Below are 72,089 nucleotides of genomic sequence, written 5' to 3'. Positions count from 1 at the left end.
GTGTAAAACCTATAAAGAAAACACAATCAACGATCCAGATTATTTTAGATGACGTCATAAGGTTTCTCTTTTAATAATATTTAGAGATTTTTGAGATTTGTTTTCTACGTGGAAATTATGACATAATTTTTGTGTAAATCGATTATAAAAAATGTTTGAAATATATATACAAGTCAATATGATCAAAATTAACAGGTAATCAACTGAAATCTCATTTAAATTTAAAATAGAAGATATCATACTTGAAAGTGTATTGGTTCATAAAAATATCCGAAACTTTTGAAATTTGAAATTAATAGTTTCTGAGATTTCAACATATGATGTATTTGGAAAGCAATTTTGAATGGACATAGAGCCTAAATCTAAGGTTTACTTTAATAAGGAACTAATTTTGTAGTTGTAAATTTGGAAAGAATTCAAGTATCATTTTCATTTAATTTCCTAATATAACGGATTGACTTCTTATTTGATAAAGGTGACGTAAGCAAATTGATCTAAGGGTGTAAAACCTATAAAGAAAACACAATTAACAATCCAGATTGTTTTAGATGATGTCATAAGGTTTCTCTTTTAATAATATTTAGAGATTTGTTTTCTACGTGGAAATTATGACATAATGTTTGTGTAAATCGATTATTAAAAAGGTTTGAAATATAATTACAAGTCAATATGATGAAAATTAGCAGGTAATCAATTGAAATCTCATTTAAACTTAAAATAGAAGATATCATGCTTGAAAGTGTATTGGTTCATAAAAATATCCGAAACTTTTGAAATATGAAATTAATAGTTTCAGAGACTTCAACATATAATGTATTTGGAAAGCAATTTTGAATGGAATAGAGCTTAAATTTAAGGTTTACATTAATAAGGAACCAATTTTGTAGTTGTAAGTTTGGAAACAATTCAAATATCATTTTTATTCAATTCCTACATTTAATTTCTTAATATAACGGATTGACTTCTTGTTTGTTCATGGTGACGTAAGCAAATTGATCACACAGTGTAAAAACTATAAAGAAAACACAATCAACGATCCAGATAGTTTTAGATGATGTCATAAGGTTTCTCTTTTAATAATATTTAGAGATTTGTTTTCTACGTGGAAATTATGACATAATGTTTGTGTAAATCGATTATTAAAAAGGTTTGAAACATAATTACAAGTCAATATGATGAAAATTAGCAGGTAATCAATTGAAATCTCATTTAAACTTAAAATAGAAGATATCATGCTTGAAAGTGTATTGGTTCATAAAAATATCCGAAACTTTTGAAATATGAAATTAATAGTTTCAGAGACTTCAACATATAATGTATTTGGAAAGCAATTTTGAATGGAATAGAGCTTAAATTTAAGGTTTACATTAATAAGGAACCAATTTTGTAGTTGTAAGTTTGGAAAGAATTCAAATATCATTTTTATTCAATTCCTACATTTAATTTCCTAATATAACGGATTGACTTCTTGTTTGATCATGGTGACATAAGCAAATTGATCAAGGGTTTAAAAACTATAAAGAAAACACAATCAACGATCTAGATTGTTTTAGATGATGTCATAAGGTTTCTCTTTTAATAATATTTAGAGATTTGTTTTCTACGGGGAAATTATGACATAATGTTTGTGTAAATATATTATTAAAAAGGTTTGAAATATATATACAAGTCAATATGAAGAAAATTAGCAGGTAATCAATTGAAATCTCATTAAAAATTAAAATAGAAGATATCATGCTTGAAAGTGTATTGGTTCATAAAAATATCCGAAACTTTTGAAATTTGAAATTAATAGTTTCCGAGATTTCAACATATAATGTATTTGAAAAGCAATTTTGAAGGGAAATAGAGCCTAAATCTATGGTTTACATTAATAAGGAACCAATTTTGTAGTTGTAAGTTTGGAAAGAATTCAAATATCATTTTTATTCAATTCCTACATTTAATTTCCTAATATAACGGATTGACTTGTTGTTTGATCATGGTGACATAAGCAAATTGATCAAGGGTTTAAAAACTATAAAGAAAACACAATCAACGATCTAGATTGTTTTAGATGATGTCATAAGGTTTCTCTTTTAATAATATTTAGAGATTTGTTTTCTACGGGGAAATTATGACATAATGTTTGTGTAAATCGATTATTAAAAATGTTTTAAATATATATATATAAGTCAATATGATGAAAATTAACAGGTAATCAATTGAAATCTCATTTAAATTTAAAATAGAAGATATCATGCTTGAAAGTGTATTGGTTCATAAAAATATCCGAAACTTTTGAAATTTGAAATTAATAGTTTCCGAGATTTCAACATATAATGTATTTGGAAAGCAATTTTGAAGGGAAATAGAGCCTAAATCTATGGTTTACATTAATAAGGAACCAATTTTGTAGTTGTAAGTTTGGAAAGAATTCAAATATCATTTTTATTCAATTCCTACATTTAATTTCCTAATATAACGGATTGACTTCTTGTTTGATCATGGTGACATAAGCAAATTGATCAAGGGTTTAAAAACTATAAAGAAAACACAATCAACGATCTAGATTGTTTTAGATGATGTCATAAGGTTTCTCTTTTAATAATATTTAGAGATTTGTTTTCTACGGGGAAATTATGACATAATGTTTGTGTAAATATATTATTAAAAAGGTTTGAAATATATATACAAGTCAATATGAAGAAAATTAGCAGGTAATCAATTGAAATCTCATTAAAAATTAAAATAGAAGATATCATGCTTGAAAGTGTATTGGTTCATAAAAATATTCGAAACTTTTGAAATTTGAAATTAATAGTTTCCGAGATTTCAACATATAATATATTTGGAAAGCAATTTTGAATGTAAATAGAGCTTAAATTTAAGATTTACATTAATAAGGAACCAATTTTGTAGTTGTAAGTTTGGAAAGAATTCAAGTATCATTTTCTTTCAATTCCTACACTTAATTTCCTAATATAACGGATTGACTTCTTATTTGATCAAGGTGACGTAAACAAATTGATCTAAGGGTGTAAAACCTATAAAGAAAACACAATCAACGATCCAGATTGTTTTAGATGATGTCATAAGGTTTCTCTTTTAATAATGTTTAGAAATTTAGAGATTATTTTATTACGTGGAAATTATGACATAATGTTTGTGTAAATCGATTATTATTAAGGTTTGAAATATATATACAAGTCAATATGATGAAAATTAACAGGTAATCAATTGAAATCTCATTTAAATTTAAAATAGAAGATATCATAATTGAAAGTGTATTGTTTCATAAAAATATCCGAAACTTTTGAAATTTGAAATTAATAGTTTCCGAGATTTCAACATATAATGTATTTGGAAAGCAATTTTGAATGGAAAAAGAGTCTAAATCTAAGGTTTACATTAATATGGAACCAATTTTGTAGTTGTAAGTTTGGAAAGAATTCAAATATCATTTTTTTTGAATTCCTACATTTAATTTCCTAATATAACGGATTGATTTCTTGTTTGATCATGGTGACGTAAGCAAATTGATCACACGGTGTAAAAACTATAAAGAAAACACAATCAACGATCCAGATAGTTTTAGATGATGTCATAAGGTTTCTCTTTTAATATTATTTAGAGATTTGTTTTCTATGTGGAAATTATGACATAATGTTTGTGTAAATCGATTATTAAAAATGTTTTAAATATATATACAAGTCAATATGATGAAAATTAACAGGTAATCAATTGAAATCTCATTTAAATTTAAAATAGAAGATATCATACTTGAAAGTGTATTGGTTCATAAAAATATCCGAAACTTTTGAAATTTGAAATTAATTGTTTCCGAGATTTCAACATATAATGTGTTTGGAAAGCAATTTTGAATGGAAATAGAGCCTAAATCTAAGGTTTACATTAATAAGGAACCAATTTTGTAGTTGTAAGTTTGGAAAGAATTCAAATATCATTTTTATTCAATTCCTACATTTAATTTCCTAATATAACGGATTGACTTCTTGTTTGATCATTGTGACATAATCAAATTGACCAAGGGTGTAAAAACTATAAAGAAAACACAATCAACAATCCAGATTATTTTAGATGATGTCATAAGGTTTCTCTTTTAATAATATTTAGAGATTTGTTTTCTACGTGGAAATTATGACATAATGTTTGTGTAAATCGATTATTAAAAAGGTTTGAAATATATATACAAGTCAATATGATGAAAATTAGCAGGTAATTAATTGAAATCTCATTAAAACTTAAAATAGAAGATATCATGCTTGAAAGTGTATTGGTTTATAAAAATATACGAAAGTTTTGAAATTTGAAATTAATAGTTTCCGAGATTTCAACATATAATGTATTTGGAAGGAATTTTGACTGGAAATAGAGTCTAAATTTAAGGTTTACCTTAATAAGGAACAAATTTTGTGGTTGTATGTTTGGAAAGAATTCAAGTATCATTTTCATTCAATTCCTACATTTAATTTCCTAATATAACGGATTGACTTCTTGTTTGATCAAGGTGACATAATCAAATTGATCTAAGGGTGGAAAACCTATGAAGAAAACACAATCAACGATCCAAACTGTTTTAGATGATGTCATATGGTTTCTCTTTTAATAATATTTAGAGATTTAGAGATTTGTTTTCTACATGGAAATTATGACATAATGTTTGTGTAAATCAATTATTAAAAAGGTTTTAAATATATATACAAGTCGATATGATGAAAATTAACAGGTAATCAATTGAAATATCATTTAAATTTAAAATAGAAGATATCATACTTGAAAGTGTATTGGTTCATAAATGTGACAACCCCAAATCTATTTCCGTTACAAATCCCATCTTCACTAACGGAATGCGTCGCTATATGTTATTTTCTGTAATATTTGGAGTCGTCAATAAACGAATATCTAGTATTTACAAGTCTTGATATTATCATAAGTAAATATAACTTATATGTGTTAACCCCGTTTAACCAAATAGAATTATATTACTTTTCAACCACTTCACCCGGGTAAAAAGTTTTAACCCCGTTAAACTTTAGCATCGGATAGCCACGTATCGGGTGTAATACCCGAGACATATATAAACAAAGGGACACTACATTTAAGCTCTTTTACCACACCTTCACTCTCTCTCACTACTTTCTCTCTCTAGACCCGAACCCGACTCCAAAACCGCGAATTCCGACTTCCAAACGTAAGGTTTCATTCCCTATCTTATTCTAAACATACTTCATTGTATTTAGAGGCTAAAAATCATAGAAATTAGAGGATCAAGTGGAGTTTACGGCCTAAGAAGCCCCTTAGGCCGTAAACACCCAATACTTGGCCGAATACCCCATTTTTCCTTCCTTTAAGCTCATATACTAATTAAGGGATATACCTAGGGGAGTTTGGACATGAAAACTTAAGTTTTTGAAGCCTAAAAAGGAGTTTACGGCCCAAGCTTATGCTTAGGCCGTAAACACCCAAAAATCTTGGATTTAAGTCCCAAAGACTCATCTTGGGCATGTAGGAATTGAGCTATGACCCTAGGAAGTGCTTTAGTACAATAGACAACACCATTTAGAGGCAAAAAGAGGAGTTTACGGCCAAGTCTAAGCTTGGGCCGTAAACACCCAATAAAAATGCCATAATGCCCCTAAAACTTCACCTAAGGTCTTCTAGTAATTATCTAAGGTGAAGGGAAGTGTGTTGTACCATTAAGCATCTCATTTTGAAGCCAAAAGAAGAGTTTACGGCCAAGGCTATGCTTGGGCCGTAAACTCCCCAAATTTTATGTCAAAATGTCCCAAAACTCCATTTAAGGCCTTCTAGTATTTATCTAAGGTGAAAGGAAGTGTGTTGTACCATTTAAACATACATTTTGAAGAAAAAAATGGAGTTTACGGCCTAAGCACAAGCCTTGGCCGTAAACTCCCCAAAATGTCCCTAAATGAGGGCTTAAACCCTCCAAATTGGTTCAAAACACTTGCTAGTAATTTAGGGAAGTGAAATAAGGCCTTAAACTTGCACTTTGGAGGGATACATGAGTTTACGATCAAGCCTTGGGGGCTTACGGCTGTAAACTCCCAAGGAGTGGCCTTTGGGCCGTAAACTCCAAGGGAGTGAACTCATGGACCCTCCCGTAAATCATTCTTGGCCTTGTACCACTCCCGGGAACCCCTTCTAGGCCCTAAAACCCCGAAACGATGCTAGAATGCCCAAATACTTTAATGAAAAGCATAAGATGATTAATTGATTGTAAAATACATATTTCATATGACATTAGGGTCTTAAAAAGGTGCTCAATTCGTTATTCGGTACCAAACGCTCAACCGACACTTTTACCCGATTTACGCGATTTCAGGTGAGTTCATACCCCTTTAATGAACCTTTCAAATATTTTATATGTTTTAGGGTGGGATACAAGTTGATTATACATGTTTATGGAAAGTTATATAGAACGATTTTCCACGTTACGAGAATTAATCACATGTGATTTACTATCCGTAGTTCAAATCACATGTGATTTACCACTATGCCTTATAAAATGATTTTACATTTTCAAAACTATTTTGGATAAATGAACAGGTTTTTAAGTGTTTCCTTTGGAAAAGATTTTCATTAAATAAATTTTCTTATAAAATGTATCCACTCTAATATATTTATATAAGTAAGACTTGAAGGGCTTAGGACCGGTAGCACGCCTTATTTCCTGTTCTTGTTCGATTGTGGGCTTAGGGTAGTTGTTATCCGTCCGACTGTCGTTGACTTCTTAGTTATATATCATGTATATTAGAATAGGATACGAGTGTTTCACTTCATTAGATGCCTAAACCACTAGTGATAAGAACCATACACACTAAGCTAACTATGATAGGCATAGTTAATACTACTACTACTCGCTATAGCCACTACTCTATGCACTATAATACACACTATTATGAGGCTGTACACGGACAAAAGAACACACTATGAACTATACTAAAGACTACTACACTATAACATAAAGGAAAGCACTAAACAGGCGATAACACGCTAATCCACTACGAGATACTCTATTCGCTATCCACTACGCCCGGAGTTTTCCGACAGGAAGACAACACTACATGTATAGATCTATACGGGGCAGACGCTATTACATCCCGACTGTTAACTTCAGTCCGCGCCGTACAGGCCTAGGGATGCCGCTACTTCACTATACTGTTCATGACTGGGAAGGTCATGGGATCCTCTATTATCCTCACTATCAGTAATATACAAGGAATACACTATAACCACACTAAATGCTAAGCTACATCCCGAAGTAAGTAAGTATCTATCACTAAAGGAAGCTTGCACCTCTATCACTAATTACAGGCTTAACCTATTCTATCACATTACTATTTGGAGATTTGCTAATATACTTTTACAATAAACCGTTTCAAAAATGAAGATTGCATACTTTTTCATAGATTTTCACTTACAGTGTATTTTCTGAAAAATATAGGATTTTCTAGGTTTTCTACTGCTTATGAATGTAAATTGCACATTTTTCGTACTATTGGTTCTAATGCTTTTTATACAAAAACTCACACTAAACTCTTATGAACTCACCAGCTTTATGCAGATATTCGTTTTCAAAATAACTTGTATCCTCAGGTCAAAGATAGACAGGTACAGGTGCAGCATTTTGGAGAAGGTGGAGCATACAAGATCCATCTCTTATTTTTGCTTTAATTTTGGTGTTTGTTGAACAATACGAAACACACTTGTAATTAAATTCACTATGTAAATGCAATGGTTGTATGTTTCTTGTTTTTACTATTATGCAATTGTGATGATACTGTACATGACGTCCTCCACCCCGAAACGTATTTCGCCGTTATCGGTTTTGGGGTGAGACAGATTGGTATCAGAGCATTTTTTATAGTGAATCAAGTATATCAACCTATAAAAGATATACGAACTATAAACACTTCGGGACTCAAACACTCTGACCAAGAATATATACTGTTAAGTACCTAAAGGATCTAACTAAGTATATATATATATATATATATACACACATCACTATGAAACACAGAAATCAGTATCACACTAGAACAGAACAAAAGTATTAAGATTGTTGGGCAGCACAATTGAGCTTAGAGACATATAGTCACATTCGGGGTGATGTAGCCTGATCAACTACATTTTCCTGAGAGTGACTAGCATGTGCCTAAGTTTGGCTGTGGTGTTACAACAAGTCTAAAACTTACCAACACTACCACAATAATGTTATCATAAGAATACTATAGGAGTATTCTGTATCTCTAGATTTTAAGTATGTGACAACAAAAAGGGTCGTTACTAGTAGGACAATAGTTGCTAAGTGGATACACCACGATTACATGTGACTAGGGCGCTATAGACTCAGGATCTGCAGCCTTTGCTTCATTCCCTGTTCTTGTTTGATTGGGGGTCTGAAGTTAGGGTGGTTTATTCGAAGGACTATCTTGCTTCGGTTACATGTAATTGGTATGCACTATGCAAGTATTGGGTCGACTAATAACGATTCATCCTATAAGTATCTTAGAATAGTACGTCTATTAATCTTCTTTTCCTCTTTCTCGCGTAGATAGCATGGCTGGCTTCCACCTACCCGGCGATCCGTACTTTCCGAACCAGGGCAATGGAGGATGGCTCGAAGAGGAGTCAGACGATGATCACCCGATCCCTCTGGATGATCATCATGCTGAAGGCTTCTCGGATAGCTCGAGCTCCGAGCCAGAAGTCAACAACTAACCTCCTGAAGCCCCGAACCCTAACCCCCGTCCAGCATTTCAGGGCCCCACTCCTATGTGGGCCATATCCTTGCATCGTTGTAGCGAGGAGCAGGGTCAGCCCTTGCCTTACAATGGAGACCAAAGCTTTTACAACGTAAGCGAAGGAGGATCAGCGGATTAGGTTCTGCCCATCATGATCCGAAGGATTGCCAGGAATGTTGAGCAGGGTCAAGCTGCTATTGGTCGAGTTGTAGAAGTGGATGCCAACTCGAATCTCAACACTGTTCGCATCCGCCAACTCGAAGAAGCCATGGACAGGACAAGGAGGACCAACGAGGCTCTGCAGCATCAGCTGGCTGCATCCCGAGCTGAGGTTAGGGAACTCCGTGCACGTCAAAGGACTCATGATCGACATCTTCAAGAAGTTATGCGTCAACTAGCGGATCTGAGGATTCGCCCAACAAGGAACCGTCGCCAGTAGAAGATGTTTAACTACCTCACTTTTTTGTTTAAAGGACTAGCCTTTTTATCTCTATGTTTCGTACATCTCGTGTCTGTAAACATTCCTAGTTTAAAAGTACTCTAGTTGAACCTCTAAACTGCCAACATTTTCTCTATGGTATGATGCAAGACCTACTGCTAGGTCAATTTTCATGAACTTGTGTTGCATCCTTAATACCAGTATATTGGCAGTTGATTTTCTCTATTGATGTGACTCTCATTCTGATCTTGGATTATGTTGATTTAATCCACGAAACACTCTATTCATATTCGCAATAGGCTTTTACTATTGCTATCATTTCTATGATCTTCCAGTAAAGGATGCCTCCACGAAAGCGTCCCAGCAGAGGAAGACCCGCAACTCAAACCCCTCCTCCACCACCTCATCCTCCGCAGTTCGACCCGGTGTTATTCCAAACGGCTGTGACTACGGCTGTAACAGCAGCCATGGCCCAAAGGAACTCGGGTGATGCGAGTGGTGGTAACTCCAGGTTCGGTGAAGTCCATCAACGGGTGCAGGGATGCACTTATAAGGATTTCATGAACTATAAACCTACCTTCTTCGACGGTACGGGAGGAATTCTGGCATTGTCCCAATGGTTCAAAAGAACCGAAGCCGTATTCGAGATGTGCTCTTGTCCCAAAGAGAGCAAAATTAAGTTCGCTACTGCTACCCTCACTAACAGGGCCTTGTCATGGTGGAACGGCCATGTCAGTGCTCTCTCCTTGGTCACAGCCAATGCCATGGGCTGGGACACTCTAAAAGATCTCATGAGAGGAGAGTACTGCCCTAGGGGCGAAGTTCAGAAACTTGAGGAAGAACTCTGGAACCTCAAGATGAAAGGGACCGACATAGTGGCTTATACGGCCAGGTTTTGCGACTTGGCGGCTATGTGTCCCAACATGATCCCCTCTAAAAGCAAGAAAATTGAACGATACATCTGGGGTTTAGTGCCCCCGTATCGAGGAAATGTTCTGGCCTCACGCCCTACCACTTTTGACAGCGCCAAGGAATTGGCCCAGAGTCTGATCAACCATGAAATCTCCTCCACTCCAGCAACAACAACCACAACAACCACTGCACCACCCGATTCATCTGACCGAAAAAGGAAACGATGGGATAAGAAGAAAGGCAATAAAACTCAAGCCGCCTCTAAGGGCCAGCAAATCGTGGCGGTCCATGATGCCACCACCCCAGCCACACCAGCTGCTCCAACCCCGCCAAAAGCTTACAGTGGAAACTTGACTAAGTGCCCCAAGTGCCCTTTCCACCACAACGGCCCCTGCCGTGAATTGCAGTGTTCCAACTGCGGCCGAAAGGGCCATACTGTCCGATTTTGGAAGGCCCCTCCCAAACCCATCACACAGGTTCCTGGTACGGGAGTGACCCCAACTTGTTATGGTTGCGGTGAAGCGGGTCATTTTAAAAAGAACTGTCCGAAGGCTGCAAATGCTGGGGGAACTGGAAGGTTACTCGCTATCGGTCACAATGAAGCGGTAGCTGATCCCACGGTGGTCACGGGTATGTTTCTTCTCAACAACTCTTATGCATGTGTCTTATTCGATAGTGGTGCACAAAGAAGCTTCATAAATCAAAACTTTAAACACTTACTCAAACAAACCCCTCAACCACTAAAAGAAACATTCGTCGTAAAAATGGCTAATGGGAAGACAGAAAGCTCTAATGAAATCTATATAGGTTGTACTCTCACGTTAGATGATCACCCCTTTTCAATCGACCTTATACCAGTCTCAATCAAAAATTTTGATGTCATTGTTGGTATGGATTGGTTAAGTCTTCACTACGCCGATATCCTATGCTCCGACAAAGCCATTCGCCTGAACCTTCCGAATCGCGAAACCCTATTGATATACGGAGATAAGCCAAGTACGAGCCTTCGTATCATCTCTAGTATCCAGGCTCAGAAATACTTGCGCAAGGAATATCGCGCCTTTCTTGCTCACGTTGTCGACACTAACCAGAAATCGAAAGATCCAAAAGACATTCCCATAGTATGCGATTTCCCTGATGTCTTCCTGGAGGATCTTCCAGGCCTACCTCCCAAACGACAGGTTGAATTCAGAATCGACCTAGTCCCAGGAGATACCCCCGTAGCTAAGTCTCCCTACCGTCTAGCGCCCGCCGAAATGCAAGAGCTATCCGGCCAACTCAACGAACTGCTCAGCAAGGGCTTTATAAGACCGAGCTTCTCACCTTGGGGAGCCCCGATCTTGTTCGTGAAGAAAAAGAATGGATCGTTTCGGATGTGCATCGATTATAGGGAACTCAATAAACTCACGGTCAAAAATCGCTATCCTCTCCCTCGTATCGACGATCTATTCGACCAACTCCAAGGAGCAAGTTACTTCTCCAAGATTGATCTTAGATCCGGGTATCATCAATTACGGGTGCTTGAGGAAGATGTTCCGAAAACAGCCTTCCGAACCCGCTACGGGCATTTTGAGTTCGTAGCAATGCCCTTTGGACTGACTAACGCCCCCGTCGTATTCATGGACTTGATGAACAGGGTTTGTCGTCCATATCTAGATCAGTTCGTCATCGTCTTTATTGATGATATACTCGTCTACTCTCGGAGCGAGGAAGAACACGGGGATCATTTACGACGAGTCCTGGAAACACTGCGATCCGAGAAGTTATGTGAAGTTCTCTAAGTGCGAGTTTTGGATCCGAAGAGTTGAATTCTTAGGACACGTGGTCAGTGAAGACGGAATCCACGTGGATCCCTCCAAAATTAAAGCTATTGAGAACTGGTCAGCACCGAAGACGCCTACAGAAATTCGTCAATTTCTAGGCCTCGCTGGCTACTACCGCAGATTCATCCAAAATTTCTCTCGAATTGCGAAGCCTCTCACTATGTTAACCCAGAAGGGTGTATCATTCGACTGGGAAGAGAAACAAGAGAAGGCATTTCAGACCCTGAAGCGAGCCCTATGCACCGCACCAGTATTATCCCTTCCCGAAGGGACAGAAGATTTCGTTGTATACTGTGATGCATCCAATCAGGGGCTCGGTTGTGTCTTGATGCAACAAGGCAAGGTTATCGCCTATGCCTCAAGGCAGCTAAAGACCCATGAAGTGAACTACACTACTCACGACCTCGAGTTAGGAGCGGTTATCTTCGCACTAAAAATCTGGAGACACTACTTGTATGGGACGAAGAGCGTGGTGTACACCGACCATAAAAGCCTCCAACATATACTGAACCAAAAAGAACTCAACATGAGACAGCGTCGATGGGTCGAGCTACTTAACGATTACGACTGTGAAATTAGATATCATTCGGAGAAAGCCAACGTAGTGGCCGACGCCCTGAGTAGAAAGGAATATTCTGGTCGAAGGACCAAGTCATTGACAATGACTATCCATTCGCATCTATCCACACAGATCAAAGAGGCCCAGCTGGAAGCCTTAAAGCCCGAGAACGTGACAAGAGAATCCCTGCGTGGAATGGATAAAAATCTGGACGTTAAGGGTGACGGAGCCTACTACTTCATGGACCGAATCTGGACTCCACGCCATGGAGGTTTCAGAGACTTGGTTATGAGGGAAGCACACAACACTCGTTACTCCGTCCACCCGGGTTCAGATAAGATGTATCTGGATCTCAAAAAGCTATATTGGTGGCCGAACATGAAAGCGGAGATCGCTACCTTTGTGAGTAAGTGCCTTACTTGCGCGAAGGTCAAAGTCGAATATCAAAAGCCATCAGGACTCCTCCAACAACCTGAGATACCGGAATGGAAGTGGGAGCGGATCACAATGGACTTTATCACCAAACTACCCAAGACAGCGGGTGGATTAGATACCATTTGGGTCATCGTTGACAGGTTGACCAAGTCCGCACACTTCCTACCCATCAAGGAGACGGACAAGATGGAGAAGCTCACGAGAACATACATAAAAGAAATAGTACGACTGCATGGCGTCCCTATATCTATTATCTCGGACAGAGATAGTAGATTCACCTCTAGGTTTTGGCAATCATTGCAAAAGGCACTAGGGACAAGGTTGGACATGAGCACAGCCTACCATCCGCAGACCGACGGACAAAGTGAGAGGACGATCCAAACCTTAGAAGACATGCTGCGAGCTTGTGTGATCGACTTCGGGAAATCGTGGGATACACACTTGCCTCTTGTGGAGTTTTCCTACAAAATTAGTTATCATACGAGCATCAAGGCAGCCCCATTCGAAGCCCTTTACGGCCGAAAGTGCAGATCCCCTCTGTGTTGGGCTGAGGTGGGTGACTCTCAGCTAGCTAAAGGACGAGTTCCTGACAGCGCCCTCACTGGTCCGGAGATCATTCGAGAGACGACCGAGAAGATTGTACAGATACGTGAACGACTAAAAGCCGCTAGGGATCGATAGAAAAGCTACGCCGACAAACGAAGAAAACCCTTGGAATTCCAGGTGGGAGACCGAGTCTTGTTAAAAGTCTCGCCCTGGAAGGGCATGATATATTTGGAAAGCAATTTTGAATGGAAATAGAGCCTAAATTTAAGGTTTACATTAATAAGGAACCAATTTTGTAGTTGTAAGTTTGGAAAAAATTCAAGTATAATTTTCATTCAATTCCTACACTTAATTTCCTAATATAATGGATTGACTTTCTTATTTGATCAAGGTGACGTAAGCAAATTGATTTAAGGGTGGAAAACCTAAAAAGAAAACACAATCAACGATCCAGATTGTTTTAGATGATGTCATAAGGTTTCTCTTTTAATAATATTTAAAGACTTGTTTTCTACGTGGAAGTTATGACAAAATGTTTGTGTACATCGATTATTAAAAAGATTTGAAATATATATACAAGTCAATATGAAGAAAATTAGCAGGTAATCAATTGAAATTTCATTTAAACTTAAAATAGAAGTTATCATGCTTGAAAGTGTATTGGTTCATAAAAATATCCGAAACTTTTGAAATTTCAAATTAATTGTTTTCGAGATTTCAACATATAATGTATTTGAAAGCAATTTTGAATGGAAATAGAGTCTAAATTAAATGTTTACATTAATAAGGAACCAATTTTCTGGTTGTAAGTTTGGAAAGAATTCAAGTATCAGTTTCATTCCATTCCTACATTTAATTTTCTAATATAACAGATTGACTTCTTGTTTGATCAAGGTGACGTAAGCAAATTGATCTATGGGTGTAAAACCTATAAAGAAAACACAATCAACGATCCAGATTGTTTTAGATGATGTCATAAGGTTTCTCTTTTAATAATGTTTTGAAATTTAGAGATTATTTTTCTACGTGGAAATTATGACATAATGTTTGTGTAAATCGATTATTATAAAGGTTTGAAATATATATACAAGTCAATATGATGAAAATTAACTGGTAATCAATTGAAATCTCATTTAAAATTAAAATAGAAGATATCATACTTGAAAGTGTATTGGTTCATAAAAATATCCGAAACTTTCGAAATTTGAAATTAATAGTTTCCGAGATTTCAACATATAATGTATTTGGAAAGCAATTTTGAATGAAAATAGAGCCTAAATCTAAGGTTTACATTAATATGGAACCAATTTTGTTGTTGTAAGTTTGGAAAGAATTCAAATATCATTTTTATTGAATTCCTACATTTAATTTCCTAATATAACGGATTGACTTCTTGTTTGATCATTGTGACGTAAGCAAATTGATCAAAGGGTGTAAAAACTATAAAGAAAACACAATCAACGATCCAGATATTTTTAGATGATGTCATAAGGTTTCTCTTTTAATAATATTTAGAGATTTGTTTTCTACGTGGAAATTATGATATAATGTTTGTGTAAATCGATTATTAAAAAGGTTTTAAATGTATATACTAGTAGATATGATGAACATTAACAGTTAATCAATTGAAATCTCATTTAAATTTAAAATAGAAGATATCATACTTGAAAGTGTATTGGTTCATAAAAATATCCGAAACTTTTGAAATTTGAAATTAATAGTTTCCGAGATTTCAACATATAATGTATTTGGAAAGCAATTTTGAATGGAAAAAGAGCCTAAATCTAAGGTTTACATTAATATGGAACCAATTTTTTAGTTGGAAGTTTGGAAAGAATTCAAATATCATTTTTATTCAATTCCTACATTTAATTTCCTAATATAACGGATTGACTTCTTGTTTGATCATGGTGACGTAAGCAAATTGATCAAAGAGTATAAAAACAATAAAGAAAACACAGTAAACGATCCAGATATTTTTAGATGATGTCATAAGGTTTCTCTTTTAATAATATTTAGAGATTTGTTTTCTACGTGGAAATTATGACATAATGTTTGTGTAAATCGATTATTAAAAAGGTTTTAAATGTATATACAAGTCGATATGATGAAAATTAACAGTTAATCAATTGAAATCTCATTTAAATTTAAAATAGAAGATATCATACTTGAAAGTGTATTGGTTCATAAAAATATCCGAAACTTTTGAAATTTGAAATTAATAGTTTCCGAGATTTCAACATATAATGTATTTGGAAAGCAATTTTGAATGGAAAAAGAGCCTAAATCTAAGGTTTACATTAATATGGAACCAATTTTTTAGTTGTAAGTTTGGAAAGAATTCAAATATCATTTTTATTCAATTCCTACATTTAATTTCCTAATATAACGGATTGACTTCTTGTTTGATCATGGTGACGTAAGCAAATTGATCAAAGGGTGTAAAAAGTATAAAGAAAACACAATCAACGATCCAGATTTTTTTAGATGATGTCATAAGGTTTCTCTTTTAATAATATTTAGAGATTTGTTTTTTACGTGGAAATTATGACATAATGTTTGTGTAAATCGATTATTAAAAAGGTTTGAAATATATATACAAGTCAATATGATGAAAATTAGCAGGTAATCAATTGAAATCTCATTTAAACTTAAAATAGAAGATATCATGCTTGAAAGTGTATTGGTTCATAAAAATATCCGAAACTTTTGAAATTTGAAATTAATAGTTTCCGAGATTTCAACATATAATATATTTGGAAAGCAATTTTGAATGAAAATAGAGCCTAAATCTAAGGTTTACATTAATAAGGAACCAATTTTGTAGTTGTAAGTTTGGAATAAATTCAAATATCATTTTTATTCAATTCCTACATTTAATTTCCTAATATAACGGATTGACTTCTTGTTTGATCATGGTGACGTAAGCAAATCGATCACACGGTGTAAAAACTATAAAGAAAACATAATCAACGATCCAGATTGTTTTAGAAGATGTCGTAAGGTTTCTCTTTTAATAATATTTAGAGATTTGTTTTCTACGTGGAAATTATGACAAAATGTTTGTGTAAATCGATTATTAAAAAGGTTTGAAATATATATACAAGTCAATATGAAGAAAATTAGTAGGTAATCAATTGAAATCTCATTTAAAATTAAAATAGAAGATATCATGCTTGAAAGTGTATTGGTTCATAAAAATATCCGAAACTTTTGAAATTTGAAATTAATAGTTTCCGAGATTTCAACATATAATATATTTGGAAAGCAATTTTGAATGGAAATAGAGCCTAAATTTAAGGTTTATATTAATAAGGAACCAATTTTGTAGTTGTAAGTTTGGAAAGAATTCAAGTATCATTTTCATTCAATTTCTACACTTAATTTCCTAATATAACGGATTGACTTCTTATTTGATCAAGGTGACCTAAGCAAATTGATCTAAGGGTGGAAAACCTATAAAGAAAACACAATCAACGATCCCGATTGTTTTAGATGATGTCATAAGGTTTCTCTTTTAATAATATTTAGAGACTTGTTTTCTACGTGGAAATTATGACAAAATGTTTGTGTAAATCGATTATTAAAAAGGTTTGAAATATATATACAGGTCAATATGAAGAAAATTAGCAGGTAATGAATTGAAATATCATTTAAACTTAAAATAGAAGATATCATTCTTGAAAGTGTATTGGTTCATAAAAATATCCGAAACTTTTGAAATTTGAAATTAATTGTTTCCGAGATTTCAACATATAATGTATTTGGAAAGCAATTTTGAATGGAAATAGAGTCTAAATTTAAGGTTTACATTAATAAGGAACCAATTTTGTAGTTGTAAGTTTGGAAAGAATTCAAGTATCATTTTCATTCAATTCCTACATTTAGTTTCCTAATATAACAGATTGACTTCTTGTTTGATCAAGGTGACTTAAGCAAATTGATCTAAGAGTGTAAAACCTATAAAGAAAACACAATCTACGATCCACATTGTTTTAGATGATGTCATAAGGCTTCTCATTTAATAATGTTTAGAAATTTAGAGATTATTTTTCTACGTGGAAATTATGACATAATGTTTGTGTAAATCGATTATTATAAAGGTTTGAAATATATATACAAGTCAATATGATGAAAATTAACAGGTAATCAATTGAAATCTGATTTAAATTTAAAATAGAAGATACCATACTTGTAAGTGTATTGGTTCATAAAAATATCCGAAACTTTTGAAATTTGAAATTAATAGTTTCCGAGATTTCAACATATAATATATTTGGAAAGCAATTTTGAATGGAAATAGAGCCTAAATCTAAGGTTTACATTAATATGGAACAAATTTTGGAGTTGTGAGTTTGGAAAGAATTCAAATATCATTTTTATTCAATTCCTACATTTAATTTCCTAATATAATGGATTGACTTCTTGTTTGATCATGGTGACGTAAGCAAATTGATCAAAGGGTGTAAAAACCATAATGAAAACACAATCAACGATCCAGATTTTTTTAGATGATGTCATAAGGTTTTTCTTTTAATAATATTTAGAGATTTGTTTTCTACGTGGAAATTATGACATAATGTTTGTGTAAATCGATTATTAAAAAGGTTTGAAATATATATACAAGTCAATATGATGGAAATTAGCAGGTAATCAATTGAAATCTCATTTAAACTTAAAATAGAAGATATCATGCTTGAATGTGTATTGGTTCATAAAAATATCCGAAACTTTTGAAATTTGAAATTAATAGTTTCCGAGATTTCAAAATATAATGTATTTGGAAAGCAATTTTGACTGGAAATAGAGCCTAAATTTAAGGTTTACCTTAATAAGCAACCAATTTTGTAGTTGTAAGTTTGCAAAAGAATTCAAGTATCATTTTCATTCAATTCCTACATTTAATTTCCTAATATAATGGATTGACTTTTTGTTTTATCAAGGTGACGTAAGCAAATTGATCTAAGGGTGGAAAACCTATAAAGAAAACACAATCAACAATCCAAATTGTTTTAGATGATGTCATATGGTTTCTCTTTTAATAATATTTAGAGATTTAGATATTTGTTTTCTACGTGGAAAATATGACAAAATGTTTGTGTAAATCGATTATTAAAAAGGTTTTAAATATATATACAAGTCGATATGATGAAAATTAACAGTTAATCAATTGAAATCTCATTTAAATTTAAAATAGAAGATATCATACTTGAAAGTGTATTGGTTCATAAAAATATCCGAAACTTTTGAAATTTGAAATTAATAGTTTCCGAGATTTCAACATATAATGTATTTGGAAAGCAATATTGAATGAAAATAGAGCCTAAATCTAAGGTTTACATTAATAAGGAACCAATTTTGTAGTTGTAAGTTTGGAAAGAATTCAAATATCATTTTTATTCAATTCCTACATTTAATTTCCTAATATAACGGATTGACTTCTTGTTTGATCATGGTGACGTAAGCAAATTGATCACACGGTGTAAAACCTATAAAGAAAACACATTCAACGATCCAGATTGTTTTAGATGATGTCATAAGGTTTCTCTTTTAATAATATTTAGAGACTTGTTTTCTACGTGGAAATTATGACAAAATGTTTGTGTAAATCGATTATTAAAAAGGTTTGAAATATATATACAAGTCAATATGAAGAAAATTAGCAGGTAATGAATTGAAATCTCATTTAAACTTAAAATAGAAGATATCATTCTTGAAAGTGTATTGGTTCATAAAAATATCCGAAACTTTTGAAATTTGAAATTAATTGTTTCCGAGATTTCAACATATAATGTATTTGGAAAGCAATTTTGAATGGAAATAGAGTCTAAATTTAAGGTTTACATTAATAAGGAACCAATTTTGTAGTTGTAAGTTTGGAAAGAATTCAAGTATCATTTTCATTCAATTCCTACATTTAGTTTCCTAATATAACAGATTGACTTCTTGTTTGATCAAGGTGACGTAAGCAAATTGATCTAAGGGTGTAAAACCTATAAAGAAAACACAATCTACGATCCACATTGTTTTAGATGATGTCATAAGGCTTCTCATTTAATAATGTTTAGAAATTTAGAGATTATTTTTCTACGTGGAAATTATGACATAATGTTTGTGTAAATCGATTATTATAAAGGTTTGAAAAATATATACAAGTCAATATGATGAAAATTAACAGGTAATCAATTGAAATCTCATTTAAATTTAAAATAGAAGATACCATACTTGTAAGTGTATTGGTTCATAAAAATATCCGAAACTTTTGAAATTTGAAATTAATAGTTTCCGAGATTTCAACATATAATATATTTGGAAAGCAATTTTGAATGGAAATAGAGCCTAAATCTAAGGTTTACATTAATATGGAACAAATTTTGTAGTTGTGAGTTTGGAAAGAATTCAAATATCATTTTTATTCAATTCCTACATTTAATTTCCTAATATAACGGATTGACTTCTTGTTTGATCATGGTGACGTAAGCAAATTGATCAAAGGGTGTAAAAACCATAATGAAAACACAATCAACGATCCAGATTTTTTTAGATGATGTCATAAGGTTTTTCTTTTAATAATATTTAGAGATTTGTTTTCTACGTGGAAATTATGACATAATGTTTGTGTAAATCGATTATTAAAAAGGTTTGAAATATATATATACAAGTCAATATGATGGAAATTAGCAGGTAATCAATTGAAATCTCATTTAAACTTAAAATAGAAGATATCATGCTTGAATGTGTATTGGTTCATATAAATATCCGAAACTTTTGAAATTTGAAATTAATAGTTTCCGAGATTTCAACATATAATGTATTTGGAAAGCAATTTTGACTGGAAATAGAGCCTAAATTTAAGGTTTACCTTAATAAGCAACCAATTTTGTAGTTGTAAGTTTGGAAAGAATTCAATTATCATTTTCATTCAATTCCTACATTTAATTTCCTAATATAACGGATTGACTTCTTGTTTTATCAAGGTGACGTAAGCAAATTGATCTAAGGGTGGAAAACCTATAAAGAAAACACAATCAACGATCCAAATTGTTTTAGATGATGTCATATGGTTTCTCTTTTAATAATATTTAGAGATTTAGAGATTTGTTTTCTACGTGGAAAATATGACATAATGTTTGTGTAAATCGATTATTAAAAGGGTTTTAAATATATATACAAGTCGATATGATGAAAATTAACAGTTAATCAATTGAAATCTCATTTAAATTTAAAATAGAAGATATCATACTTGAAAGTGTATTGGTTCATAAAAATATCCGAAACTTTTGAAATTTGAAATTAATAGTTTCCGAGATTTCAACATATAATGTATTTGGAAAGCAATTTTGAATGAAAATAGAGCCTAAATCTAAGGTTTACATTAATAAGGAACCAATTTTGTAGTTGTAAGTTTGGAAAGAATTCAAATATCATTTTTATTCGATTCCTACATTTAATTTCCTAATATAACGGATTGACTTCTTTTTTGATCATGGTGACGTAAGCAAATTGATCAAAGGGTGTAAAAACTATAAAGAAAACACAATCAACGATCCAGATTGTTTTAAATGATGTCATAAGGTTTCTCTTTTAATAATATTTAGAGATTTGTATTCTACGTGGAAATTATAACACAATGTTTGTGTAAATCGATTATTAAAAAGGTTTGAAATTTATGTACAAGTCAATATGATGAAAAATAGCAAGTAATCAATTGAAATCTCATTTAAACTTAAAATAGAAGATATCATGCTTGAAAGTGTATTGGTTCATAAAAATATCTGAAACTTTTGAAATTTGAAATTAATAGTTTCCGAGATTTCAACATATAATGTATTTGGAAAGCAATTTTGAATGGAAATAGAGCCTAAATTTAAGGTTTACATTAATTAGGAACCAATTTTGTAGTTGTAAGTTTGGAAAGAATTCAAGTATCATTTTCATTCAATTCCTACATTTAATTTCCTAATATAACGGATTGACTTCTTGTTTGATCAAGGTGACGTAAGCAAATTGTTGTAAGGGTGTAAAATCTATAAAGAAAACACCATCAACGATCCAGATTGTTTTAGATGATGTAATAAGGCTTCTCTTTTAATAATATTTAAAGTTGTAAAAAAATTCAAATAAAGTGTGTAAAAAATTCACAATCTAAATATATATCTAAAGTAGTTTTTCTTTTTGGCGGATATCAATTACGCACAAAGAAGCGTGATACGAACCAAAAAAAAGGACATGCGTTGATTGAGTGAGAAAATATGGACCATATTCAGCAACTACCATCATCTGCTTGTTATAAACCGGAAGGTCTAAACTAGTCATCTTCTCGAAGATATCGACAGCAAAAACAATCGGATAACTTGACGACGGCGGCAGCGGCGGATAGCAGTTTTAAAACTACAAATTCCAGATGGTCTCTCGCCGGCATGACTGCTCTCATCACCAGCGGCACATGTGGGATCGGTTGCGCTATGGTGGAAGAATTGGCGGAGTTAGGAGTGGCAGTACACACATGATCTCGCAACGAGGCTGAGCTCAACCACCGCTTACAAGAATGGTCTTCCAAGGGATTCACCGTCACCGGATCCGTCTGCGATGCAACTTCTCGTCCTCAACGCCAACACCTTTTACAAAGTCTCCTCTATCTTCAATGGAAAGCTCAACATCCTAGTAAGTTCTTTTGATTTTATTTCACCGATAAATTAGGGAATTTTTTGATACATCAAGTTTCATCATATTTTGCAGGAATTCCTAATCTTCTGAAACGAACACATTCATTATTCATTTTTGTGTTACTAATTGTATTCTTACAAATAATTATACAAACTTCGAAACTCTAGATAAACAATGTTGGGACGAACATAGTGAAACCTAGTTTGGAGTATACTGCAGAAGAGTATTCCCTGGTCATGGCTACAAATTTGGAATCGTGTTACCATATCTCTCAACTTTCACATCCTCTTTTAAAAGCTTCTGGATTTGGAAGCATTGTCTTCATTTCCTCTATTGCAGGTTCTGTTCATGTTAATTACACATCTATCTACAGACCCACTAAAGGTACTATGGTTTTCTTTTTATTGATTGTATTTGGTGTTACAAGAAATTTTAAGCTTCCATTTTCTGTTCATAGCTGTAATGAATCAACTTGCAAAGAATTTAGCTTCCAGGGTGCACTAGAACTCCACTTGTTGAACCTGTAATACACCTCAATCCTACCCTTCTTTATATTTGTTCTATTTAACCCATTAAATGTTATGATTTTAATCAACCAATAAGCAAATTTTGTGTAGTTGCTAAGTAATGAGGAGTTTTTGGGTACAATGGTATCAAGAATACCTTTGAAACGCATTGCTGAAGCGAATGAAGTGTCATCAATGGTGGCGTTCCTTTGTCTACCTGCTGCTTCTTACATCACTGGTCAGACAATTCTTGTTGATGGAGGATTTTCTGTTAATGGTTTCCCGTGACTTGCAAAAATGCTCAAGGAGTTTCTCTTTTGATTAGTATTGATCTTTCTTTGTTTAAAAATTAGTGGTGAGTATCAAAAATAGATGATGTAAGTTATGATATATGTTGAATGTATGATTGTACAAAACTCATATTATCTCTCTCGGATTTTAACAAGGTATTGAATTTTGAGCATCAATGGAAGAATTCGTGAAGTAAATTAGAGTGAACCGCAAAAATAGTGTGGTTGGTTAACTAGTCATGTGATGTATATAGTTCCTCATTGGTTTTAACATATTTATTTAAATCTCCAACTTTAGACCATTTTTTAACTTATGCCGTAAAAAATGATGTTAATAGTATTTTAATCTCCAACATGTATCATTTTTTTTGTAACGTTGTTAAAATCGGAATCTTGTATAAGATCTTTTTCTACTCTGCAATATCGTGATTGTAAGATCCTACCAAAAACATTTTAAAACATAAAAAATATTGTAACACTGTATATTTGCGAACAAAAATTTCATTTTCAAAACCACATAATTCTCAATATCACATTTCAAAACCACAATGTCAAATTATCAAAAACACAAATTCATAAACTGTTTGATAAAATCCAGGATCCCCAAAAACACTAACTCCATCTCATGTGTACAATAAAGTCGGCATCTTCCTGTGTTCCTGAGATGTATCTGAAACACATAGCACGGTAAGCACACAGCTTAGTGAGTTCCCCAAAATACCACACACATCTCATTAGTCTTTCATGGCTATATCTCAATGAAGACCCTCCGGTCAATAAGTCTCAGTGGAGACCCTCCGATCCCACAACTCGGGTTGGACCCTACGGTCCTAACTCAATAAAGCTCAGCATAATACACTTTCGGGTTAGTGTCTAAGTCCATAACTATTTTGGTATGTACTTGACCCGATGGTGCATGGTCCTTTTGGGTTGCCTTCACCAAAGCAACTTGATAGGATGAATTATGAAGAGAAATGATTAAATATGATTTATTAATATATTATGAGAATAATATATTAAAGGAGAAATCATATTGTTTAATATCACATTTCAAAACCACAATGTCAAATTATCAAAAACACAAATTCATAAATTGTTTGATAAATCCAGGATCCCCAAAAACACTAACTCCATCTCGTGTGTATAATAAAGCCGACATCTTCTTGTGTTCCTGAGAAGTATTTGAAACACATAACATGGTAAGCATATAGCTTAGTGAGTTCCCCAAAATACCACACACGTCTCATTAGTCTTTCATGGCTATATCTCAATGAAGACCCTCCGGTCAATAAGTCTCAGTGGAGACCCTCTGATCCCACAACTCGGGTTGGACCCTTCGGTCCTAACTCAATAAAGTTCATCATAATACACAACATAAATCACAAGGACATAATGCGGGATATCATAATACTCAATATAAGCATACAAGACCCTCCGATCACACAAAGTTACCACTCAAGGTAAGTATAGTGAGAAGACTCACCTCGTAAGCAAGCAGATAAACGTCGTACCCCTCGAATGGTCTAATCCCCACTTACATGTCATAATCATCTCTAATTAACACTTATACCCAAAACTCTAAATAAATTCAGTTAACCTCTCTCTCTAACTCTTGGAATAGGTAAAAGACCATTTTACCCCTCCATGGTCTCCATAATCCATGTCTTAAGCAAACCCTAAAAGTCAACAGAAGTCAGCACTCGAGTCAACAATCCATGTTGACCCAACTCGTCGAGTGCATCTATGCGACTCTTCGAGTTCCTTCGTTTTCCTCATAATATCGTGAAATTCCAACTCATCAAGTCGTCGAGTTGACTCATCAAGTCGTCGAGTTGACTCATCAACTCGCCGAGTTACAACGTGTCCAGACTCATCGGGGAAAAACCCTAACCGACTCGTCAAGTCAGTTCACTGACTCGTCAAGTCTCTTCAGTCCGTTTTCTCATTCGGACGATCTTAGGCTGAATTAATGTCTCATACTTTGGATCTAACCTGCTAAGGCTCATTTATCACGTAAAGCTGCAAGCTTTATGTTCATGCATGACATCTAGAGCTCAAAATGCCAAAACAAGCTCCATAAAGGGTTTCATGCATGAAGACTTGCCTAAAGCTGGAAAAAGCCTGAATCTTTGGGCTCATAGGACCTCAATATGTCTAGATCTGGAGTCTTAACTCCATGACAAACTCATAACACTCTAGAACTCCAAGAAGGATGGGAAAAAGGCTCTAAATTCCCTAAAATGAGATCTAACCAAAACAATGAGCAAGTTGGTGACTTTTTACCTTCAAACAGAAGCTAGGAATGAATGAACACCAGATCCAAAATCTCATTGTCGTCCAAAGTCTTTTGCTCTTCAACTTTCCTCCAAGAATGCAATAAAACGCACTATATTAACCACGCTTTCTCACATACAAGGTTATAGCTCGATTAGGGTTTCACATAGTGTAGTAGGGTGACAAGGGTGGCAGAAATGAAGGCTTAAGGTCCTTTAAATAGGACATAAACCCGGAAAAATAGGGTTTCCTCACTCAACTCCTACTTGTCGAGTCGGGGTCCTTCGACTCATCGAGTAGACTCTAAAAATCCCGCGGCCATAATATTCTCTACTCGGCGAGTTGGTGCTTCCAACTCATCGAGTTGCCCTCTCAAAATGAATAAAATAATTTAAATTGCATACCTGGGAGTCGGGATGTTACAATTCTCCCCTGCTAGAATCAGACTTCGCCCTCGAAGTCATCCTTCGGAAACAACTCAAGGTGTTACTCTGTTATCTCAGATTCCGGCTCCTAAGTCCACTCGGATCCTTTCCGATGTTGCCACTGAACCTGGACTAAGGGTGCCTCTTTATTCCTCAGGACCTTCACTTTCCGATCCAAGATCATTATCGGCCTCTCAATGTAGTTCAGGCTCACGTCTATGTGAATTTCCTCTAAAGGGACCAGTATTGTCTCATCGGCTACACACTTCCTCAGTTGAGATACGTGGAAGGTGTCATGAATCAGACTCAACTCTATAGGTAGCTCCAACCGATAAGCTACCTTACCACTCAGGCGATCACTCTAAAAGGACCAATGTATATAGGACCTAGCTTTCCCCATTTCCTGAATCGAATCACCCCTTTCCATGGGGATACCTTCAAGAGGACAAAATCTATGACCTGAAACTCTAGCTCTCAACGGCGCCGGTCGGCGTAACTCTTCTGACGACTCTAGGCCGTCAGTAACCTCTGCATGACCTGTTGGATATGCTCTGTCATCTTGTGTAACACCCTGTTTATTTATTAGATAAATAAATAAATTAATGATGAAATGGTAGCCCTAAAATAAATAATTATATATCAAAGGATGGTCCCGAGAAGTAATTGTTGTTATTATATAATATTATAATAACCCAAAACCGAATAATAATTAGTTGGGAGTCGGTTTCGGGAAGCTAAATGACAAGATTTGAATCCCTATGGGTCAAGTGTGATTATGGGACTTAAATTGTAAAGATTTATGGAAGCGGGGACTAAATAGTAAATTCTGGACCTACGAATTGTTGAGGGAAGGGTTGTTTGGTGAATTATAGGCTGGATTTGAAAGAAATTTACGAAGTCGGGGTAGAAAAGGTAACTTTGGGACTTACGTTGAAAGGCTTCTTATGGAGAGGGGCTAAACATGTAAAGCATACAAATGTTTGAGGATGGAATCGGGTGAACCCGTCACCCTCCGATTAGCCCATATATAACCCTTATACACCTCATGCAAACCCTAACCCTACCCTTAACACTTCAGCCGCCACCCACCTTATACCTCCGCTCCTTCCGGCCGCCACCACCACTGCTAGCACCTCTAACCGCCGAACCAACCATCGTCTCTCATTCTGCTCATCGGGATACCTTTTTTGGCGACCAAGTTTGAAGCGAGGAAGGTCAACTTGAGGCTGTGAAACCTCCTTAGCCGCCGTTGAACTGCTATTCTGCCACCACCCTTCTTATCTTCTTCCTTCTGTCACCAACCCTAGCCGCCAGACGACGAGAGAGATCGGAGGAACCGTCTTGAATGGCGCTGAGGACGATGGGGATCGTGGAAGGATGGTCGTGATGCTGCTGTTGCTTCCATCAGGTCAGGTCGACGCGAGCGGTTGCCAACCGCTCCGCTGTGCTGCTGCCGCCACTTCGTTGTGTCGCCGACCGTTGCTGTTGCCGAGTGGCTAGTGTCGCCGGCTGTCGCTGCTGCTTTGGGTGTGTACGCTTCTTCTGTTCATCAGAAATGGAAGAGAAACCACCAAGGCCGCCAACCATAGTGGCTGAGTGTGTGTGTTATTTTATTAGTGTGTTTGTTTTTTTTTCAGTGTGTGCGAGTTTTGGATGATATTGTAAATTGTAACAAATGGAATAATGGAAAGAAAGTCAAAAACCACCACCGGCCGCCGTGTCGGGTGGCGGTGTGCTTGCCTTGTGAGGTTACTCGATTGGGGATGCTTGAAACCCTAATGGGCCTTGTTAGCCTAATGGGCCCAATGAAGCCAAATGGGCTTAGTGAAAACCCTAATGAGTCTAATGGACTCCAATTGACCCATCAAAACCCTTATGGGCTTAATGACATTCTAGTGGGCTTGATAGGCCCAATAAAGCCCTAAATAACCTAAAAGTCCAACAAATTAATAAATGGGCTAGTATTTGGGTTGGAAACCCTAATGCCAATAAAATCCTAATTTTGAGACTCATTGGAACACTCACGCGAGAAATTTTTTAATAACCTAAAATAATAATTAATAATCATTTGTAACTAGCTTAAGGCAATAATGGACTTAATGGATTAAGTCCTTAATGGGTTAAGTAAGATACATTTAACCCTAATCATCATTTCATGTAAAAGCCCTAATCTCACTCAGGCCTTGAATTGGGACTTCCTATCGGACTTTTGCGATTGGACTGTTGGTGGGCCATCCAAGAACAAGTTAATGGACCAAAGTAATTAGATAGGCTTTAGGATAAGGCCCATGTGAGGACTTGGGCTCAATTTTGAAAATTGGGCCATAAATGAGCCATAACTAGACCTTTATAATTATGTGATAATGGGCCATGGGAATTGGATTGGAATAACTGGATGGGCCTTAAGGAAAGACCATGTAGTGGTCTGGGCCCAATTTGGAAAATTGGGCTATATGTTGGGCTTTGGCCCATGATTTGACCTTTGGGCTTTTATAGTGTGAGTTGAACCTTGGGCTTGTAACACATATATTAGTTGGGTATTGTTTGATGTTGACAGTGCGAGAATCTGTCAACCAGCAGCTGGAGTTGTATTTGCGGGACTTCAGCAGTGCCAGGTGAGTTATCCTCACTATACTAAAGGGTCTAAGGCACCAAGGCTGGCCCATTGGATGTATTATCCTAGTAGTGTTAGATGTCGATCATGAGTTAGTATTGCATGCTAGTGATGTATGCCAGTTGATATGTTAGTTTGGTAGGTCTGTAGGACTACATGTGATATTGTCTAATTTCATGTATGTGTATTTATCTATTACATGTCGACATGTTATGTGGGATGGGTTGAGGTTGTACTGCTTCGTGCGGTAGCCAACAAACCCTAGAGTATTCTAGATATGAGCTGAGGGCCCGGTAAGCATTCCAGACTCATACTGAGGACTCGGGAGCATTCCAGATACGAGATGAGGGCCCGGTAGGCATTCCAGACTCGTTATGATATGTTATTTGTTCATGTGTTATTGGACTGTATGTGTGTCGGTATTTTGGGGGTAACTCACTAAGCCTTCGAGCTTACATTTAATGATTATTGTTTCAGGTGCAGCAGATGACCGCAGTAAGGCAAAAGCATGATCGTACAGCTCCTCATTTTCATGGGTTTTATGATTTGATTCTGGGGATACTCTGATGTTCAAACTATTTTGAAACCAAACTATAATAACTTAACTGTTCTTAAATGTATTAAAAAGTTTTAAATTGGGTTCAATTTTATGGGTGTTACAAGTTGGTATCAGAGCCTTGGTTTGAGTGAATTGGAGGAACACTCGTGTAACTCCAGTCTCAAATCAAGTAAAGGATTGTCAAAATGATTTTTCAAAAAGGTTTTCAAATGAGTAAAGGAGGATGCAGGGTGTACGATCAGCCGAAGCCAGTAAGTAGACCCCAATTAAAATACCATAAAAGTTATTTGATTATAAGATATGTTAGAACAACATGTTAGTACTAGGCTAGGGATCTTCAGGAATTGCATGATAGAATTGTCTAATTTCATGTGCATGCTAGCCTAGGGTTTCCTTTATATGAGATTGACATCATTACTACAGTTGCTTAGTGTATGCATCACGGCTATACATAATTAAGATCTTATAGCCTAAGAATGTTTGATTTGGCCTTATGTTCTGTTCTTGTTTGATTGGGAGCTTAGGGTAGGATTGGATATTCGAAAGTCTATAGGGTCCAGCGTTATGTATGGCTAGCATACACTAGTACTACAGGGTTGGTGGAAGTTTCATAGATGGGTGGGTTGTAGGGGTGAGCAAAAACCGCACCGCAACTAAAATTAACCGCATAAACCGCAACCGAAAAACCGCAACCGCAATAAAAACCGATAGTGAGGTTTTCTGTTTTTCAAAAACCGCAAATTTGCGGTGCGGTGCGGTTATTTGTTTTCAAAAACCGCAAAAAAAACCGCACCGCACCGCATATATTATATACAATTTTTTTTATCAATTATTAGTTTATTAAATATTAAAAATAAGACAAGTTTCATGACTGAAAGACGGATAAAATACTATAAAACAAAAGTGTTAGTTTTTTTCTTATGTTTAACTATGAAAAATGATGAAACTAGACAATTTTAAGACATTTATTGTTAGTTACTATTGATTTGACGTTTTTAAGATATTAGTTGTTTGTGGTTTTAGTTAAATAGTTAATTGTCTTATACCTTATGGTTTTTTTATTATTATTATTAGAAGTAATATGTTTGAAGTCTTAAAACCATTTGAGCTCTAAATTGTGGTTAAAAACCACATAAAATAACCGCACCAAATCCATGCGGTTAATAACCGCAACACAAAAAAAAATAAAACCGCACCGCAAAAATAACCGCACCATGCGGTTTTGAAAATGGATTAACTGCATTTGCGGTTAGTGGTGAGGTTTTGGCTAATAACCGCACCGAACCGCACAGCGCTCACCCCTAGTGGGTTGTGTGAGGCCGGGAGGCCAGTTATGAGATATTTAGCGTTCTTCTAGGAGTAAGGATTGAGCGCTCACCATGTTGTGTATAGTGTTAGGGTGTTGTGGTGATACTTGAGACAAATATGGGTAGGTGTGGAAGGTAGTAGGGGCCCATACTACTGAAAGCACAGGACCAATACGCGTGTCAAGTAAGTCACAATCCCTAGGGTTGGGTTGGGAGCTGGTCCCCTGTCATTATATGGATTATTAAAGATTTTTCTGGTGTCTTACCAGATTGGTGGTTACGAGACGGCCTGAGACCGGATCCAGGTTAGGATCGGGAGCTGGCAGCCAGGATAGGCTAGCATTGTCAAAGGACCGTGTCAGTGAGATCATCCGGGAGGAGGTGGTCGAGTTTGTTTGGGGACAGTTACCGAAGATGTTAGGGTCTATTAAGACCGCCATGGTTGAGTATTTCGATGAGCGCTACATAGCCATTGCTGAGACGGCTGTCGCAGCAGCTTTAACAGTTGTAACGACGGTAGGGGTAGGAATTGATTGAGCTTTCCAGTACCGGGACTTGTTACTGGGACATATTTTGATAAGCAGAGGGGTACAGTTACTTGGGATCAGGGAGATGTTTTGTACTTGTTACATTCTGTAGGTTAAGCGGGAGAGTCTAGCACATGAGTTTCTAGATTTGAGGCTTCGGGGGTTTGCTCGAGGCCGGAATGTGAGTCGCGGGGACTCTGGAAAGGAGTAATGATTATGTTCAGCTGGAGTTATGTAGCTGGAATTAGAATGGTTAATTGATAGGATTGGAATGTTGTTTTCCAGGGCAAGGATTGTGCCATTCCAGTTTACGAGTTCGAAGGATTGAGCAGGCTTGTGACCCAGGATCAGGTTGTATTCCAGCTCGGGTCAGTTAGTCGCAGGGGTTGGCGACAGTATTTCAGTGCTGGTAAGCGCAGGTGGGTCGATATGGCATAAGTATTTTATGAGGTTCGATTTGCCTTTGATCTCTTGTATCGGGTGGTAAGGATTGATTGTGCGATCTATTGCACTTCAGGATTAGAGACTAAATTATGGGAGTAGTTTGTAGCCCGGTTAGAGCAGAGGTTGCTTCAGTTACTGTAGTTCAATTACGGACGATTGAGCTGGTAAGTGAGTCAGGGTGGGAGACCCTAAATGATCTGATTTCTAAAGCTCGGAAGTAAGAGATTTGTTTGGAGCACTAGGAAAGAAGGGTATTATGTGGGACGTTGCGGACAGAGTCCCATAGGATGGTTATTCGGCATTGTCAGGGTTCAGTGGTGTTAGGAATCGTTAGTGATTGGCACATGAGAGCGCCAAGGGAACTCGCTTGTTACTGAAGTATTAGTAGAGCATCTACCTTTGGACTCCTAGATCCTTTGAGATTCATTGAACCTTTCAAAGGCATGTTTAAATCTCGATTGTGCCCTCCAAGTTTGTGACAAGGATGCCGAGGATCACAAATAAGGTGTGGATAACCATGTAAATTAGCTTGGTACTCTCGAAGATGCATATCACCTAATCAATGTGCCGGTTAACAACACACGCTCCATTAATCTATGATAATCTACGAGCTACCCATTTCCATCCTCCATCGGTCCTATATTAGTGTGCCGGTTAACCACACACGCTCCTCTAACGAACAAGAAGGTGTAATGAGCAATTTCATGGATTAGCACCAACTCCACATTTTTCCTAAAGTAACTAAGATTTGGGAATTTATAAAAGTGTTTAGTTACTTCATATTTCATTATACTTATAATGGAAGGTTGTGTCATATCCTACCTGTTCGGCTAACGACCCTCCACTAGTCAAGAGTGCAGTGGGTAAGAGTAGATACCCATTGAATCTCCATTTTATAGGCAATTTCCTTAAACACCCCTTATAGACCAGCTTCGTGAATGAGGTCTACTAACGGTAAGACTGACTCTTTACTCATAAATATATAATATCAGACTTTTAATTTTATATAGTATAAGGGTGTATTTTACACTTTTAAAATACTAGGTGGTTTAATCTAATAAATTATACCTTTAATTTTATTAAATATAAACCATTACATTATGGATTTATTAACTCTCTTTTAATTACACACTTAATTGATTTAATAAGACCATAAAGGTGTGATTTGAACTTTTCAAAATACTAAGGTCTTAGAATTTAATATTTCAAAATCAAGACCTTTTAATTAAATTTTAAATTCCAAAACTTGAGGACAAGTTTTGAAACCATTCAAAACATTAGGGTTTAACTATTTAAGTTTCAAAAACTAAAACATTTAAGTTCAAACTTAAATTATAAAACCTCAAGGGTGTAAATTGACACTTTTCAAACTTATCAGGTTAAATATATGACTTATAATAATCCTATATTATCCTTATTTAACCAAATCCATCAATTTTGATAAGGATAACCATTTCAAACATAAAAACACGATTTTAGGCAAGAAAAACGAGTTTAGGTAATTATCTTCATCAAAAACTACTCAAAAAATCGAAAATCCCAACAACTGCACCCTAGACTCGCCGAGTCGGTGTCGCAGACAACAAAAAATTCGACTTTTTGATCCTTTGACAGTTCAATTTTGCATCTATTCAACTAGAAAAACGACCTAGGCTCTGATACTACTGAGGGATTATGAGCATAACATCATTCCTATGGTGTTCATGCAACCCTAATTGCTTTGATCTAGGTTTTTCTAATTGAACATACAACATTGAATACAAAAGCAATAAACCCTAGATCTAGCATACAATAATTGAATTAACATATGAATAAGGGTTTAGATCTTACCTTGATTGTTATGTAGCAATAATAATCAATAACCTTCTTGATCTTGACTTTTGAAAGCTTAGTGCCTCGAATGTTACACCTCTAATGAGGTCACAAACACCATAAGCAACAAGATGAACAAGGAGAGAGGGAGGAGGCACCAAAAACGTCCTAGGGTTTCTCTTAGAAGGTTAGGGATGTTTTTGGCTTACCCAAGGGTTCCTTTTATAGTTAGGCTTCTAGGGTTATCAACTAGGAAACCCTAATCCAGCTGCTTAGCCCTTAAGCAGTGCAAAGACCCTTCTAGAAGGCCCTTGGACGATTTCAATATGGATCCTCAAATATATTTCGTCCATGCTTTCTTTATAGATCCTAAGCCCAACTTTGTAACTATCTTATAATTACAGTATCGGTCCCCTTTATTTAGTTAATCTCTTTTTGTAAGGCCCTAGAAACAGGGATCTTAACTAGTGATCAAGCAACTAACAATCAAACAAGATAAGAATGGAGTAGAAGAAGATTAAACCAAGCTTTGCACACGTTTATATCAATGAAATGTCGGGTACAACTTGGACACACAAAAATGGCAGTAAAGTTTGTGGATCAACAATAACCTGCAACTAACTCAGACACACCCTATATATAGGGGAAACATTGGCCGTAAACATACCTCTGGCCGTAAACTCTTCCAAAACACTCTATTACAAGACAAAAGACCTGTAACATCCTGAATTTACAGGTATATTAATTTATTTAATTGTTTTGGAATTTGTGGAGGAACTCGGCGAGTTGGAGCAATGACTCGCCGAGTAGAGTCGCGGATGTTCATCTGGGTTCGCGTCCGGACTCGGCAAGTCCATTAGTGGACTCGGTGAGTCCACGTTGTTTAATGAAACCCTAATTCCCCGGGTTTGGAGCCTATTTAAGGGCACTCATAGCCTCCCATTGCGGCTACCAGTCCCTTGAGAGAACCCTAAGAGAGATAAATCGTTGTGAGAGAGAAAAAGACACTTTTTGACCTTGTATCTTTGGTTTAGCAAGAAGAAGGTGACAAGAGCAAAGAGGAGGTGCGATTCAAGCAGATCCAGAGTTTAGAGACTTCATTTTGAGGTAATAGTTCGAACCTCCTTCAGTTTTAGTGTTGATCTTTAGAGTTAGGGTTTTCTAACCCCCTTTGGAGAGTGATTATGTGGAGCAAATGGTCCCTCTTCGAGTTTGTGCCTTGGATCTAGACTCAAAGAGGTCCAGAGACCTTAACCCTTGGAGCTTTATGGATTAGTTTGGGGTTATTGGACTTAGGTTGCCATTTTTGGGACCAAATCACCTTTTGATGCCTTGTTGTGGTTATACAAGCATCAAGTTTCGAACTTTACGTGACATTCATGCTTCGGGAGGCCAAATCTATGGTTTGGGGAAACAGATCTGACCTCAGGAGGTCAATAGAGTTTGTGCATGGCATGAACACGCCGAGTTGTTCTTGAGACTCGGCGAGTAGGGTTAGGGTTGTTGGATTAATGTCTAAGTCCATAACTATAACTGGTAAGACTTGACCCGACCCGACATGGTCCATTTGGGTTGCATACCATCATGCACTTGGATAGACTATAATGAGAGAAATAATACACTTATGGTTATTAATATATTATAAGTTCTAGTATATTAATAATAAGAATAATAAGATTATTTAATTAGTATTGATCAAGAATTAATCTAGGATTAATTAAGTGATCAAAAGAAGACTAATTAAATATATGGGTTGATTGTGTAAATCATCCATACTTGTATAGTGGGCTAATGCTCCATGGATAATCAAGTTGGGCTAAAACCCATAGGATGGTCCATGGATGCTCCATGGTGTATTTGTACCCATGGATCATGGAAATGAAAAGGCCATGTCAATTAGGGTTTACATGGTGTAACCCTAACTATATAAGCATCTTATTCTTGACCAAAATTAGCCACTAGTGTGTGAAAAGAAAGGGCTATCCGATTTCATGAGTTGTAGAATTCTCTCAAGTTATTCTAAGTGTTTTGGTGATTGTGATTCCATTTGAGGCTTCCACACTATTGGGGCTAGGCACTCAAGCTTCATGAAGACTTTCTACATCAAGAGGTATGTATTCTATCTTGTTACATTCACTGTTTTGTATGCCAGATTAGGATAATACCTTGGAAGTTCTTATTTGCATGTATAATAGAGAAAACATAGATCTAAGGTATTTAGGGTTGCATGTACACTTAGGAGTGTTAGAATGCTCATAACCCAACAAGGGTTTCACGTAAATTGTTCAGCGAGTAGACTCGCCGGGTTGGGGGGATGACTCAGTGAGTCAGGAGGGAGTTAGAGGACTGGGTTCAAGGCGGTACTCGCCGAGTTGTTCTTGAGACTCGGCGAGTTGAGTCGGGGTGGCCCCGCGATTCATGGCTGGTATGGCTCGTCGAGTATAGGGAGGGACTCGGTGTGTCAAGCGGGACAAAGAGTTAAAGGACATATGAGAACTCGCCGAGTCACCAGGGTGCACTCGGCGAGTAGGGTCAAAGTGGGACCGTTGACTTTTGTTGACTTTTAGGGTTTGGTTGTCAATAGAGTCCTTGTGACAAGAGGGGAGGGTATAATAGTCTTTTACCTTTCTGAGGGTGCCAATGGCAGGTTGAGTCTAGTCTCGAGAGTTATATTTATAAGAGTATTTATTTTTGTGAATAGGCGGAGGCTAGGCAATATTTTTCATCGAGTCAGAGATTTACCGAGACGCCTGAGGTGAGTCTTCTCACTATACTTTACCTAGTGTGGTAACAGAGTTATGTGGCAGAGTACTATAGAGATATATGCTAGTGTATTTGAATGCTATTTATGTGTTGTGATTTATTGTGATATGTGATATGCCTGATTCAGAGTTACAGAGTTGGGACTTTCGGGTCCCTAGAGTTAGGGCCAAAGGGCCCACAGAGAGTTGGGGCTGAAGGGCCCCACTGAGACACATTGACCAGAGGGTCAATAGAGTTACAGCCTCGAGTGGCTATTATGTGTTAGAGTGGTATTTTGAGGAACTCACTAAGCTTATGCTTACAGTGTTCGGTGTTATGTGTTTCAGGTACCAGTGATGACCGCGGGAAGGCCCCGGCTTGATTCGTACACACATACATGGGATTTATGTATTTTGATCTTGGGGGATATTTTGTGAAACAAGGACATGATATTATGACATTTTAAGAATAAAGGAGTTTGTAAAAATGTGTTTGAAAATGCGAAAAATTGTTTTAATTTTTACGGTGTTACAAGTTGGTATAAGAGCCTAGGTTTGAGGGATTTGGGTGCACCTTCGGGCGTATCTGAACTCAAACCGAGGATTTGAGGAAATTTTGATAATAAAACAAGTTTTCAAAAGAAGAACTTACGAGACAAACATAGCAGAGTCGTGTGTACGAACCGCCAGCGCCCGAACGGTGATTTCCCAAAATACCATTACTATAAATGTTATAAGATATGATGTGATATGTTATATGATGAGCTATGCTATGCATGCTAGAGTAGACTAGGTATTCTTATTAGGACTAGAGTGGCCTGATATGTGATGCCTGAGTCTAGGAGTCTTGTTGCTAGGAATATTTCAGAGGGTTCAGGTAGCAGCGAGGAGGTTGTGAGAGATCTGCTTGCGAGTATCGTATGATTAAAGAGAGTAGAGTGCTTGGAACTTGGGACTCTGGGAGGAGGACTTGGGGTGAATGCTGATGTGGTGTGGACAGTAGTATTGGGCCCGTACTACTGAAGACACCGGGTCAGTGCACAGACCAAGTAAGAATCCTTGGAGTACCAAGGGACAAGTAGGATGGAGTATTCGAGTGTAAGTATACTCGAGAAAGTCCCTGATATTTATTCTTATGTTGTATTTCAGAGAGAGAGATCATGGTTGGGACTCGCCACACACCAGGGATCAGTGATACGAGGGATGAGGAGATCCGTAGGATCACCCAGGAGGAGGTGGCTGCGGCCATCAGGGCAAAGATACCAGAGATGTTCGAGTCTATCAAGACCACGCTGATAGAGACATTTGATGAGAAGTACGCTGCTCTTTTTGAGACTGTTGTTGATGCGGCCATTGTAGCTATAGCTGCGACTAGGCCGCAGGGTGGTGATGCGTTGCTGTTCCGAGAGTTCAGCAACACAAAACCACCGGAGTTTGACAGGACCCAGGACCGGATTGCGGCGATGAGATGGATTTCAGACATAGAGGGGTGTTTCTTTATTTGCTCATCTCCTGAGCATTTGAGAGTCCGGTTCGTGCTGAACCAGCTTCGCTTGGGAGCGAAGGACTGGTGGAAGTTTGTGACGGCGCACTATACGCCTGCTGAGCTTGCAGCAGTGACCTGGGAAAGGTTCACTGCTATGTTCCGAGATGAGTACGTTCCCCAGGTGGAGAGGGAGCATTTGGCCCAGGAGTTTCTGACCCTCAAGCAGGGTACTGAGTCTATTACGGTATTTACGAGGATGTTTCATGAGCGGGCGATGTTCTGCCCAGAGCACGTGTCCTCTGAGCAGGCACGTATGAGTCGATATCTGAGCATTTTGAGGAGGGATATGCGAGAGTTCGTGGCAAACTCGACGTACCGGACATTTGCCGAGCTTCAGGCAAATGCCCGGAAGAGGGAGATAGAGCTGGAGACCCAGGCTAGGGAGGAGGCTGAGTCTCAGGGGAGGGATCGGCGACCGGTGCAGTCTCAGCCGGCAGCCAAGCGGGCCAAGCCCGCTGATTCGAGGTCAGGGAACCAGAGGGGCCACACTTGTAACAAGTGCGGCAAGAGCCACGATGGGGTGTGCAGAGCAGGGTCTTGCTATAAATGTGGCAAGGAAGGGCATATGGCCAAGGATTGCCCCAAGGGGTTTGCAGTATGTTTTCACTGCAACCAGACCGGACACCGGAAGGCAGAGTGTCCGCAGCTGCGGGGATCAGCACAGGGAGCATCTCAGGGATCTGCCCCTGCTGCCATCAGAGCTACCGAGAGTCGGCCAGTGAAGGCCGAGCCACCGAAGGCACGAGGGAGAGCCTTTCAGTTGACCGCGGAGGAGGTCCGCGCAGCGCCCGATGTCGTGGCTGGTACGTATTCTTTCGTGTATTTATTTTGATGTTGAGATATTGTGCTTATATATTGTCATGCGTAGGTACTTTTCTTGTGAATTATGTACCTGCCTTGGTGTTATTTGACTCGGGTGCGAGTCGGTCTTTTGTATCTTTGGCTTTTAGTCAGCACATCAGTGTTAGTTGTGAGGCGTTGAGTCGACCTCTGAGAGTTTCCATAGCTGACGAGAGGGTGATATGTGCCACAGAGGTGATCTGAGGGTGCATACTCGAGATTTTCGGTGTTGAGTTCCCGATTGATTTAGTTCCTATTGCGATGGGTGATGTCTGTGTCATTGTGGGCATGGACTGGTTGAGCAGATTCGGAGCAGTTATCGACTGCGAGCGACATTTGGTGACCATACGAGACCCTAGTGGGGGAGTTCTTACGGTGTACGGTGAGGGTACACGTTCTGGGTCAGCATTTTGTTCGGCCGCTAGAGTGAGACAGTGTCTACAGCAGGGTTATAAGGGCTTTGTAGCGTATGTGATGGATACACGGGTTGATTCAGAGAGACCGAGGTCAGTTGAGGAGGTTCCGATAGTGCGTGAGTTCCCGGATGTATTTCCAGAGGAGTTGCCAGGCGTGCCTCCCGTGAGGCAAGTGGATTTCAGTATCGATTTGGTTCCGGGGGCCGCGCCTATCGCCAAGGTGCCCTAGCGCCTCGCACCTCCAGAGATGCAGGAGTTATCCTTGCAGCTTCAGGAGTTGCTGGGAAAGGGGTTTATTCGGCCGAGTAGCTCGCTGTGGGGAGCACCTATCTTTTTTGTCAAGAAAAAGGATGGTTCACATCGGATGTGCATTGATTATCGGGAGTTGAACAAGCTGACGATCAAGAACTGTTACCCGTTGCCGAGGATCGGCGATTTGTTCGATCAGTTGCAGGGAGCATCTTGGTTCTCCAAGATTGATTTGAGGTCTGGGTATGATCAGGTGAGGGTGCGAGATGAGGACATTCAGAAAACAGCGTTCAGGACTCGTTATGGGCATTATGAGTTTGTGGTGATGCCTTTCGGACTCACCAATGCCCCGGCAGTGTTCATGGATCTCATGAACAGAGTGTGCAGGCCGATGTTGGATCGCTCGGTGATTGTATTCATCGACGACATTTTGGTGTATTCGAGATCTAGAGAGCAGCATGAGGAGCATTTGAGGGAGATCCTCGTAGTTTTGAGATCGGAGAGGCTTTACGCCAAATTCTCCAAGTGTGATTTCTGGTTGCGAGAGGTCCAGTTCCTAGGGCACCTCGTTAACCAGAAAGGGATATTGGTCGACCCGGCCAAAGTGGAGGCAGTGATGAGTTGGTAAGTGCCGAGATCACCCTCCGAGATCAGGAGATTCTTAGGGTTGGCAGGTTATTATCGGAGATTTATCAGGGATTTCTCCAAGATCACAGTGCCACTCACCAGGTTGACCCGGAAGGGTGTCGCTTTTTCATGGGACCCAGAGCAGCAGGCCTCCTTTGAGATGCTTCGCCAAAGGCTATGTGAAGCTCCAGTGTTAGCCCTCCCAGAGGGAATGGAGGACTTTGTGGTGTATTGTGATGCGTCGATTTTGGGGTTGGGAGCGGTACTGATGCAGAGAGGGCATGTGATAGCATACGCATCGAGGCAGCTGAAGTCTCATGAGACAAGGTATCCCACCCACGATCTAGAGTTGGGGGCAGTGGTGTTCGCCCTCAAGATTTGGCGTCGCTACCTGTACGGGGTTCGGTGTACGATATACACGGACCACAAGAGCCTGAAGTATTTGATGGATCAGCCCAACCTAAATATGCGACAGAGGAGGTGGTTGGACGTGGTCAATGATTATAATTGTGAGATCCTGTACCACTCGGGAAAGGCTAATGTTGTAGCCGATGTACTGAGCCGCAGGGCAGAGAGCGCCCCATTGCGTGATGTATGTTTGAGGTTGACCGTGATAACTCCGGTGTTGGACACCATTCGTGGGGCACAGGCTGAGGCTGTGTAGCCTGAGAGCCAGAAGCGAGAGCGAGTTGTCGGGTTGGTATCGGAGTTCGTTACCGATAGCCGGGGGATTATGACATTTCAGGGTCGTATCTGGGTACCGTTTGTGGGAGGGACGCGTACCATTTTGATGGAAGAGACTCATCGGTCGAAGTTCTCGATCCATCCTGGGGCCACTAAGATGTATTTAGATCTGAAGAGAGAGTATTGGTGGCCCTGTATGAAGAGGGATGCCGCGTGGTTTGTTGAGAGGTGCTTGACCTGTCGTAGGGTTAAGGCCGAGCACCAGAGACCGCATGGTAAGTTGCAGCCGTTGGTGGTTCCCGAATGGAAGTGGGAACAGATTACCATGGATTTTATCACCAAATTGCCAAGGACTGCTAGGGGAGTCGATGCAATTTGGGTGATGGTGGACAGGTTGACAAAGAGCGCCTACTTCCTTGCTATCAGTGAGAGCTCTTCCGCAAAGAAGTTGGCAGAGATGTACGTGAGGGAGGTGGTATCGCGGCATGGAGTGCCGATCTCGATTGTCTCAGACCGAGATGTGCGTTTCACTTCCAGATTCTGGAAGAAATTTCATGAGGAATTGGGTACTAGGCTGCATTTTAGTACCGCATACCACCCCCAGACTGACGGACAGAGCGAGCGGATGATTCAGACGCTCGAGGATATGCTACGGGCATGTGTGTTGGATTTCGGTGGGAGTTGGGACACGTATTTGCCCTTGGCAGAGTTTTCTTACAACAACAGCCATCATTCGAGCATTGGTATGCCACCCTTTGAGTTGTTGTATGGGAGAAGGTGTCAGACCCCCATCTGCTGGGGAGAGGTCGGGCAGCGTGTTATGGGTAGTACCGAGATTATACTTCAGACGACTGAGCAGATACAACAGGTCAGACAGAGGTTATTGACCGCTCAGAGTCGTCAGAAGAGTTATGCGGACAGGCGTTGATCCGAGCTCGAGTTCCAGGTCGGCGACTTTGTACTCCTGAAGGTCTCTCCTTGGAAAGGAGTGATCCGATTCAGGAAGAGGGGCAAGTTGGGGCCCCGATATATAGGTCCTTTTCGGGTGATCGCAAGGGTAGGCAGGGTAGCCTACCGGTTGGAGCTACTTGCAGAGTTAGGTCAGATCCATGACACTTTCCACGTGTTGCAGTTGCGAAAGTGTATAGCCGATGAGTCAGTAGTGGTACCATTGGAGGATATTCAGGTGGATGCGAACCTGAATTATGCTGAGAGACCGGTGGCAATCAGGGATCGGAAGATCAAGGTTCTGAGGAACAAAGAGGTGCCTCTGGTGCAGGTCCAGTGGTAGCATCGGAAAGGGTCAGAGCTTACTTGGGAGCCGGAGCGTGAGATGCGTGAGCAGCATCCGGAGTTGTTTCCAGAGTGAGACTTCGAGGGCGAAGTCTGATGCAAGTGAGGGAGAATTGTAACATCCTGAATTTACAGGTATATTAATTTATTTAATTATTTTGGAATTTGTGGAGGAACTCGGCGAGTTGGAGCCAAGACTTGCCGAGTAGAGTCGCGGATGTTCATCCGGGTTCGCGTCCGGACTCGGCGAGTCCATGCTGTTTAATGAAACCCTAATTCCCCGGGTTTGGAGCCTATTTAAGGGCACTTATAGCCTCCCATTGCGGCTACCAGTCCCTTGAGAGAACCCTAAGAGAGCTAAATTGTCGTGAGAGAGATAAGAAGACACTTTTTGACCTTGTATCTTTGGTTTAGCAAGAAGAAGGTTACAAGAGCAAAGAGGAGGTGCAATTCAAGCAGATCCAGAGTTCAGAGACTTCATTTTGAGGTAATAGTTTGAACCTCCTTCAGTTTTAGTGTTTATCTTTAGAGTTAGGGTTTTCTAACCCCCTTTGGAGAGTGATTATGTGGAGCAAATGGTCCCTCTTCGAGTTTTCTAACCTCCTTCAGTTTTAGTGTTTATCTTTAGAGTTAGGGTTTTCTAACCCCCTTCAGCGAGTAGACTCGCCGGGTTGGGGGGATGACTCAGTGAGTCAGGAGGGAGTTAGAGGACTGGGTTCAAGGCGGTACTCGCCGAGTTGTTCTTGAGACTCGGCGAGTTGAGTCGGGGTGGCCCCGCGATTCATGGCTGGTATGGCTCGTCGAGTATAGGGAGGGACTCGGTGTGTCAAGCGGGACAAAGAGTTAAAGGACATATGAGAACTCGCCGAGTCACCAGGGTGCACTCGGCGAGTAGGGTCAAAGTGGGACCGTTGACTTTTGTTGACTTTTAGGGTTTGGTTGTCAATAGAGTCCTTGTGACAAGAGGGGAGGGTATAATAGTCTTTTACCTTTCTGAGGGTGCCAATGGCAGGTTGAGTCTAGTCTCGAGAGTTATATTTATAAGAGTATTTATTTTTGTGAATAGGCGGTGGCTAGGCAATATGTTTCATCGAGTCAGAGATTTACCGAGACGCCTGAGGTGAGTCTTCTCACTATACTTTACCTAGTGTGGTAACAGAGTTATGTGGCAGAGTACTATAGAGATATATGCTAGTGTATTTGAATGCTATTTATGTGTTGTGATTTATTGTGATATGTGATATGCCTGATTCAGAGTTACAGAGTTGGGACTTTCGGGTCCCTAGAGTTAGGGCCAAAGGGCCCACAGAGAGTTGGGGCTGAAGGGCCCCACTGAGACACATTGACCAGAGGGTCAATAGAGTTACAGCCTCGAGTGGCTATTATGTGTTAGAGTGGTATTTTGAGGAACTCACTAAGCTTATGCTTACAGTGTTCGGTGTTATGTGTTTCAGGTACCAGTGATGACCGCGGGAAGGCCCCGGCTTGATTCGTACACACACATGGGATTTATGTATTTTGATCTTGGGGGATATTTTGTGAAACAAGGACATGATATTATGACATTTTATGAATAAAGGAGTTTGTAAAAATGTGTTTGAAAATGCGAAAAATTGTTTTAATTTTTATGGTGTTACAAGACCCATTAAGACCTATACATCAAATAGCCTAGCTCAAACCATAAACTAGACCATTCAATTTCCCCGTTGGTTTGGGGCTATCCTTGACTCAGTCCTTTTCAACAATAAGCACATCGGACTCCCCCCCCCCCAATCGCGCCACACAACATCTCTTTTCCGATTATCTCTGCAACCATTGTCGTGTATTCTTTAGCAGCAGGCTCAAAGATCTCTTCAGCCACTTTGATATGATGTAGTGCCAAATGATGAATATCCCACTTTCCGAAATGAAGTAGGTCTCTTTTATCGAACAGGCAAAAGCAACCATCTTGAAACTTAATGATAGCAGTCGCAGTGGTTTCATCATACACCCAGTAAAGCATATTCACAAGAGATCCATCACAGAAGGTATGCAACACATGGATCTGCCTAACTTGGTTGGTCGGTGGCCATATCACGATCTGGAAAGGCTGGTTTGTCTTGGGATCTAGTACGTGAGGGAATCTTTTAATGATGGACTCAACGGTCTTCATGTTAGGAAATCCCTTCTTTACTTGGTTCTCCAGATAAAGCTTGAAATGAGTTGCCCGTGGATCACCTGATGGATTTGCAAATGGAGCACTAGATAGTTCTAAAAGATCAACCCTTGTCCATGAACTGAAATCATGAAAGTCTTTGTAATATTCCATGTTTGAGCTTTTGCGTCTCAAAATCCACCACTTGTAAGTCCCCAATCTGCTTGTGCATCAATCAGATCCGTTTGATGGTGCGGAATCCCAATCAAACGGATGATGCTAGATCAAAATAGAAGAGAAGGAGAAGAAGAATAACTTGAATTTATGATGTATTCAAAGATATGAGTGATGCTCCATACACATTAGATTCTCTCACACACACTAATCTTCTCTCTAGTTTCTCTCTCTACAAAATGCTCTTCTTCTTTAGCCCCCTTTTTCTCTCAAGCACTCCTTACCTTATATATATGAGACAGTTGGCCGTACACGGGTTTACGGCCGTAAACCTGTGTACGGCCGTACACACAACCGTAAACACATATATAGCCATAAACACTGAGGCGAGGCCGTAAACTCTGGCCATAAACTCCGAGGTCGTAAACTCTGGGGCCGTAAATTCCGAGGTCGTAAACTCCGAGGCCGTAAACTCCGAGGCCATAAACCCTGCTTCAGATGCGAAGAAAAACGATGTTTTTCACCCTTTTTGCTCCAAAACTCGATCAAAAACTCGTTTTTATGAAAAACGCGAAGAACAAACCCCTCCTTATTTTGCCAAGATCTATCCAAAAACATAGAAATCCTTCAAAAATAAGATCAAAAAAACTCTAGATCTAACAAAATTGATTGATACAATCCAAGCTCTGATACCAATTGTAAGGCCCTAGAAACATGGATCTTAACTAGTAATCAAGCAACTAACAATCAAACAAGATAAGAATGGAGTAGAAGAAGATTAAACCAAGCTTAGCACACGTTTATATCAAAGAAACGTCGGGTACAACTTGGACAAACACAAATGACTGTAAACTTTGTGGATCGACAACAACCTGCAACTGACTCAAACACACCCTATAATAGGGAAACATTGGCCGTAAACAGGTTTACGGCCGTAAACCTATTTACGGCCATAAACCTCTGGCCGTAAACTCTTCCAAAACACTCTATTACAAGACAAAAGACCCATTAAGACCTATACATCAAATATCCTAGCCCAAACCATAAACTAGACCCTTCACTTTTAGCCACTAAATTAATTCTTAATTAATTCTTGACTAATATTAATTAAACGATATGATTTCTCTTTTAATATATTATTCTCATAATATATTAATAAATCATAATTAATCATCTTTCTCTTTAATTCATCCTATCAGTTGCTATGGAGAAGGCAATCCAAAAGGACCATGCTCATAATCGGGTCAAATACATACCAAAATAGTTATGAGCTTAGACACCTAATCCAATAGAGTAGATATCATACCATCCTTGGAATCACGTTGCTAAATTGTATTGCATAGAGTTGTAGTTCTCACAAATCCTGAATTTGTTTCATTTAATCGGTCATTAACTTATTTCTTTATTATCCTTTTTAAATTGTTGTATATCAACCCCAAACTTCTATGAGCAATATTGTACCTTACAAAAAAAGGTATAAGCATTTGCCCTTGTCTCTATGGATAGACCCTGCTTACATTGTATTACATTTTTAGTGCAAAGTAGCGTTTTGTACCCCTTTATTTTGTTGGGCTTATCAGTCCTAACAAACACTAATAAAAGATAAGATAAATCAATTTGGGCTAAAAAATGTCATTGTAATTTGGGCCAAAGAGAATGAATCGATGAACATTAATGAGATTTTGAGTTTGAATTGGGCTAAGTAATCATATGATTTTGAATTTGGCTTTAGTGTTGAAAAGTGGGCTAGAAATTAAATTGGATCAACAAATTTAGCATGAAAAGAAAATAGATCGATTGGAGAGACTCACCAAATATTTCGAACATTTTGTCGATTACATAAAAATGTTCTTATTTAGGATCATTGTTCTTGAAATAGTTGCTTAAACCTCCAAGATTAAGCTTTGATATCACATGTAGTATCTCATGGAAATGACAATTGTAGAATTATGAATTGCATAATCGAAAATACATGAATTAACGTTTAAGCACAAATGTATAGAGAGAAAGAGATTTTTTTGCCACATAAAATACTCTTATTCATTTTGCAACATGTCATTTTTTATTTATTTTAAATTAGTTTTTTTTCCACATGTCATTTTATGGTTGCTCTATTTTATTAAAATACATATAATATTTAAATGTAATAATTAATGCATATCAATTTCATTAATGAACTTTCCTTTTAATTTAAAAATTCCTACATAAAGTCTCATTAGTTTCATTTGCTTATTTATCTAAATTATTTGTTTAAATTTAAAAGAGAAAAAAAACTTTAATTTTAATAATTCAATATTTTTATCACTTTTCTTATAAATTCAAACTTATCACATGTTTAGAATTTCATATTTTATTTTTCATCTAAATAAACTCATGTATTACATGACTCTATCACCTAGTTTATATCTACATATACTTATAAAGTAAGTATTTTTCTTTTCGTCACATTCATTTGAAACCTCAAACCTTTTAATTTCTTTTTAAATTAATACATTAAATCCAATATTATTATAATTTCAATATTATTTTTTTATTCTCACTGTAATATAGTTAGTTGGTTAATCTAAATATGATGTTAATTTCAAAACATAATTTTTATATAATATATTCAAAACCTATTTTTTTCTAAATAGTTAAAATTTTTTAAATAAAAGATCTAAATAAAAATGTTAAATTAACAAAAAAAATGTTTATTAAAATTTACTTTTTATAATAATAATTTTTCCTTAAAATAGATAGTTTAAAATAAATTATAAATATTAAAATTTTAAATATAATAAAACATGTATAAAAAGATAGTTTTCAAATTCATTAAAAATAATAAATGTATAAATAAAATGTTAAATATAAAACTTACATCATAATTCCAAATTCACCATACAACCTATAGATATATTTCATTGAAATAATATTACATAAAATATATCTATCTAAATCGATTTATTTTTATGGATAACGACTAATGAGATGATTGAACTTTAAATTAGATAATATGTGAGTTATTGTTTATTGTTTGATACTTTTAAATCCATTATATTGATAATGCTTATAATTTATCTAAAATACTTAAAATGTATTATAATAAATTAGTTGAAGAATTATTAATTTAAAATTATTAATTTAAAATTGCTGACAATAATAATAATAATATATATTTGTTAATATTTTATTTATACGAATTTGGATAAAATAAAATGCCACGTTGCATTGCAACAAAAGGGTGTGAAACTGTGAACAACTGAACATCAATTGAAAAGCGGAAGAAATTGTCTTTGCCAAAGAAACGTCGCAAATCAGGATACAAAGATTATGACGACGGCGGAGAGCAGTTCTGCAACTACAAATTCCAGATGGTCTCTTGCCGGAATGACTGCTCTCGTCACCGGCGGCACACGTGGTATCGGCTACGCTGTGGTGGAGGAATTGGCAGGGTTAGGGGCGGCGGTGCACACCTGCTCTCGCAACGAGGCTGAGCTCAATCAACGCTTACAGGAATGGTCCGTCAAGGGCTTCTCCGTCACCGGATCCGTCTGCGACGCAGCTTCTCGACCTCAACGCGAACAGCTTCTAGAAAAAGTCTCCTCTGTCTTCAATGGAAAGCTCAACATTCTTGTAAGTTCTTTTGATTTTGTTACTAATGTTAACGTTCCCCAAATCGATTTTGTTACTGCGAATTATTAGGGAGAAACTCCCTATTTTGAAACAAGTTTCTGTTTCTATATCCATAGTTCGTTCAATTGTTACATTTTGAAAGCTTTGAAACCAATTCTAGATCCACAATTCGTTTGTGCTCTTTCCTTTAAGATATTTTTAATAATGGCTAGCCATTTCTAGTTTAAACAACAATGACTTTTACGAATGATTTTACAAAATCCACATTTGTAAGAACACGTACTTCCATTGAATTCTTTCCTGTAGATAAACAATGTTGGAACAAACATCAGGAAACCTACAACCGATTACACTTCAGAAGAGTATTCCAAGCTCATGTCTACCAATTTGGAATCTTCATACCATATGTGTCAACTTTCACACCCTCTTTTAAAAGCTTCTGGAGTTGGAAGCATCGTGTTCATTTCCTCTGTTGCAGGTTCTATTCACCTTTCTTCTGGCTCCATCTATGGAGCCACCAAAGGTATATATATACACTTTCCCTTATCCAATTTTCCTAATTTCGAGACTCTAATTTCTCATGGAAAAGGGATTTAAGTTTTTAACTTTTAACTTCCATTTTTCAAGGTGCAATGAATCAACTTGCAAAGAATTTAGCATGTGAATGGGCTAAAGATAACATTCGGAGTAATAGTGTAGCACCATGGTACACTAAAACTCCACTTGCCCAACAAGTAATATCTTCTCCTCTTTCCCTTCTTTCTCTATGATCATGCTGGAATTTTATAATTTATATTACCAAATTGTTTTATGTAGGTGCTAGCAAATGAGGAGTATTTGGAAAGAGTGGTATCAAGAACTCCTCTAAAACGTGTTGCAGAAGCAAATGAAGTGTCGTCAATGGTGGCGTTCCTTTGTTTACCTGCTGCTTCTTACATCACTGGCCAAACAATTGCTGTTGATGGAGGATTTTCTGTTAATGGTTTCGCATGAATTTTGTAATAGAATTAGGAATTTGGTTTGGTTATCTTAAAGAAGTTTTTACTTAATGGTAACTAAGTGTCTTACTTGATTTACAAATGAGGAGTATTTAGAAATTTTTAGTTAATAGAATTATAAATTTATAATATTGACATTAATTTTTACCTAATTATGGTGACATTTATGAATCCAATCGTGAAGGCTCAATTTCCAAAACTTCTATTAGTTGAAACAATTTAAAAAAGAGAAATTAAATATCTTTTTTACCTTTTAATCCTACAAATCTTCCTATCTATTTAATTGATGACATGTGTCATATTAGTATCCTAAAATATCATTAAATGAGTATTAAATGTTAAACAGGTCACTATTTTATTGGATAGAAAGATATTTAGAAACAAAAAACTATTTTATTGGATAGAAAGATATTTAGAAACAAAAAACATAAGGATATTTAATTTCTAAATAAAAAAATTTAGACAATAGTGAAGGAGGTGTTGCTTAAGTTTAATGAAAAAGCCCCTTCCCAAAATAATAAAACATATCGTCAAAAAGATCTAGAAGGTCCAATGGATTTGGTCTCAAATATGGAGCCCACCACCAAGTCTATCCCATCAATACTTGACTCTTATCCAAAGCAAATAAGAAAGAATTAGGAAGCAGTCAATTTAAACTCCTCCTACCCACAAAAGAATTTTATGAAAGAAAGAATGAATTAGGAAGCTGTCAATTTAAACTCCTCCTGCCCACAAAAGAATTTTATGAAAGAAAGAATTTCATGTATATCCTTTTTAAATTTTAAAATATTATATTTACTCAGTTTAAATTTTTAATATCATATTTATTTTTCAAAAACCTTCAAAATATCATATTTGTCCAAATCTTTTTTTATAATGTTTTTAATATTTTATAATCATTTTTTATACCTTAAAATTATTATAATAATTAAAATTTTAACAATATTATCCTTACGTCTATAATAATGGAATGTCAAATGTGAACTTCTAAATTGTTGGAATGTCGTTATCTTGACAAACAAAAAGATTCATTTTCAACCCTCCATATGGAATATATATTTTGACTGTTTATTTTTTGTTGTTGATTATTATCATATTGTAGATGGATGATATTTTACATATTACCATTGACATTTTGATGTTTGACAATGACATATACGATATTTTGATATTTAAGAAGAGTATATATGATATTTTGATTTTTAAAAAAGACATGTATGATATTTTGAAATTTTATGAATGGTAAATATGATATTTAAAAATTTTATGAAGGGTAAATATGATATTTAGAAATTAAGTTGGATAAATATGATATTTTGATGCCTAAAAATGACATATATGAAATTCTTATATATTGTAATTATGATATGGGCCCCACAAATGATCGAAAGGACAATGCTCCTCATTCCCTACGTTATCCTAATTATTTTTAATTCAGGAACAATTCCATAATATCACTCTCGCGTTGTGGGGGTTAGTTGCTGTTACTTATGTGTTTTGATGTTGTCATATGAACGTGTTTAACCATGTTTCATCTGATATTAATGAATTGTTCCTGAATTTTTTTCCTTTTCTAGAAAATGAGTATTTTATTAATAAAATGTAATGTATATGAAAGTCTTTATGATTAAATATCATTTTTTTATAAAATGTTTTTATAGTTTTTATGAGAATCCTAACATTTTCCATTTTGTGACATTATCATATACAAAACCATAAGATTTATATATAATGATTAGAAAGGAAAATACATAATTATAATTATCTCATTTCAATAGTATTAATCACTTGTCCATCATCAAATCTGTTTCAAGTATAGAAAAGATATCAAACTATAACTTCAACAAAAAGAAGTGAATTTATAAGTACAAATGATAATCAAAAGAAGCTCTAAATTATCCATTTTTAAGGAGACACCCAAATCAAAAGAGGATCAAATTTGTAAAAGAAATTTGACTTTCAATTAAATGAGAGTAATAACTATAAAAACATTATTTCTGAAACATAATCAATCAAAATTCAGAATTCAAATCTACAATTCGACATGGTAAACTAAAACTCGAATTAAAACAACATATAACTCTACTTAAGAGTTTATTAAGTATGAAGACAATATAGATAGCCTTCCACCAATCTATTAGCCATATAGAATTCAAATTTGCATAAACAATTATACTGATGGTAAGAAAGAAAGGCTATAAGAGGTTCTCAGGTAAGAACATACACTAATCATAGAAGAATTGCATCATTATATCGGTTATGAAATAAGAATAAGACAAAATGAACAGGTGAAAAAATTTGACTTATCTCTCCTTTTTGAATCAAAAGTGAGCTAATGAGTTGAATGACAGAGGAATGGAAGTATCAGATTATGATAAATTGAGTTGTCAGTGATACCACGTCATTCATTTACCTGAAAAAAAAATAGCATAAACACGCATGAGAACAGAGGTTTTTTTTCAAATATGTATGTATAAAAGAAACTAAAGTTTGAAGAAAATGCCATTTATCACTGCTGATATTTCAATTCATTTAATATTGTATAAATAAGATTACAAAACAAGTCCTATGCAGAAATGTTTTACAGAAATAGTCCATACTTAATTAAAAAAAGGTCCCTATGGAAAAAAAATACCATGAATTTCCAGTTTTACCCTTTACCACGTATATGCTACCAATCAACCGGTAAAAAGGGCTAATTAGAATCAACAATTCATTCAAAATTGTCCCGAGATAATATGTTCAATGTAACATCCCAAAAATCGAGACAAAAAATTTTGTTTTAATTTATATTACTTGTAAAATTGTTTAAGGAAAAACAGTATTGATATCACATCAAACCACAAAACCATAGTTACATTTTCTCAAAAACCATAATGTCAAATAGTATAAAGTCAGAGTACTTGAAACCATATGTGTGCGGAATCATATGTGTGCGATGCGCTGCTACCCAGCCGCCTCCATCCCTTTAGATGAAGAGGTACCTGAAACCAAAACTGAAACTCGTAAGCACGAAGCTTGGTGAGTTCCCCCCCTCATCATACCACACACCACATAATAGTGTCTATTCCTCGGTATCTTTCAACCGGTACCCGGAAACTAACCTCCCCTTCGGTATCTTTCAACCAGTAACCAAGAGCTAACCTCTCATTCGGTATCTTTTAATCGGTAACCGGGAGCTAACCTCCCCATCTGTATCTTTCAACCGGTAACAGGCGACTATTTCACCCCCTACCGCTATCGCATAATAATGTAACATGATAATACTGTCACACCCCCAAACCGGAACGGCGGAAATGTTCGGGGGCAGAGGACGTCATGTTCAGTATCATAACAATACACAATAGTAAAACAAGCAACAACATCATCCATTTCATTAATAGTATAATTTATACATATGTGTTCTGAATGTATTTGTAAGACACCAAATATATATATATATATATATATATATATATATATATATATATCAAAATAAAATACGAGTCTGAAAGTGCTCCGTCTTCTCAAAACCTGGCCATCTGTACCTGTCTACTGGTGACCTGAGAATACAAGTTATTTTGAAAGAGTAGATCAAATTTAAGCTGGTGAGTTCATAAGTATTTTAGTATTCAAAAGTTTGCATTAGTTTCATGAAAATGTTTGTAAATGTTTGAATGTATATGTTTGTATACTTCCTAGAAAATCCTATATTTTCTACTAAAATGGAAATTAGTCTTCTACCAAGACCCAGTTGTTCTGTATGTTTGTTCTTTTGCAAAAGTGAGTGTTTTTCCCAAGTATGACTGTCATTACTAGAAAATAATTTACATTACCTTTTATGTGAGAAGATCACTATATGATTGTAATGGGAAAATAAAAATATGCAGTAGTATTGTATATAGTAACTACTGAAGTGCTAACTACCTTAAAACCAATTTGTTTAATTAAGGCACAATGTGATGAGATTATAACTATGCTTGATTGACTAGTATAAATCACGACATTCCAAAGACATCGAAATGGTATGACACTTGTCACCTGTAGACCTGCAGGTCCCACTGTAGCTAGCAACAAGGTGTAGGATGGTCAATCCCGTATAGATATATACATGATCTCACACTCTCCTTCCCGGAGACTCTGGTTACAAAACGTGACACAATAGTATAATGCCATGCCATAAAGTAGTGACTCACATTAATGTTATCTTTGTTATTGTATTTGTATAGTATGTTCCTTCTGTTCTAGTGTATAGTATGTTCTTTCTGTTCTAGTGTATAGTATGTTTGAACTGACTCATGTATGAACTGATTTTTGTAAGTTTCATTGTTTTAGAAATAGTAAGTAGTAATTCACTAAACTATACCTATTATAGTTTACTAGTATAAATGTTTAACTGTTACTGATGTATAGAAAAGACTCAATTACTTACCAAGCAACTAAGTTAAGTAAAATCCTTAAAATGGGTTTGATATTCACATACCTATTTAATAAGTATAACTATGATCTAACCAACATTCGGAGTAGTGATCCTACCCCGAGCCCACAACCAAACAAGGAACGGGAGGCAAGGTATCTATCAATAGTCCTAAGTCTGTTAAAGCATACTTATACATAAATAGATAGACGAATATGATTTGATATAAAGAAGTTTATAAAAGCTTTAAAAGAGTTTTCAACAAGTTTGAGTATAAGAAATCCTTTTGAATGTAGTTTTCATATGTAAAATGATTAACACAATTTCATTGTGTTATACTTGTATCCCCCCCCCCCTAAATCATTTAAAAGTATTTAAAATTGTAGTTGTAGGGGTATGAACTCACTTGTAGTGAGTGATTCAGATGAAAGATCAATATAGGATGCTAAGTATGTCAAGTGGCAACCCGAGCACAAACAGATCCTAATAAACATGTAATAACACATATATGTGTACAATTAGTGTACATAACAACTAAAAATGTATGGGAAACGTCCTTAGGAACTAGGAAAATCTCACAATGGAGTGTATCAATCACATATGATTGATAAAAGAGAGTTTACGGCCACACTTATGAGTGTTTACGACCATGGGTGTGTTTACGGCCAAGAACACTTGAAGTGTTCACGGCACAAGCTTGGTCTAAGGAGGGTTTACGGCCATGGATGAAGGGTTCACGACCACCTCATAAGCTAAGAAGGGTTTACGGCCCCAAGAAGGGTTTACGACCATAAACCCTTGAAGTTCATGCATTTTGGTTCTTGATTAATGCTTAAAGGGTGTTTGTTTTATGAGGCTTCAAGAGTTTCTAATAGGTAACAAGTATATGGAAAGGATACTTACGATTTGGAAGACCTTGGGGGTTCATGGCCACCAAGAACAAGTGCGTATTCTTGGTGAAAGATGATGATCTTGAAGATCTAAACTGTAACGCCCGTGTTTCTGGGCTTTCCATTTTTAGCAATGTAATAGTCTAGGTTAACCTTTGTAACTAAATTTGAAATAATAAAAATGTATTATTTGTGGATTATGTGAATTATGTGATTTATGTGTTTATTTTCTTGATTTTTATAATTTAATGAATTAAGAATAAAATAAGCGTCAAAATTAAAGTGTGAGATAAGCCCGATATCTTTGCATAATGTTGTAGTGGTTGAAACAAGGATTCTGAAGATATAAGGAATGCCAAAATCCGAGTTATAACGAAGAAGTTATGACCTGTCGAAGTTTCGCGACAGAACCGGCACGACGTCGAGTGACGTAAAATATGAATTTAAGATAGAGCGATATTTAGCCTTAGCAATCTAAACAAAAGTCGTAGATTTCGTTAAACCGAGAGTGTGCATAAAAGGAACGCCCAAATCTGACTTCGTATGAGGAAGTTATGATTTTTCTAAGTTTCGACTTAGCAGTATGCAGCCCGAATACTCGATTTGAGATCGAGCGGTTTTTAGCCGAAACAATCTAAATGAGAATCGAAGATCTCGTTGTTAGTAGAGAAACGATGAAAAGTTAGGCGAGAACGGACGTCGGACGAAGAAGTTATGATTTTATAACGAAGTTTTCCTGTCCGGGCCTTCTAAAAATAAATAATAAAAAATAAAGTCAAAATTAGCCGACGGAGTCTAAATGAAAGTTATAGAGTATGGTCTGACCTTCGCGTGGATATAAAGAACGTCGAAAACGGAACTCGTATGCGAAAGTTACGCAATTTAGAAGTTCGACGAGTCAATTACGCCCCGCGTAATTTGAGTACGCCCCGCGTACTCAGGCGGATGCAAGTTGCCTGACCAATACTCGAGTGCCACAGATCGACGCATGCAATGACGTCAAAGTACGCCCCGCGTATTGAGTACGCCCTGCGTAATTTGAGATTACGCCCCGCGTAATCCCAGGCCCTCAGCCTATAAATAGAACTCATAATCAGCCATTTTCTCTTGTTCAAACTCTTCCCTCTCTCTAAGTTTTGCCTCGATTTGCGTGCCAATCATATCCCGAAGCCCCGGTATCATTCCCGAGCCCCGAAGCAAGATCCGAAGCCCCGAGGATCCCGAAGAGCGTTATTCCCGAGCCAAAGCTCTGCCCGTGAGGAGTTCGATTTTGGTGGAGATCTTCCAGATCTATCGAAGTATACTACTTCTATAAGTCGTAGTGCTGTCGGATCATCTTCTGATCAAGTGAGTGTATAGTCCCTTTTCAATACACGATATTATACAAGTAATTGTTGAATGTATTTGAGAATACGGGAAGTATTATATATAAAATACGTGCTACGTGTATATATTTGCTGTTATATGTGTGAATGTATATTCATTCTCTTTTATCTCATAGATCTGATATATTCCCTATGAAATACGTGTTATGTGTGTATGCCTCATCTGTTATGTGGAATATGTATTGATCAAAGCATGCTTTACAGGTTTTTAAACAATGCATAAAAATGTATATTTTTATCTACTAATATGTTGGGTAGAACATGGGTAGATAATTGGTGTGAAATAAACAGATGAGAGGCCTCAGTGTTATTGGTGTTATTCTAGTCATTCAGCAGAGTATGGATGACGACCACAGACTATTCTAGACTGTCCTGTGGAACACTAGCAGGCTCATTACCTGTAGGTGTTGTGAACGACGTGTTCACCGGTGTACTCTATCCCCCACATGGTTGCCTTCAGGACACTTATTGTTGAGGAAGCCCCTCTGCAGTAATGTTCGTCCCGATGAAAATCCTGAAATAAGTTCCTTATAATAGACTTTATTTTTAGGAACGTAAGGTGAGGATAACGGGAATGGGTAATCGGGTTTATTGTTGATTGTTGTAATTAAATATAATTATTGTGGGTTTGAAAACCCTATATGCTCACCAGGCTCCCAAGCCTGACCCACTCAGTTGAATTGTTTTACAGGAAGTGGTGCAAGAGCTTAAGATGGGCGAATTATCAAGTTGTTTTGTTTGCAAGTCTATATATGTATATATTTGTTGAATGACTTGTAATGCTATCGTTTATGCTTTATGATCTGTATCGAAACATGACATCCCGACTTTTGATTATGAAATGAAATCATATTTCTTTACGAAATGTTTTGATAAATATCTATTTTATCATGTTTTGTTTTTGGGAACAAATTCCGCATCTCTTTTAAAACTAAAAGGATTTACTCTGAAAATGTTTAAAAAGCATAAATAAAATCGGTCTTTTCTGGCCGAGATTTTGGGGATGTCACATAAACCAAAAGAGTTGGATTTATGGATGAAATCAAAGGGTTTCACTTTGAATGTGAAGGATATCAACTAACAATGGAAGGAATACTTACAACTTTGAAGAGAAAGGATGATTTCCTTGATGATACTTGAGAGAGTTTGAGTGTTCTTGACTTAAAGTTGTGAATAATGAAGAAAAGAGAATGATATTCATACTAATGAAGAGAGTTCACGGCTGGCCATGGGTTTACGGGTGGAAACCCTAGTTTGCAGCCGTAAACCCCTTGTGAAGGTGGTTTCGACTGATTTCTACTCAAAGAACTTAAGATAACGCATCCTAACGCACCATCATTTACTGTACTAGGCTTAGAACTCTCATAGAGACCCTTCATAAAGCTAAAAGGTAACATATACAAGTCTGACTTTTGATTTGATTGAATGGCTCTACAAGATAGAAATTTCGGGTTATCACAAATACAGGTAGGCATGCATGGGTACTGTCTACCCCTTCAGTATCTTTCAACCAGTAACCGGGGACTATCCCACCCTATCAATACTACACATATATATCATAGCATCCTAGCACATAATAACAGACTCAACATGCCAGACGATTATCACAAAGACAATCATCTTTACTATGTACCACTGCTAATGGGCCGACCTTGGCGCCTTAGACCCGTTTTTACAGGAAGGTAACTCACTTTTATGTCGTGTAGTGTCTGCACTGTCCTCGGTATGGAAATCAACCTTTCTCGACTCCTCAATCCCTACACAACATCCTTTCTACATTACTATTTCATGCTCATAACCCTTACAAGGGTCACTTAAGTCCAAGTCAAAGTCAAGGTCAATACTCTGGTCAAAGTCAACTTTATTCAAAGTCAACATCTGGTTGACTAGACTCGCCGAGTCCCCATGTCCACAAAAGCTACAAGCCCATCCCTACTCGTCGAGTATAGCAAGGGCTTGATGAGATCGAATCAACAACACATTGGACCTTCTTCAACCGACTCACCGAGTTTATCCTTGAACTCGTCGAGTTCATCTTCATACGCATGGATGAGTTCAGTCTATGACTCGCCGAGTTCCCCCCTGAATTCGTCGAGTCCGTCTTCATGTGTTTGGGACATTGTCTTGAACTCACCGATTTAGTGTTGGATTAGTGTCTACGTCCATAACTATTTTGGTATGTACTTGACCCGATAGTGCATGGTCCTTTTGGGTTGCTTTCACCAAAGCAACTTGATAGGATGAATTATGGAGAGAAAGGATTAAATATGATTTATTAATATATTATGAGAATAATATATTAAAGGAGAAATCATATTGTTTAATTAATATTAGTCAAGAATTAATAAGAATTAAGTTTGTGACTAAAAGAGATTAATTAAACTTAAGGGACTGGAATTGTAATTATAAGATAATTGCAATTGGGCCATGGATTGCTTTATATTATAAGGGTGGACGAATTCTATGGGGAAACCCATTGAAATCGTCCAAGGCCTTTAAGGAAAGGAGTCCATGGGTTGCTTAGGGCTTAAGCATCCAAATTAGGGTTTCCTTGTTAGATAACCCTAATAGCCTCACTATTTAAAGAGCCCTTATGCCCAAAAACGTGGACAAGCTTTCTTCTAGGGTTTCCACAAGTTTTGGGCAGCCTCCTTCTCTTCTCTTCTTCATCCTCTTGCTCTCGGTGTTTGTGAACCATTAGAGGAGTGACATTTGTGACTCTAAGCTTTCTAAAGTCATTACAAGAAGGAATTGTGATTGTTATTGCTACATAACAATCAAGGTAATATCTTAAACCCATTCTTATGTTAATATGATTACTTGTATGCTAGAATTAGGGTTTATAGTCTTGGATAACTTGCATGTACAATAGAGAAACCTAGATCCAAACATTAGGGGTTTGTATGAGCACATAGGATGTTCTTATAGCTAAAACCCATCAATGGTATCAGAGCCTTGATTGGTTTCTATTGTATTGATGCCTTGAATGTTTGTTTAAGTTGAAAAAATTTGATTTTTGTGAAACTGCCTGATGAACTCGACAAGTCCCATTATGGACTCGGCGAGTAGGCCCCTACTCGGCGAGTCCATATGGGTACTCGGCGAGTTCGAGCGTCAGATAGAGGGGATTTCGGGATTTCTTGCTGTTTTTCTCATGGATAATTGCCTTATCTGTTTTAGATCATTAAATTCCGATTTTAATCATATTTATGAGTATATCCTTGATTAAACAAAAGATAATTACCAATTGATTAGATAATAACTTCCTTGTATGATTAAAGTTGATTATTTGTATTAATTGGGTAACTTATTTTGCAAGAAATTGAAATTAGGTCAAATATAGATAATGACAAATTTAATTGTTTAATTTATATTATTTGTTATTTGATCCTTGTGTTATGAAAAGTTTCAAATTTTCCCCTTTAGGTCTTATAGTTTAAATTTGAACTCAAAAGTTTTGTTTTTGAAATTTAAATAGTTGAAACCCTATTGTTTTGAAAAGGTTTCAAAACTTGCCCTCAAGTTTTGGAATTTAAATTTTGATTAAAAGTTTAATTTTGATGTATATTTAAATTCTAAACCTAATGTTTTGAAATGTTTCAAAACTGGTCCTCAAGTTTTGGAATTTAAAAGTTGATTAAAAGGTTTAATTTAGGAATGTTAAATTCTAAAACCCTAGTATTGTTTTGAAAAGTTCAAATCACACCCTTATGGTTTTATTAATTAATTAAGGTGTATAATTAAAAGAGGTTTAATAAATCCATAACTTTTTGGTTTACAATTTAATTGAATTAAAAGTATAATTGTTAAATTTGACCTCCTAGTATTTTAAAAGTGTAAAATACACCCTATACTATATAACATTAAAAGTCTAACATTATATATATGTATGAGTAAAAGTCAGTCTTACCGTTAGTAGGCCTCATTCACGAAGCTGGTCTATAAGGGGTGTTTAAGGAAATTGCCTATAAAATGGCGATTGAATGGGTATCCACTCTTGACTAGTGGAGGGTCGTTAGCCGAATGGGTAGGATAGGACAAAACCTTCCATTATAAGTTTAATGAAATACAAAAGTAACTAAATGTTTTACAAATTCCCAATCTTAGTTACTTAGGCAAAAGTGAATTGATGCAATTCCATGAAATTACACTTTGTGCCCTTGCGAAGACGTTAGTGGAGCGTGTGTGGTTAACCGACACACTAAATGGTTCCAAGCAAAGGTAGCAAAGGGTGACTTAATGTTTGTCATAGTTCGGTGGAGCATGTGTGGTTTACCGGCACATCGAATAGGTAACTGTAACATGTGAGGGCACCATGTAAGTTTGCATGGTTATTCACACCCGCTTTGTGATCCTCGGCATCCCAGTCACAAACTAGAGGGGCATATTGAGATTTAAACATGCCATTGAATTGTTCAATGAATCTCAAAGGATCTAGGAGTTTTCATAAATTTGAAACTTAATTTTCTTTTTCGTTTTTAATGGTGGAAATTAGTGAATCATCATTCACTTACCTTCAAATATTCTGCAACTAGATTACGACATCCCTTTTCTAGGTTGTAGCGTATTGTGTTGGGTCCTAGCCTTAGTATCTCATTTGGGTGATTTACTAAGGACTCAATCAATCAACTAACTTGAATTCGTTTTCTCCCGTTTTGTAGATGTCAAAGTATGACAACTATGGTCTTCCCAAATCTCGTGGAACAAGCATTCCGCATGAAGATGATATTCCACGATTTGATCGAGGAACAAGAGATCATGCTTCTCTTCCTCCACCTCCTCCAATTATTCTCCCTAACCCACAAGTTCGAAGGCTTGAAAAGTTCAAGCTCACTCTAGCCCTTTTGGCAGGTAAACATGAAGAGGGAAAGTCGGTGTGTGCACACGTCCTAGGGATGAAGTCACACATTGATAGGTTAAGAATGTTGGGATCCGTTGTCTGTGAGGAGATGGCTGTTGATTGGGTTCTTCAGTCACTTCCTAACTCATATAGTGAGTTCGTAAGAGAGTACTATATGATGAACTGCGACGTGACCCTTATAGATCTCACCTATATGCTTATTGCCGCTGAATCAGCAATGGTTTGGCGTAATAGAAAAGCAAAGTTGATTGGTGAATCTGTCTTCAAAACCTCTATGGATATAGACAATGGTAACGAAAGACATGCTATGATCGAAAAGTTTGATCATAAGAGAAAGACAATGTCTGAAGTAGTTCCATGTCCTGTTCCAAAAGAGTCAATTTGCTTTTATTGCCAAGAGAAGGGGCATTGGAGACGAAGCTGCCCTATTTACCTAAGAGATCTAAGAGATGGGAGAGTCAAAATGTATGGCTCTGCTTTAGGTAAAAATCCATTGACTAACTCTTTTAAGCTTCTATTCTAGATTCTTAATACATAATGTGATAAGATTACAATTGATGTTTTGTAGGATCGAAGAAAAGAAAGGAAGCTTAAGGGAAGAAGTGAGCAGAATCTAACCGTGAAGGAATGGATTTCGATCGCATTACTTGAAGATTAGATTCTTGAGCTACTACTTAGAGTTAGAATGAGATTGCTAAGAAATATGCATAAGCATAGTTTTTTTAATGAATTGCATTGTAATGACAAATTTTTCCACAATAAAATAAATTTTGATTTTGATATTATTTATCCATGCAATGGCGTATATGAAAAAATTGATGTTTGAACATTTCTATTATTAGCAATAATGGATTTGATTCTTAATTATGTTGTTTGTGGAAATGTCGAGAATTTACCAAATAGGGAGAGTTTCTCATCGCCCAAGTTTCAATTGGACAGAAACTTGGAATCATGCAACTTGGTTGCACGATGAATGAGAAATTTCATATTTGGAAATTAGACTAATTCATTGACAAAGTGTCAAGTGAAAGGACTAGGAGATCGAGTCACAAAGTTGCGTGTTGATCAAGTCCACCATAAGAGTAACAAGATATTCGTCATGATTTACTAAAGGTTTAGTAAATATGATTATACTTATAAGATTAAGTGTAATTCTGAATTGATTGAAAAGGTTCAAATCAATAGCAGAACGAATAAGAAGAATCAAGTAGGCAGAAAGATAAAAGTTTCTCCATTCTAAAAAGAAGGGAGAGTACCTTTTATGCTTTATGATAGGTCTTAATGATTAAGAACCATATCTCAATTGATCCTCTAAGTGAGTCTTAGTACAATTGTATGTCTAAGAAGAGGAATCAAGAATTGAAGAAATGGTTAAATCAAGAAGTCAATCATACTTCGTTCCAAAACGAATCTTAGAGTTAAGATTGTGACATTAGGTGAAAAGTATTAAGAAGGTTTATAGCATTCATCAAATGTGGAAAGTTGTGATGTCTTGGATAAGACAAAGACCAACTAGGACCAATTTATGAAGTGTTTTGATAAAAACTACACTAACTCTTGAATATTTGTTTGTCAAGAAATGTTTATTGACAAGAGAATCTTATATGTCAAGGAGTCGGTGGAGTCTTAATCAAAATAAACCTTATCGATCATCACTAGCACACGAGTTGAGGTTTATAACCTATCGTGTTGACATTATTTTGTTTCTGTGCCATTCCAATTAAGTTAATTATGCATGTGAGTTCTATGAGTTCTCATTTGAATGCATAAAAGGCAAGGACCTTGATCAATGGAAAGTACATTGATAGGAAAAGGTGAGCTGCTTAACTACTTGGAATACATGGTGGGCAGCTGTGTTACCATAAGGCAAGAAGTCAAGATTAAGAAAGTTCGGTCCATATGAGTTTGAATTTGTCGTAAACTTTGGTTTTGACAAATTCACATGGATAGGAACACATACACCATTAAAATCTAAGTGTCATAAGATTCCCTCCTTCATGAAAATGACTATGAGGAAATGCTTTCACTAAGAGAGATTTTAAAACGATAGTGATTGTGAAAAATTGTATTCTCGAATTCGATTATGGTTACGGTATCCCTTTCCATGATTCGAATTGTGAGATTTGACAATTAGTCTGAATTGTTTAGACACACATATAAGCTATCTAAGGCAAAGGTATATAAGCTTAGATAAAGGATTATCAAAGCATTAGGTATTAGATACATGAACTTAAGAAATTCAATAAGTATTGTTTTTCTGAAAGTTAAGCTATTTCTGAATACATGTCAAAGCTAGTGGGAGCATAAGTGTTATGTTTATAATAATCATCATGATAGTGGGAGCATAGATGTTATGATTGCATGATTATTATGGAAAGTATTGCAAGTTAGCAATATTAATTATAGAAAAACAAAAGTCATACTTTGCAAAGTTGTAAAGGTTGAATAGTTGTTTGGCTATAATTAAGGGAGATAATATTATGCTTCATTTCAAATCTAAAGGCTTAGGTTGTGGAATGTTAATAATTTAGTCAAGGAAACATAGTGCGTTCTTAAAAATTCGATTATGATTACAGCATTCCTCTTTATAGTTCGAATTTTGAGAACGTAGCACATAAAATATTATGGCAGAAGATTGATAAAGTATCGAATCTTCATGTAAGGCATTATGCATCGTGTCCCATACGCTTCGGGTATAGGATTGATTGCAAATGCTATAATATTTGACAATTCTAAAATTTTCCAAATGTCTAGCGCATTTAGAGGGAAAAAGGACAAGAATCGGTTTTGACTAAGATAATTAAACAACTATCAAAGGACAATCCAAAGTTCGCCGAGGATTGGTCGCTTGTGAGTAGTTGGAAGTATAGTATTGGATGGACCATATCGACATTATTATGAATAGATAAGATTCAATTAAGAACGAGTTGTCATATGGAAAATATGGAAACGTGTCCATATTGGGAATTGAATATTGAAAATCTATGTCTAAATTAGAAACTTTTATGCAAAAGGATGTTCAAAGGAATGTACTTTGAGTGAGAGACATCATATCTAAGGAATTGTATTGTAACAATCTCCGATAGAGGACTTTGTAATTTCATTGGAAATAGTCATTGTGACTTTAGTGCAGTGACATTACAAAGGGATCATTGCATAAAATGTTAGAATCTATCATATTCCATAAGTGGCAAGAATTTGATATTCTTTCACTTGTGAAAAGGATTGGGAGTTGTGAAATGAGTATGATTGGAAATGTGTTCATTTGATCTATTTCACAAAGTAAGAACCATAGGTAAACATTGTGTGCATGCTATGAGCATGGGACAAGTGTAATAATTCAAGTAAGAAGTTGATTACCCGAAACAACAAATAATGAGTAATCGATATGGTGATACATAAAAGGTGTTTTTATTTATGCTCAACGGTTTGAGGTCGTATGGGATTAGTATTATTCTTGTGTTTCACTTTGCATGTTTTGACTTCCTGAATAATTTAATTGGTTGAGAACAGTCAAATTATTCGAACGGGCCACAGTCGTTCATATGTTGGAAGTAGGTATGAATCGTGAATTGGTGTGTGGATTGTCTAAAGGGTATTAGACATAAGCAAATTTTTGCTGCAACGTTCATGAGTGCTTATGAATATGATTTGAGCATTGGATTAAACCCACGCTCACTTGGATCACTCCATGAATTGTATCACAAGTGATTAGTGAGACGATAACATCTTATATTCTTGAAACCGAGATGTGTGAGTTGTATCTTGCGAATCGGTTGCACATTGATAATATGTAAACGCACCAGTAACTTGGTGTTATAAAACATATTGTTGTGTGTGATTCGGTAAGTGAGTACAAGCGAGCATTGAATCAAAGTTTATCCGTTCCTTTTATCCAAAGTAGGATAAAAGCGATATCTTTGGGCCCCTCGATGATTTAGTGATGACAAACGTAAATGCTCGGCCGGGCTAGGGCTAATTTGATTTGTTCAATTAGTCAGCCATCATAAATCAGAATTCGAGAAATAGTACAGAGAGAATGATTAGAAATCATGTCTCATACGATATCTAGAATGGAGGAATATATGATTCCTTATCTAAAGGACACGCGTATCTGATAAGATCAGAGTTGACAACGGCTTTGGAAAGCTACGATTGCAGATCAGGATCTGAAGTCATACGCATAATAGTTATTGGACTTATCCAAGTGGGAGACTGTTGGATTAGTGTCTAAGTCCATAACTATTTTGGTATGTACTTGACCCGATAGTGCATGGTCCTTTTGGGTTGCCTTCACCAAAGCAACTTGATAGGATGAATTATGGAGAGAAAGGATTAAATATGATTTATTAATATATTATGAGAATAATATATTAAAGGAGAAATCATATTGTTTAATTAATATTAGTCAAGAATTAATAAGAATTAATTTTGTGACTAAAAGAGATTAATTAAACTTAAAGGACTGGAATTGTAATTATAAGATAATTGCAATTGGGCCATGGATTGCTTTATATTATAAGGGTGGAAGAATTCTATGGGGAAACCCATTGAAATCGTCCAAGGCCTTTAAGGAAAGGAGTCCATGGGTTGCTTAGGGCTTAAGCATCCTAATTAGGGTTTCCTTGTTAGATAACCCTAATAGCCTCACTATTTAAAGAGCCCTTATGCCCAAAAACGTGGACAAGCTTTCTTCTAGGGTTTCCACAAGTTTTGGGCAGCCTCCTTCTCTTCTCTTCTTCATCCTCTTGCTCTTGGTGTTTGTGAACCATTAGAGGAGTGACATTTGTAACTCTAATCTTTCTAAAGTCATTACAAGAAGGAATTGTGATTACTTGTATGCTAGAATTAGGGTTTATAGTATTGGATAACTTGCATGTACAATAGAGAAACCTAGATCCAAGCATTAGGGTTTGGATGAGCACATAGGATGTTCTTATAGCTAAAACCCATCAGTTAGCTCATACACTCGCCGAGTTCTGTGATTTCTAGGTCCCTAATGAGCCTAAACAACTGAGGGACCTTCAGTCTTAGCATCTGGTCCATCAACATAAAGGATTTGATGGAACATACGTCCCAGCTTGCCGAGTCCCATGAAAGACTCGCCGAGTCCCTCTTTTTCCCAAACTATACAGTCGATTATAATGGGTCTTAGTGCATCAAAATCATAGATCTGACCTCCTAAAGTCCATTTTATACGTAAAGTTCCAATATTTCCGTCCATGCATGGGGTTTTTGGCTCAAAAAGCCATAAAAAGATGCATATAAGAAGCATGGGTTTCCCATGGCCATAAAGTTGGCGCCTTTATGCCATGGGAACCATCAATGGTACTAGATCTGAAGTGTAACTGCAAACACACTTACAAAATTGGATTATAACTTCACCAACTCATTAAAAGGGTAGAAAATAGCTCCAAAAAGAGATAAAGGGTCAATGTTCAAGCTTTTAACCTTGAATGAACTGAGAATGAAGCAAAACCTCTAGATCTACTAGCTTCCACTTGAACTCCCAAGCTTCTGTCTTCTCTTCCAACTTCAAATTCACACAAAAGTCACAAAAAATCTCAAGAACACTCAAAAGAGGCTTAGGGTTCGAGTTAGGGATTTCTCTGGGTTGAGAGGAACAATGGAGGCTGGGTTGGGGCGTTCTAAGTTGTTTAAATAGGGTGCAAACCTCAAATATTAGGGTTTCATCCAGACAATCCTACTCGTCGAGTCGGTCTCCCGACTCATCGAGTAGGTCACTTATCCCACCAATCCAAAGTCAAGTCTACTTGACAAGTTGGGCCTCCAACTCGCCGATTCCTAGAGCAAAACATGAGTTTACTTTAATTAAAATATTTATCAGGAACCGGGTGTTACATTTGGGTTGCAACTAATAAAAACTTCACAATTGCAAATCAGTTCGAAATTTGATAAAACCTTGATGTCATTTTTATCTCCCTCTGTTTCCATCAAATCTATGTGAAAAAAATAATATGTCAGAAAATATAGTTAAAAGCTACACATAATAAAAAGGAAATCAGTACATATAATGAACAGTTCATTCATCCAAAAGAATGAACCTCCTAAACATAGAGATCCGTACATATGGTTCTTGGGTATCTAAGTAAAAGAACAAATGACAATTATGTGCTCAATTGGTTGCCCTTTGATTTGAACAGTGCTTCATGAGTTGTCAGACGATAGTTAGTTACCTATTCTGTAATTTTAAACATAGATTAGAAAATTAAACCTCAAATTACGAAAAAGGGACTAAAATAACCTCCAATAACCCTTGTCATAGTTACATAGTCTTGCCTTTTCTTAATCACATCGGTTGTTATCATGAAAGATTGTTCCAGATTGACCGAATCTTTGGTATTGGTCTCAAGGAAAAGGAATCCCAAGCTTATCAGAAAATGTCTGTAGGGACATGAAATGCATGATATTGTCAATAGTCACATGATGCACGGTCCTTGTGGTAGCTAACAAGAAAAAAGTCCATGTATGCAGGGTGTGCCAAAAATATGTCGTTTCAGATATCCTAGGCAATTCAATGAAAAGACATCACAAGGAGAGGACTCATATCCACTATATAGAAGGAGAAATAATGGAATTGAGGTGACTGTAAGAAAATACAACATTGGTGTAACAACGTAAATTTTCAAAACAAAATTTTCATTTCTTAAAAACATGTTTTCATCCAAAACAAGTCATAAAGATCCAATGTATCATATCATAATACAAATCATATAAATCCCAAGATCATAAATCCTCCATCAGTGTGTACATATCACGCCGACGCCTTCCCACGGTCCTCGCTAGTACCTAAAACACATAACACAACAACTGTAAGCAAAAATGCTTAGTGAGTTCCCCAAAATACTACTTACGCACATACGCCTTTCCAGGCCATGACCTTCTGGTCCATGTGTCTCAAGGGACTTTCGTCCCGACCCGGTAAACCTTCCGATCCTACCCGCGTCGACCTTCTGGTCCACATCACAATGCCTTCCGGCCCATAACATAAAATGCCTTCCAGCCCATAACATAATGCCTTCCGGCCCATATCAAACATAGCATACATAGCACATACAAACGGTTAACTTACCATATTCAATGCATACAACTCATAACATATCCGACCTCTCGGTCACACATAAATACCCTCCCGGGTACAATATAGTGAGAAGACTCACCTCGCAGGAAGTCTAGAACCTCACGTGCTCGCTATCTCTGAATCTCGAAACGAAGACCCAACCCCGCCTAATCAGAACGAAATATCATTCTAATTAATATAGACTTTCAAGACTAGGCTACACCCTTATCATTATCCCACAGAGGGGTAAAAGACCATTTTACCCTTCCTTGACTCATGTTGACCAAACCCTAAAAGTCAACTGACCACAGTATGCGGGGCGTACCAGCTTCTGTACGCGGGGCATACATCGATGAGTCACAATCGGGGGTCGCAACCCCTTACGCTGCGCGTACTGGGGGTTACGCCCATCGTAAATCCCAGATTCGGCCATACCATATTTCTTGTCTTAAATGGTTAAGACACTCCTTCAACTTCTAGATCTGACTCTCATCAAGCCTCCTAATCCATAAAGTCGGAACCTTTAAGCCTTGGCATGGCTGTAAAGGATCCTACACCCTCTAATACCTTCCTTTTCACCTCCAAAGATCTAGATCTCATGCATGGCTAAATATATACGTCCAAGATCACATTTTTATGAACATACAACTCAAATGGACTTGGAATATGGTAGATCTAAGCCAATGGAGACTACTTGCTCATAAAGTCTCAATCTTTGGGACCAAAACCCTAGAAATTGGGTCATGAAGCATACCATAAGAACTACAAGGAAAGATCTGAACTTTTTACCTTAGGAAGAAGCTCCAACCTTTGCTTTTCACGGATCTACACTTGCACACCAAATTCTAGCCTCCACAATGGACTCCTCTTTCCTTTTGCTACCTTGAAATGACACCTCAAAGCTTAGAACACTCACAAACAAGCTATGAACGAAGGAACAACTCTCTTAGGGTTTCTTTCTAAAGGATGGTGGCCGAGGAACCAAGCCATCTCATTCCTTTTATAGCCAACAACTCAAATTAGGGTTTTGGGTCTGGACCGATTACGCCCGGTGTAACCTTGGGTACGCCCAGCGTACCCGATGATGATGTGTTTAAATGAGGCGCGCGAGTACGCGCAGCATGCTCCTTGTACGCCCAGCGTACTCGCCCTACACAAAGGCCCAAAATGACAATAAATAAAGATGAAGGGCTAATCGGTTGTACCTGAATTTCGGCTGTTACAACTCTCCCCCACTAGAACCAGACTTCGTCCCCGAAGTCTTATACCGAAAACAACTCTGGATGTTGCTCCCGCATCTCCGACTCGGACTCCCACGTCAGCTCGGACCCCTTCCGATGCTGCCACTGCACTTGCACCAAGGGCACTTCCTTGTTCCTCAGAACCTTAACCTTTCGATCCCATATTGCCACTGGTCTCTCAACATAGTTCAGGCCCGCATCCACCTGAATATCCTCTAATGGAACCACAGCCGACTCATCGGCAATACACTTCCTCAACTACGACACATGAAAGGTGTCGTGAATCTGACCCAGCTCCGCAGGTAGATCTAAACGGTAGGCTACCCTGCCTACTCTCGCAATTACCCTGAAAGGTCCAATGTATCGAGGTCCCAACTTGCCCCTCTTTCTGAATCGAATCACTCCTTTCCAAGGAGAGACTTTTAAGAGTACTAGGTCACTAACTTGAAACTCGAGCTCGGACCGATGCCTGTCTGCATAGCTCTTCTGGCGACTTTGAGCGATTAACAATCTCTGCCTGACCTGTTGTATCTGCTCTGTCGTCTGAAGCACAATCTCCGTACTACCCATTACCCGAGGCCCCACCTCTCCCCAGCAGATGGGGGTCCAACACCTCCTCCCATACAACAGCTCAAAGGGTGGCATACCAATGCTCGAATGATGGATGTTGTTGTACGAAAACTATGCCAAGGGTAAATAGGTGTCCCAACTCCCTCCAAAATCCAAAACACACGCTTGGAGCATATCCTCGAGCGTCTAAATCGTCCGCTCACTCTGCTCGTCCGTCTGTGGGTGGTATGCGGTACTGAAATGCAGCCTTGTACCCAACTCCTCGTGAAACTTCTTCCAAAATCTGGGAGTAAATCGCACGTCTCGATCTGAAACAATCGACATCGGAACCCTGTGCCGTGATACCACCTCCCTCACATACAACTCTGCCAACCTCTCAGCAGAAGAGCTCTCATTGATAGCAAGAAAATGAGCGTTGTTCGTCAACCTGTCCACAATCACCCAAATTGCATCGACTCCTCTCGCAGTCTTTGGCAATTTGGTGATACAATCCATGGTAATCTGTTCCCACTTCCACTCGGGAATCTCCAGCGGTTGCAGCTTACCATGCAGATGCTGGTGCTCGGCCTTAACTTGGCGATAAGTTAGGCACCTCTCGACGAACCATGCAACATCCCTCTTCATACAGGGCCACCAATACTCCTTCTTTAGGTCCAAATACATCTTAGTAGCCCCGGGGTGGATCGAGAACTTTGATCGATGTGCCTCCTCCATCAAAATGGTACGCGTCCCGCCCACACACGGTACCCAAATCCGACCCTGAAATGTCATAAGTCCCCGACTATCGGTAACGAACTCCGACACCTGCCCAACAACCCGCTCCCGCTTTCGGTTCTCTGGTCTCGCAGCCTCAGCCTGGGCCCCTCGGATGGTGTCCAATACCGGATTCATCACCGTCAATCTCATACAAATGTCTCGGATCGGGGTGCTCTCCGACCTACAGCTCAAAGCATCGGCTACGACATTAGCCTTGCCCGGGTGGTACAGGATCTCGCAATCATAATCCTTCACCACATCCAGCCATCTCATCTGGCGCATATTCAGGTTTGTCTGATCCATCAAGTACTTCAGACTCTTGTGGTCCGTGTATATGGTACACCGAACCCATATAAATAGTGCCGCCAGATCTTGAGGGCAAACACCATAGCCCCCAACTCCAGATCGTGGGTGGGATATCTCGACTCATGAGGCTTCAGCTGCCTCGATGCATACGCTATAACGTGCCCCCTCTACATAAGCACTGCCCCTAACCCAGATATGGATGCATCACAAATACCACAAAATCCTCCATCCCTTCCGGGAGTGCGAGCACCGGGGCCTCGCACAACTTCTGACGAAGGGTCTCAAATGAGGACTGCTGCTCCGGACCCCAAGAAAATGCAACACCCTTCCGGGTCATCTTGGTAAGTGGCACGACGATCTTGGAGAAATCCCTAATAAACCTTTGATAATAGCCGGCCAATCCCAGAAAGTTCCTGATCTCAGTGGGTGATCTCGGCACCTCCCATCTCATCACTGCCTCAATCTTGGCTGGATCGACCAATATCCCTTTCTGGTTAACAAGATGTCCTAGGAACTGGAACTCTCGTAGCCAGAATTCACACTTGGAGAATTTGGCATACAGCCTCTCCGATCTCAGAACTCCAAGGATCTCCCTCAAATGCTCCTCACGCTGCTCTCTAGACATCGAATATACCAAAATATCATCAATGAATACGATCACCGACCAATCCAGCATCGGCCTGCACACCCTGTTCATGAGATCCATGAACGCAGCTGGGGCATTGGTGAGCCCAAAAGGCATCACCACAAACTCGTAATGTCCATAACGAGTTCTGAATGCAGTCTTCTGGATATCTTCATCCCGAACCCTCATCTGATGATAACCCGACCTCAAGTCTATCTTGGAGAACCAAGATGCCCCCTACAACTGATCGAACATATCATCGATCCTAGGTAACGGATACCGGTTCTTGACCGTCAACTTGTTCAACTCGCGGTAATCGATACACATCCAGTGTGAACCATCTTTCTTCTTGAAAAAAAGGATCGGTGCTCCCCAAGGCGAGCTACTCGGTCGAATAAACCCCTTCCCCAACAGCTCCTGAAGCTGCGAGGATAACTCATGCATCTCCGGCGGTGCAAGGCGATAAGGCGCCTTGGCGATAGGTGCTGCTCCCGGAATCAAGTCAATACAGAACTCCACTTGTCTTTCCGGAGGCACGCCCGACAGTTCCTCGGGAAAAACATCCGGGAACTCGCACACTACCGTAACCTCGTCTACCAAACTTGGCCTCCCAGTGGCCACTCGTGCGTCCATCACATAGGCTATGAATCCACTGCAGCCCTGCTGCAAACTCTGCCTCGCCCTGGCAGCCGAACAAAACGCTGACCCACACCGGGTCCCCTCACCATACACAGTAAGCACTCCCCCACTAGGGCCTCGTATAGTCACCAAATGTTTCTCGCAGTCAATGACCGCTCCAAACTTACTCAACCAGTCCATGCACATGATGACACAGACATCTCCCATAGCGATAGGAACTAGGTATATAGGGAAATTGACACCAAAAATCTCGAGCACACATCCTCGAATCACGTCGGTGGCATATACCGCTTTCTCATCAGCTACGGAAACCCTCAGAGGTCGACTCATCACCTCTCGATCAATACCGAGGTGCTGACTAAAAGCCAGAGATACAAAAGACCGACTCGCACCCGAGTCAAATAATACCAAGGCAGGTACAAAATTCACAAGAAAAGTACCTACGTATATCATAAAATAAGCACAACATCTCAGCATAAAAAATAAATACACGAAAGAATACATACCAGCCACGACATCGGGCACCGCGCGGACCTCCTCCGCAGTCAATTGAAAAGCTCTCCCACGAGCCCTCGGGGCCTCGGCCTTCACCGGTTGAGTCTCAGTAGCCCTAGCAGCAGGCGCAGATCCCTGGAGAAGTTGAGGACACTCGGCCTTCCGATGGCCGGTCTGGTTGCAATGGAAGCAAACCATAAATCCCTTGGGGAAATCCCTAGCGATGTGCCCCTCCTTGCCACATTTGTAGCAAGCTCCTGATCGACAGGCCCCCTCATGACCATTGTCGCACTTTCCGCAAGTGCGGCCCTTCTGACCTCCTATCCTCGAATCGGCGGACTGGGACTGAGCCGGCCGCCGATCCACCCGCTGAGACTCGGCCTCCTCCCTGGCCTGGGTCTCCAACTCGATCTACCTCTTCCGGGCATTTGCCTGGAGCTCAGCAAATGTCCGGTATGTCGAGTTCGATACGAACTCCCGAATGTCCCTCCTCAGTATACCCAAATATCGACTCATCCGTGCCTGCTCAGTGGACACCTGCTCAGGGCAGAACATCGCCCTCTCATGAAACTTCCGGGTGACCACAACAATTGAATCATTACCCTGCTTGAGGGTCAAGAACT

The 72,089-nt window shown here is 37.7% G+C and overlaps 1 protein-coding gene and 1 pseudogene across 1 annotated transcript; both read left to right on the top strand.

Annotated features, from left to right (window-relative positions):
• The first annotated feature begins 21,730 nt into the window (after positions 1–21,730).
• On the top strand, positions 21,731–23,025 carry LOC145075931 (tropinone reductase homolog At2g29360 pseudogene; annotated as a pseudogene).
• A 23,809-nt stretch (positions 23,026–46,834) lies between these two features.
• Positions 46,835–48,303, top strand: LOC145073781 (tropinone reductase homolog At5g06060-like). The gene is made up of 4 exons (XM_079020273.1): positions 46,835–47,223; positions 47,530–47,746; positions 47,851–47,957; positions 48,040–48,303. The coding sequence occupies exons 1-4, from the start codon at positions 46,921–46,923 to the stop codon at positions 48,214–48,216; spliced, it is 804 nt and encodes a 267-aa protein (XP_078876399.1). The 5' UTR covers positions 46,835–46,920; the 3' UTR covers positions 48,217–48,303.
• Positions 48,304–72,089: the final 23,786 nt, after the last annotated feature.

The sequence above is a fragment of the Lactuca serriola genome, chromosome 9, assembly GCF_051521515.1.
Source record: "Lactuca serriola cultivar US96UC23 chromosome 9, Lser_US96UC23_V15, whole genome shotgun sequence".
In the NCBI taxonomy this organism is placed as follows: Eukaryota; Viridiplantae; Streptophyta; class Magnoliopsida; order Asterales; family Asteraceae; genus Lactuca; species Lactuca serriola.
This window is presented reverse-complemented; position numbering and strand designations above follow the sequence as displayed.

Coding starts and splice junctions, on each gene's coding strand:
- LOC145073781 (XM_079020273.1), top strand. CDS start 46,921: ATGACGACGGCGGAGAGCAGTTCTGCAACTACAAATTCCAGATGGTCT. Junction 47,224..47,529: donor ATGGAAAGCTCAACATTCTT/GTAAGTTCTTTT, acceptor TCTTTCCTGTAG/ATAAACAATGTTGGAACAAA. Junction 47,747..47,850: donor CATCTATGGAGCCACCAAAG/GTATATATATAC, acceptor CCATTTTTCAAG/GTGCAATGAATCAACTTGCA.